This window comes from Nicotiana tabacum, chromosome 3 (genome assembly GCF_000715075.1).
Source record: "Nicotiana tabacum cultivar K326 chromosome 3, ASM71507v2, whole genome shotgun sequence".
Lineage (NCBI taxonomy): Eukaryota > Viridiplantae > Streptophyta > Magnoliopsida > Solanales > Solanaceae > Nicotiana > Nicotiana tabacum.
In genome coordinates this window covers 93,713,164-93,785,252 of record NC_134082.1, presented here as the reverse complement: position 1 = coordinate 93,785,252, position 72,089 = coordinate 93,713,164, and the positions used below count along the sequence as shown (strand labels likewise).

At 38.9% G+C, this 72,089-nt stretch overlaps 2 protein-coding genes and 1 long non-coding RNA gene across 3 annotated transcripts; 2 read left to right on the top strand and 1 right to left on the bottom strand.

Annotated features, from left to right (window-relative positions):
- Positions 1-23,462: 23,462 nt before the first annotated feature.
- On the top strand, positions 23,463-23,927 carry LOC142176667 (secreted RxLR effector protein 161-like). Its single transcript, XM_075244783.1, has one exon. It carries the CDS (start codon positions 23,463-23,465, stop codon positions 23,925-23,927), a length of 465 nt encoding a protein of 154 aa, XP_075100884.1.
- An 18,773-nt stretch (positions 23,928-42,700) lies between these two features.
- LOC107763990 (uncharacterized) lies at positions 42,701-48,950 on the bottom strand. Its single transcript, XR_001643154.2, has 2 exons — positions 47,379-48,950; positions 42,701-45,092 (listed from the first exon to the last, which is right to left on the bottom strand). It is a non-coding gene; the product is annotated as an uncharacterized LOC107763990 (long non-coding RNA).
- Positions 45,089-49,485, top strand: LOC107763989 (MYB-like transcription factor EOBII). The gene is made up of 3 exons (XM_016582512.2): positions 45,089-45,506; positions 45,617-45,746; positions 48,957-49,485. The coding sequence occupies exons 1-3, from the start codon at positions 45,371-45,373 to the stop codon at positions 49,267-49,269; spliced, it is 579 nt and encodes a 192-aa protein (XP_016437998.1). The 5' UTR covers positions 45,089-45,370; the 3' UTR covers positions 49,270-49,485.
- Positions 49,486-72,089: the final 22,604 nt, after the last annotated feature.

Below are 72,089 nucleotides of genomic sequence, written 5' to 3'. Positions count from 1 at the left end.
GAGGCTTGAATTGTCATCACTGTCTGTGATGGCTTCTTTGGCTCCCCTCCCTCGTATACCAGCTCGATCATGTGAGCTTCGTGGTGTACTGGCAATGGATTTTGGTTGATGTTGGGCTCCTCCGGCGTCTGGACTTCGATCTTATTGGCATCAATAAGATCTTGTATTGCATGCCTTAACTTCCAACACTTTTCGGTATCATGCCCCAGCATCCCTGAGCAGTATTCATAGCTTATTGATCGGTCCAAATTTTGGGGTGGAGGATTTGGTCCTCGAGTCTCGACAGGACTAACCAAACCCAATTGCCTCAATTTGTGGAACAAGGCGGTGTAGGTTTCTCCCAACTCAGTAAAAGCTCTATGTCCCTGTAGCCTGTCTTTCCTAGCAGCCTGATTTCCCCGAAAGCCTGCCCCTTGAGGGTTTCTATATGCCCTTGGTGGAGGATAGGTGGTTTTGGTGGTGCATATGTGTTCTGGGGAGCCGGTGCGCGCCATTGCGGGCGAACCGGAGGATGAGTGTATGTTTGGGCTTGGTGTACGGAGAAGTGTGGTTCTTGAGGTGGATGGTAGTGTTGTGGTGGGCTGTATGGGTATTTTGGCCTGTGGGGTCTGGGTTGGTTGTAGTGTGGTTTGCCGGACCTGGGCCAACTGCTTGCCTCAATCGTGGCAATTTCTTCTTTCTTCCTCCTTCCCAGCGCACCTCCCGTGCCTCTCTGAATAGCCTGGGTTGTTGCCTTGAGCGCTGAGTAATTTAGGATTTTGTCAGACCTCAGACCCTCCTCTATCATGACCCCTATTTTTACTACTTCATTGAAGGATTTCCCAACCGTCATCACCAAGTGACCAAAGTAAGTTGGATCCAGTGTTTGCAAGAAGTAGTCCACCATTTCTCCCTCTCTCATGGGAAGATCAACTCTGGCCGCTTGTTCTCTCAAGCGGAAACCGAACTCACGAAAACTTTCCCCAGGCTTCTTTCCGGTCCTCAGCAATGTGAGACGGTCAGGGACTATCTCGAGATTGTATTGAAAGTGACCTGCGAAAGCCTGCGCCAGATCATCCCAAGTGTACCATCTGCTGGAATCCTGCCTGGTATACCATTCCAGTACCGATCCACTCAAACTTTGGCCGAAATAAGCTATCAGTAGCTCATCTTTGCCGCCTGCCCCTCTCATTTTGCTACAAAAGCCCCGCAAATGTGCCATGGGATCACCGTGCCCTTCATACAAATTAAACTTAGGCATCTTGAACCCAGCCGGGAGTTGGACGTCCGGGAAAGGGCATAGATCCTTGTAGGCCACGCTGACCTGGTTGCCCAATCCGTGCAGGTTCCTGAAGGACTGCTCCAGGCTTTTGAACTTCCTCATTACCTTATCTTGTTCTGGGACCTTGACCGGTTTTTCCATTTCTGCCGGTACCTCCAAATGTGGATTGTAGGTATGGGGTTCTGGTGCATTGAATGTGGGCTTAGGGGATAGTATTGCGTATCGTGAGCCTGAAACAATGGCGCGCTGGTTGATCTTTGTAGGGTGGTTGATGTGGGTCCCATAAAAGTGGGAACATTTGGTATTGGGAGAGGTTGATGGGGTGGTGGAGCTTGGGAATCATGGGGGCTTATCTCCTGAAGATAACGGTGATTCGGGAGGCTGGTTGAAGGGCCAGAGTGAGGGTATTCCAGCATATGCCCCAGTGGTTCAGGGCTCTTTTGTGCTTTGGCCAGAGCTAACTGCATTGCATTCATCACTAGCCCCATCCTTTCTATCTTCTCCATCGCTTCTTTTAACAACTGGATCAACGGCCTTTATTCCTCGGTACTATTTTCTGAAGTAGTCATGCTCGTTGTTACCGGTCCTTTGGATCTGGTTCGGTACGGGTGTGTTGCCAGAATGCTTTAACAACTAACTGTCTGATATTTGGGAAAACAACAAACTTGTTAGCGTTAGAGTTTAACAGGTTTGATAATAGCACATTGGGGATGTAATGATCCTAGGCAGTTAATCATTTCTAACATGCTTTGCTTCGAACACATGCGTCATCCCGGCTTGCTTATTTGCCCCTATAAAGTACTTTGGGAACCCCCGTATTTTTATTTTCTTATTTGCCTCGTATTTTATTTTATTATATATACATATATATTTTTTATTTTTTATTATTTAATGGTGGTCGAATCTTATGTGGATTGCCTACGTATCACGTCCCCGCGCGAATCAGACCGAGCGTAGTTCTGCCACAAAGTAAAGACACACACCAATTCTTTCGGAATCAATTAATTTGTCACCAAAATTTGCTATTACAAATTACTTCAAACAAGGAACAGCAATAGTACAGATTCCAAAGTTCTTAACCCGACTTGATTAAAAGAAAAGAAAACAACAATTGGGAGGACAACAAAACCAATTAAACAAGACTCGAACAAAAGATTAAAATTCCAACTTAGGGGCCTGCGAGGCATCATTCGGCCTTTCCGCGGCCCTTGGTGTAAGGTCTCTCTACAAGCTCATCAACTCATTCATGATCAGGTGGACGCAGCCCATGATGGAAATAAGGAGGGTTTTCCGAGGTATTTGCTCACATGCTAGGCATCTCATGTAGATGTAGTGCCCAATCTCATCAATCCTTCCTCGAATGTTGTCCCTTTCAACGAACAATTGCTCTATTCGTCGGTTTTTTAATCCCAGTGCTTGAGCATTGTCGGCAAGTCGATCCTGGAATATCTCTATTTGTCTTTCCATTCTGGTCATTGCATCGTAACAGCGTCTTCTGTCGGCTTGGGCATCTCGTGCTTGTTTGAAGATCCGCTCCTGAAGAGTGGAGTTCGTTTTCCTTAATATCTCGATGCTCATTTCATAATCCCTTATGACTTGTAGCAGACGCTGCCTCCGGGCCATTGTACCTTTTGCCCATCTGACTTTTATTCTTTCTATGCAAGCTTCCGATCTCTCTAATTCTTCTCGGCTTTTGCTGACTTGATCCCTCAACTCTGCTATCAACCTTTCGTTGGAGCGATGTTTCTGCCGATCGCTGTTACTCTTACTGACTTGGCAAATGCGGGCTTTCAGTGTCTGGTTTTCTTTGGCTAATTTGTTCTTTTCACCCCACTCGGAGGCGATTTGCAGGTTGTTCTCAAATATGAGCCTTTCAACTTGTTGCTTTAGTTTTTCGATTTCAGCCCGGTAGCCTTCCTCCCTTTTTAACCAGCCCCACTGTGCATGTGACGATTCCGCAAAGTCTTGGACGTGAGCTCTCTTAGTTGGTCTCTGGTGCTCAAGCTCTCTTCTGTACCACATGAGGTATTTTGGCGACACTTCGCCCTTGGCTCGATCTTGTACACAAGTATCTACTTTTAGGGTTTGACATTCATTCCAGATTCTCCGAACGACTGCTTTAGGGAACTGCCCACCAGGCCCGATTTCGACTACCTGGCCGCTGAGATCCTCTTCCTTTGGGACTATTTGGTATCGCCCTAACTGTCTCAACACTCTGCATGGCGCGTAGGGCTGGATACTTTGGAGGCCCATCAACAACAAATGAGATTCGGTGGCTGACATGTGTATGATTTCATCTATGGGTAGCCACCCAAATGCCCATTCTATCTGGTTTGCTGAAACAGAGCACAGTAGCGTGACCCATTCGGCGACCCCTTCTGGCAAGCTGAATCCGTCGACCCTGGTGGGAAACTCTTCTATACAAGTCTTTTGTGATGACCCATATTTCAGAAACTAAGGGCGATGACATAGATGCTCTATCATCCACATTTGCAGTAGTATATTACATCCCTCAAAGAAATCTCCTCCGGTTTTGCAAACAGTGAGTGCGCGGAAAATGTCTGCTATTATCATTGGCGCTAGAGTGTTGTTGTCTTACTTGAGCAATGTGCTGACGACCCCAGCGATTTGTATGTTAATTTTCCCATCCTTTCTAGGGAACACCAGAAAACCTAGAAAGGCTATCATAAAAGCCATACACCTATGCCTCTCCCATTTCAGCCAACTTTCCCCACTGCAGATCTTACTCTCGGGATTGTTGAACCCTCCAAGATGACCGTACCTGTCGTACAGAAATGCCAAACTACAAAACCCTTTTGACAACTCTGGGTTGTGTACCGTTCTGCGGATCTTTACGGTGTCTAGGAACCTGTGTATGGTCACGGTCCTTGGTGCAATGAGATATTGTTCTCTCATAGGGATTTTAGGACATCCGATGTACCCTGCCAGCTCATCCAGCGTCGGGGTAAGCTCAAAGTCCGAGAAATGAAATACATTGTATGCCGAGTCCCAAAATGAAATTAAAGCCCTTATAATGTTCCCTCGCGGATCGATGTCCAGCAATCCAACCAAATTTCCCAAGTATATTTTGAATGTATCTCACCCCGATTCTTCCATGTCGTTCCACCACATGCGTAAGCCCAAAGGAATTCTGTTTATAATGGCCTCAGATGAACTCTTACTCGTGCTCATTCTGCACATTTATTAAGGTGATTTTAGACGAAAGCAAAAAATCTTTATTTTGACTCCAAAAATATTTTCCGTTTTTCCTTAATTTTGAGAAAAGCAAAACTGACTTTCCCGATACGGCCTTTCAGCTCTTCAGGGGTGAGAATTTTAAGGTCGTGGGACTTTAACCGGCCAAAAGGTAAGAAAATGGCCAAAGGCGGCTATTTGTGCAAAGACAACCTTCCGTCGTCCCTTTCGGGATCATTCGGCTATTCCCACAAAATGGCCTCACCCGACCCTTTTTATGAAAGAAGCAATATATGTGTGTGTGTGTGTGTGTATATATATATATATATATATATATATATATATATATATATATATATATATATATATATATATATACATATATATGTTTTATTATATATCATTATTGGCAAAAACGGGAAGTTGGACCTGATAAGGGTTGCCTACGTATCTCACATCCGTTGAGAATCAAACCGACGTAGTTCGGGCAAGAAAATTATCTAAATCACGGATCCCATTCTCTTTCTCAAAAATCGAAAATATTTGGGCATTGCTTTTTGAGAAACTCTTAATAATAACTTCTTTTTTTCAAAATTCCCGTTATCACCCACCAGTCAACATGCAGATTCGAAGCAAATTAAATGCGCTAACAGACAAGATGCCACAAGATGGTCTTTTTGTTCCAGGTTGCTATTCCTAGACGGGCCCAACCCCTGTGTTGAGTCCCCTAAGTCAGATGCAACGTGATGCAAATAAGCGTTTTCCTACTAGGGATCCGGCATGAAGTTATGTTTTACTAAGTTTCAAACTGGGCTTTGTTCTAGACCTGGCTTTCCCAAGCGGACAACTCGAGTCGAGGAGGGGGCTACGTACCGGGGACCCGCGGGGTCGTCCGGCTTTGTAACTTATCCGAGCCTCTTTCTACTTGGGTATGACACTAACAGAATAGGGAGTCTCGACCAGCGAGCTTCTCCCCGGAGGTAAGAAGAGAAGGGTTTCGGCACAATTTATATACAGTTCAGATAATATCAAAGCGGTAAAAGCATCATTTAGCACACTAGGCATATATCATGTAACAGAATCAGATAAAACCAAATATAACAATTCCTCTAAGCTCGAATTTCTAACCCTGAACCAGTGGTTCTGGGTACCAATTCCCAAGCAGAGTCGTCAGAGCTGTCACACCTCCTTTTTTCGCCCCCGCGAGGGGCGTAGGAGTTTTTTCCAATTAAAGGACAATCAAAACAGGATTTATTTGTTTATTTCAGAGTCGCCACTTGGGAGATTTAGGGTGTCCCAAGTCACCAATTTTAATCCTGAATCGAGGAAAAGAATGACTCTATTTAACGGTCTGCGAACCAATTCTGTTAACCCGGGAGAAGGTGTTAGGCATTCCCGAGTTCCGTGGTTCTAGCACGGTCGCTCAACTGTCATATTCGGCTTGATTATCTGATTTTATACAAATATGAACTTATGTGCAAATTTTAACTTTTTACCGCTTTCATAATTATTATTATTATTTTTACAAGGAATTGCAACGTTGTGAAAATGTATCTCAAACCGCGTCACAATCAATGTACCCGTGGTTGTTGACACACTTTGACTCCGTTGAGATTTGGATTTGGGTTACATAAATGTGCACCCGAGTTTGAGAAAATTAAATTATTAAAGGCGCGCCTAAAGTGACTAGCGTATCATTTCTTTGGGTTGGGCCGTGGAATTTTGCTAAACGGTCCATCCCGAAGTCTAAGGAAATTTAAAGCAAATATTTACTGAGGGCCCCGCAATTTTGTATTTTTATTCGGCGAGGCTCATCTCATTCTTATTTTTAAAGGAATTTGCAACGTCGTGGACACGCATCTCGAACCACGTCACAATCAATGTACCCGTGATTAGAGACGCATTTCGACTCTCGTTGAGATTTGGATTTGGGTCACATAAATGTGCACCCGAGTTTAAGAAGATAAGATTTATTAAGGCGCATCCTAAAGAGACTAACGTATTGTTATTTTAGGAAGAGGCCGTGAAGGTTCATTAAACGGCCAAATCCAAAGTCTAGTCAATGGTTATGTATTTATTGAGGGCCCCAGCGATGTGTGATTTATTTGGCGAGGCGCGCCTCATTTTTTATTTTTAAAGTTCGTCTTGTAGGGGCTATGTTTCCTGTTATGTTTGTCTCTAATAATGAAAGCAAAAAAATGGTCCAACTTAGTTACATGCTTACAAGTTGTTTACAGTTGGGTTCCGAATATTTTCGTAAAATCCGAAGCATGAGCGCGTATATGGGAAGTCGTTTGGATATTATGGGCCCAGGCCCAGCACACACAGTATTGGCTGGACCTGGGCCACTGCTTTTCCGATGAAGGCCTGGTTAGTTCATTCGACTTGGGCTCGACATTCATAAGGCTGAAATGTAAACTTGTGCTATCTACTCTAAAGGTGTTGTTGCAAGTTATAACGAGGCAGCTTACTAAAGGAAATTAGATTAACTAACAATGGATAGTTTAACACTTAACATGCGTTAGAAGATATGCTAACCACAAACATAGCTAAAGTTCAAGATATGGCTTATTACACTGTCAACCCTTTTTATCTACCAGCCTATATATACAGTATGATATTAAGTTTCCATACATGACGTTCAGCTATACATGAGGGCTACCTTCACTATCCTAATAGAAGGCGTGAACTATTATACACAACCTAATGTTCGATATACAGGCTATGTATGAAAATAAACAACTTCAACTCTTCTCTTTTGTATTCATGTTTCAACTTTCAACTCACATTGACAGTGTATCAGTGGTGTACCTGGTATTGAGAAAAGCAAAAGAAGAAGAGGAATGATCAGTGGAAGCAGTAGCATACACAGCAACAGCAGCAACAAAGCCCAGCAACAGATTTTTAAAACCCAAGCAAGAAAGTCTAGTTTGCAACCCAACAATACCAAAACAAGTACAGGCAAAGCAGGGAAGGAAACAGATGCAAGAAAACAGTAGCCTCTGATTGTTATGCTCCAATTCCATCACAATCCTAACTCTATCTTACTCTGAAAATAGACTGTCCTCCTAAAGTTGAAAGACCAGCCTTGTTTTTTCTTTGTTTTCTTTTTCTATGAAGACTTGAAAATGTCCAGCCTATGCTCTCAATACTAAACTGACCTCTCAAAGTTCGAAGACCCAGCCCCTTTCTTGTTCTAAATAAACCTATTTATAGGCAGAAATGGCAGGCCCCCAGGCTGCCTTGATTCCTACAGTCTTCAACTCTGCCCATAACTCCTTTAAACTAATCAAAAATGCCCAATGCCCATCCTCCTGACAGCCCCCCAGCATGTGTTTTCTGCCCAAAGGTATGGGCAGCCTATAATATTTAATCAACCCCCATGCTACCAAGTTTGGTTCCCCACTATTATATTAGTTTAAATCTTGTTTCAGTACCCTATCGTCAGCTCACTTAAACTAGTCATTTCTGCTCTTTTCAAACCCCCAAATTACCCCTGTTAAACCCTGATTATTACTGTATTATCCTACTACAACAATAGGACATTTTAAACTTCTGAAAGTTCAAATTCAAAGCTGCCCTAGACTGGGTTCTAATTATTTGCATTGCAGTTACAAACCATTTTCAAACAATGTCAAACATCCAATGAACGACAATGATTCGATCCATCCTATGAAGCTATATGACTCAGAATATTTGAACATTCGATCCCATAAAGCTAATCGACGATGTTTATCTAATCGACTATACTAATCATGACGTAGAATAATCAGTCGATCAAACAAATGACATGAACGGGGCATTAACTGCCTTCAACCATTTTGCACGACATAGGGAATCTATGTAACTGACGACATTAATTAACTCGAGCATGTATATCACAAAACGTATTCAAACACAAACAAAATAACAATCGACCAAATAAAAAGGTCTTATGAGGATGGAATAGAATTAAAGGAGAAATGACAGAAAAATCAAACAAATTAAACTAGCATGTAAACAAACACAAATAGCACACAAACAGAAGGAAAGAAAGGGAAATTTACCTCTGAAACTTAAAAACAAAATGACCCATGCTCGAACTGGACTCGACCCTTTTTGAGGTCGAACGGACTTTAATCGAAGTGTTCTCGACTGAGAACACCTCGATTAAGGTCTATTAGACCCCAACCTGCTGTTGATTTGGACGGACCCCCATGGATTCGATTTTTAGGGTTCTTGAGCTTAGATTTGTGGTTTGAAGAGTTCTACCTAGATTCGAACGAAACCAAAGTTGATTAGGGTATGAGGGATGTCACGGGAGTGACTGGGGTGAACTTGGGACTCATCAGGTGACTTAGGGTTTTGGCTCGAATCTTTGATCAAAGATTAGAGCACCCTGGAGGTGATTCGAAGTTAAATGACCAGGGATTTGTGTCCAGGGTAGTTTGTAGGTCCAGTGGTATAGCTATGGTAATCACTGGCGTCTTTGCCGCCAGGTTTATGTTAAAGGGAACCAGGGCGGCTGCTAGGGTTTCGAGGGTGTTTGGGATCATTTCTGAGAGAGACGAAGGAACAGGGTAGGGTGCTTGGATAGGGGGCAGGGTAAAAGGGTTAGGCTTATATACGAATTAGGGGTTTAGATCCTGGCCATTCGATCGGGTGAGATTGATGGCCAGGATCTATTCACAGGAGGGGGACGACGTCGTTTGGGCGTAGTGGTGGGTGAGACTGGGTGTGGGAATGGATCGGGTCAAGTTAACGGGTCTAGAGGAGGGCCTGGATCCGTTGGATCAATGGGGTTGGACGGCTCAGATCAACATGCCTGAAACAGCGTCGTTGAGGTTTAATGAGTGGCCTGATCGGGACCGTTCATTTGAATCGAATCGACGACTCAAGATGGGGACGCTGATACAGCGTCGTTTGGGGCCGTGCCTGGGCATCCTGGGTTTGGACTGGATCAATGTGGTTGGTTTGGGCCTAAAAGTTTGGTTCCTCCTAGCCCAAACCAGGTTTCCTTGATATTTTACCCATTTAGGATTACCAAAATTAAACAAAAATCCTAAAAAAAATTGTAGAATCAACAATAAAATTACATACATATTATTTGACACCCATAACAATTACCACACAATTTATCATTAAATAAAATCACGCAATGACAAAAAACACACATGCATATTTTTGTGATTTTCTTTTAACCAAATTATGGTTAATTATTTCCTAAATGTGCCATTAATTCCTAAATGCATGCCCCCATGTATTTTTGTGTTTTCAACTACAGTAAAGTGATCATCTATGGACAGAACAATTATCAAAATGTCACCCAAATTCTCAAAATTGTACCCGAAAGTAACTTGCTTTATTTTCGATTTCTTTTGGAGTAGTTTCCGTGAATCAAAAATCATGTGCTCACAGCTGCCCCTCTTTGTCCGAAAACACATAAGGACTTGACCTATGAGGAGGATCCGGTAGCTATCCTAGACCGGCAGGTTCGTCAGTTGAGATCGAAGAATTTCCCTTCAGTTCGCATATAATGGAGAGGTTAGCTTGTTGAGGCAGCGACCAGGGAGTTTGAGTCCGATATGTGGAGCTGATATCCCCATCTTTTCTCTGACTCAGGTACTTTTCTATGTCCATTCGAGGACTAACGGTTGTTTTAGAGGTGGAGAATGTGATGACCCAAAAGGTCATCTCTTGTTTTAGAAGTCAAATCTGTGTTCTGAGGTCTTAAAAACATTCTTTATCTCATCTCGATTTTCGTGCACAGTACGAACACATCTCCGGAAAGCTTTTATGTGAACTTTAAGAGAAATATTGAATTTAGCCTTTAAAATTGATTAAGGTTGACTTTGGTCAATATTTTTGGTAAACGGACTTGGACCCGTAATTTGGCGGTCCCATAGGGTCTGTAGTAAAGTATGGGACTTGGGCGTATGCCCGGAATCGGATTCCGAGGTCCCTAGCCTGAGAAAAGAATTCTTAAAGAAAATTATTTGCTGGAAAATATAAAAACTTTTGGAAATGAAATAACGTGTGTTTTTTATGGTATCGGGCCCGTATTTTGGTTTCCGAACCCGATAAAGGTTTAAAATAATAATTAAGTCGAATCTGTGAAATTTGGTAAGAATCGGAGTTGATTTGGTATAAATCGGACCTTCAGTTGAGAAAATGAAAATTTCAATGTTCTTAAAGAATTTCATGAATTTGAGGTTAAATTCATAGTTGTTGATGTTATTTTGATGATTTGATTTCACGAGAAAGTCCGTATGATGTTTTTAGACTTGCGTGCATGATTAGTTTGGAGCTCCGAGGGCTCGGGTGAGTTTTAGATACGCCACGGGGTGATGTGGACTTAGGAAAATGCAGCTGTGCATCTGGTATTTTTTCTCAGGGCTCTGATCTCGCAATTGCTAGATCAGGCTTCGCAATAGCGAAGTAATCAGGCTTGGGAAATGTGACCAATATTTCGCAAATGAGAACCAGGCCTAGGCAGGCCCTCATCGCAAATGCGAACTCTGGGCTGGAAGTTGCGAAGGCCCCTACGTCGCAAATGCGAAGGTAGCAGGTTTTCAAAGGGTTCGCAATTGCGATAACTGCACCTCTTAAGTGGGATTTCAGACGAGATTTTTAATCATTTTACAACTTTCTCAAACCCTAAACATCCTTAGGCTATTTTTCAAAGGCTCAAACTTCTCCAAATCATAAGTAAGTGATTTCTAACTCATCTTCTTCAATCTAATTCATTGTTTTACATAATTTCACTTCAAAATCTAGGGTTTTTCATGGGAAATTGGGTGTTTTTTGAGAAGAAATTAGGATTTTCAAATTTTGGGGATTTGGACCTCAATTTGAGGTCCGATTTCAAAACTAATTGCATATTTGAGTTTGTGGGTGAATGGGTGATCAGGTTTTGGTTCGAACTTCGAATTTTGACCAAGCGGATCTGGGGTTGATTTTTGACTTTTTGGGGAAAACATTGGGAAACCTATTTTCATGCATTAGAATTGGTTTATTTAGCATTTATTGATGTTATTAAGTAAATTATGACTAGATACAAGTGGATTGGAAGTGGAACCGAGAGGTAAAGTGGGAATTAAGGCTTAATCTTGTCTGTGGAATTGAGGTAAGTGTTTGGCCTAACTATAACTTGCGGGAGTAGGAGTTGTGGTCTTATTTCCTATGTGTTAGTATTGAGTACAACGTATAGGTGTGGTGACGAGTATTTATACGTTGGTGTCAAGCATGCTCGTGAATCTTATACCATGATTGTTGTGACTCTGTTATGCATTGTCCATGCTTAAATTGATAATTATCAATGTTGAACAAGGCTTACGATAATTTCTTGGTAACTGACCTTTGTGGAGTATTGGCTCCTGTTGAAATTCATTTTGTAAAGTAATTATTGAAACAAGAATGGTTATAGTTGATTTCCTTGCCGGGATGTTATTGTTTATATTGTTGATTCCCTTGTCGGAACGTATTGTTTCTATTATTTGGGTGAGGAAGAGTGTAAAGCATGAAGGGTGATGCCGTGCATGATATTTTTAGTGAGTGTTAATGCACGAAGGGTGATGCCGTGCTGATATTGTGAGTGTTAATGCACGAAAAGTGATGTCGTGCCATGATTTGAGAGTTAATGCACGAAGGGTGATGTCGTGTCGATATTTAAAGAGTAAATGCACGAAGGGTGATGTCGTGGCATGATTATGAGAGGTAATGCACAAAGGGTGATGCGGTGCCATTTCTGTTGTTCATATGGTGAGAACGAGAGTAAAAGCACGAATGGTGATGTCGTGCACGTGTTACTATTTTCCTTATTCATGTTGATTTAACTATGGTATTCTTTATGCTTCTCTATTAGTTTATTGTAGAACTTGATATTCCCCGCAACATATCCCCTTCCCATCTTATTATGTTGATTCTTGTTATTATGTTTCTGTCTGCATATGATTTAATTTCACATGTTTATATGGTTCTCGTGTCTTAACCTCGTCACTACTTCGCCGAGATTAGGCTCGATACTTACCAGTATATGGGGTGGTTGTACTGATACTGCACTCTGCACTCTTTGTTGTAGATTTCGGTGTCGGACCTAGTGAGTAGCTGAGGTAGCTGCCTTCAGTCTAGGGAGACCAAGGTAGATCTGCTGGTGTCCGCAGATCCTGAAGTCCCCTTCCCTATTTTAGCTTTCCGCTATCTCTTTTCATTTCGAGAATAGTTGTACTTCTTTCAGACTTGTATTTGTAGTAAAAATCTTAGTCGTTCGTGAAATTGTGACACCAAATTTGTGGGTAGACATGTATTGGATTATTTGAACTTGTTATAACTCTTCTGCACTTTTCATCTGCTTAGCTTTAGTTACTGTTTATATCTGTTTGGGTTGATTGCTAAAGTGTTAAGATCTTAATAGTTGGCTTGCCTAGTTTTCATGAGTAGGCGTCATCACCATGCCTGAGGGTGGGAAATTCGGGTCGTGATAGGATACCCCCAAAACCAAAATACTATAAATTAAATACGGATGGAGCATCATCAACGTTAACTCATATAGCAGGTATAGGGGGAACCATACACGACCCAAATGGAAATTGGATTATAGGTTTTGCAGGCAATTTGGACCATGCCACCACCGTCTAGGCAGAACTAAATGTCCTATTCCATAGATGGAATTGGCAAATACATACAATTGATTTTGCTGGAAATAAACATCGATGCATTAGAGGTACTCACAATGTTAAAAAATAACAATATCGTTTATACTAATATACTAGCTGACCGAAGATACCTCCTGGACCAACTGCATAGTGCTACCATTACACACACCTACAGAGAGGGGAATGAGGTGGCTAATGGTTTAGCCAAGGCAGGATGCAGCATGGACTCTAATGAAAAATCATTTATTTTTGAAGAGCCACCAAATTTTGTCAGCACTTTTTTGTAAAGGGATCAGGCAGGAGCAATTCGTTATAGGAAGACAATATGCACACTGCAAGAACAAGAGGAAGACATGGATCATAACACTTTTGCAATTCATCACACCGCTCAATAAATGGATGCTTCCAATGGCGACAATGTGATGGATAATTATGTTAGAATAGATAGTATTAATACTTGTAATGGACAACTATCAAACAACTATATTAGAGATGCACAGGCATGACCCTCTCTGTAGTAACTTTACTTATGTTTAATGCAATATTATCTTTCTCACCCAAAAAAAAAGATATTTGGCCTTATTTAAAAACATTACATAATACAAACACATCACTTGAAGAATATGAAAACCCTCCTTGGATTAACAAAGTAATTTCTCATTAATACAAGGTAATAGTGAATTTATTATGCATGCTTACATACAAAACTATACAAGAAACAGAATGCTCTTAAGCTTATAATAAATTGAAAAGAACTCAAATAGCTTCATTTCCATTCATTGTTGACCCAAAATATTACAGCAGTGTATGAGGGAATTCCTAGATAACAAAAAAACAAAGATCAGTGATGAATGAACAGAAATTCCAGTAACAGTAACAGCAGCCAATCAGTGTTAGAAATAGCCCATAAAATCCCGCGAAGACACTTAAAACTAGTAACTAACAAACTCAGAACTTGGCCAAACGATTGCTCTATTTCCTTAATGATTTTTCACTCTAGGAGTCACTCATAAAGCTCACAAATTTCAGCTTACTAAAGTATTCGGGTGCTGATTTTTTGTTCAAAGATATGTGTGTTCTAGCAACTCCAAAGAAATTATCTCTGTGTGTCCTTAAAATATGAAAGGAACAGCCCTTATGTAAGCAAAGAAAGTCACTTTTGGACACCTTTTGGTTTTCCAACTGACTTTTGTTCACCAAAAAAACTGCTCAAGGGACTTAATTTTATGTGCTAAAAGTATATTCAAAGATTATCCAAAAGGGGAAAGGACAGTCCTTCAACAACTGTAACAAAAGTATGGGGTAAAAGGGAGTATTTCAGCCACTCTAACATTAAAAGTAAGTTGCTAATGTATCCTAATACATAATTACTCATCTACTCTTCAGCTTCTAACCAAATAGCAGCATCATCCCATGTTTTTAAACCAAAACACAAGCAACTATATAACTAGACTCAAGTTATCAACCAAGCAACTATATAACTAATTGTTACTTGCTAAGTAACAACTAGATTAATAACACTTCAGCATAATTCAAGAAGCAATTTGAAACCAAACGACCCATTTGAAAACATAAACTCATTACAACAATGGTAACAACCTAACGAGGAATTGGTTGAACTTATCAGAACATCAAACTAACTAAATTCATAGTAACTAAACCAAACAATAATCAAGACCAAACAAACAACAATTAACCGATATTAACTAAACTTTAAACAACAATAACCGATATGAGTTAGTATTTTGTTTAAACTAAACTAGAACAGCTATTCTAATTTAACAAAATCAAAAGCATGCATTACATAATTAGGAGAAAAAAAATAAGCATGTAACATAAATTAAAACCTAATCCTAATTGCTAAATCGAAACAGAAACTAAATTAAACGTTACACTAAGACGACCACTAACCTAATTAAAATTAAAAAGAGAACAATAATCAAATAGCATTCAAAGAGTAAACCACAAGAACAGAGGAAAAGGTTAGGATTTTACCTAAGCGCTCGAGCTTCGAACCCGTAGTACCACACAAATAGATGGTGAATCGACCTCCACGCCTCTATTTCTCGATGACAAATGCCGAAAACACAAACTTTGGAAAACCAGAATTGAGTCCAGCATTGTGTCAAAGAGAAAGAGAGACTACAGGTTGTGTTTATTCTAGACGGAGGCTCAGCGGCGCCAGTGAGGTGGCAGTGAGGACTGAATGACTGTGAGGACTGAGCGGCTGGGAGGACTGAGTGAATTGATAATAATCTGAGAGTGCATATGATTTTATCACTGAGTTGCATCGCATTGACATGCACACTTGAAATACAGGCATAGAGATGCATTTTTCTCATGTTGTGTGGTCTCACGTCATTCATGACTTCTCATACATATTGACATGTAGGCATAGAGATGTATTTTTCTCATGCTATTTGAAAATGAAACATTTACCTATTGAAAGCTTTGGGAAAAATTACAATTTTTAAACTTACTCATACTTTTGGTGTTCTCGGTGAAAGATTTGGGATTTACTGTTATACTTGAAAAGCATGCCTATTTTTTCGTAACTGTAAATGAGCTGAGCATTATATCTCTGAGTTACTTCGTGTACCATTTTTATTATATTGTTATGCACTATTGCTGGTTATTAGAGTTGGACTATGACCCTTGTCCCAACTCATCACTACTTTCAACCTAAGGTTAGGTTTGTTACTTATTGAGTACATGTGGTCGGTTGTACTCATACTATACTTCTGCAGTGGAGACTTGCATGCTAACGTTGCTGTGTATAACAGGAGCTAGCATTGAAGACGTACCTGCGGTCTGGTAACAGTTGCCTCTTGTTCATGGTAGCCCAAGACTTTTGAAAATTTGTTCATGTGTATTCAGACAGATGATGTATTTATTTCATACTAGCTTTGTAAACTCTAAATCTTATAAGCACATGATTAGTACCACCAATCCTCGAGAATTCTTGTATAAAAGCAGTTTTATTATCATTTCTTTCTTGAAAAATCTCATTAATTTGGATGGTCGTCAATTGACTTACCTAGCGCATTGGGTTAGGTGTCATCGCGACTAGTTAAATTTTAGGTCGTGACAAATCCATACTTGTCAGTCCCTAAATCAAACATATGGTTTTCTTTTCTGATATTCTGTCGTTGGAAAAGTTGAGAGACTACCCATGTCTTGGTTTGGAAAATCAGTAACATGCAAGACGAATTCAAGGATTTTTTTTTTTTGTGTGTGTAGATACATGGTTCCAACATGTATAAGTTTCATAAAATACATATACTACATTATATGCCATAGAAAATATAATGGTGTTTAAACTATTAAATTTGCTTCTCTAACTGTAAAGTCATTTGAAAAGAAAATACATGTTAATCGACAAACGAATAGCATTTCTCTTTAAACTGGAAGTAGTTTTTTTGTGTCTTAGCAGTGACATCTGAGAAAATTTGTTGATTCAGAACTAACTCATATTAGTTTAATGCAAACAATTCGGCATATAACCTATGTACCAACTAATTGAAAAGGTGATTGTAACCAAAAATAGAAAATTACCAACACTTATCTCTAATGTCACTGTTGTGTGCTATAATGACTTTAAATCTTTGTACTAAATATGAAGTTGAAATCTGTCTCTATTCGGAATTTTCACCATCGGAATCGTGATGACACCTAATATTTCACTTGCTAGACAAGCCAAAGATAGAAATCATTAAGCCAAATTCTTAAGTTTATCAATGGTAAACATCAAATAAGCCATAACAAGGTAAAAAGAAAAGCGCGAAAATCCTTAACAACTTTAATACTTATACACAACTACCCAGAATTCGGTGTCACAATCCACGAACAACTAAGATTTAGCTACAAGTAAGGTGCTGAAGTAAATACTAATTGTTTTTGATGCAAATGAAAACAGTAAAGGAAATGCATAGAAAGGGACGCTAGAGCCTGCGAACTCCAACATGACTACCTTGGGTCTCCAAACAGATCAAACCAGTAGCTGGACTCAGGGTCAACTCGGTCTGATACCAAAATCTGTATAGAAAATGCATAGTACAGTATCAGTACAACCAATCCCATGTATTGGTAAGTGTCGAGTCTAACCTCGGCAAAGTAGTAATGAGGCTAAGACAAGAAACATTCATAAACTTATGCAGTTAAACAATATACGAGCACAATAATAACAAATAGAAGCTGAACAGATAATAACGGGAGGGGAAACATGTTGAGGGGAGTACAAGATAAGGAAAACTATAACAGTAAAGAAACCACATCAGATAATATGCTTTACACCAATGAAAGTATTAAACACAGTAAAGACAAGTGCACGGTATCACCCTTCATGCTTTTACTCTCAACCTCACCATGATAATTAACAGAAACGGCACAGCATCACTCTTCGTGCATTAACACTCGCATATCATGGCACGACATCACCCTTCGCGCACTAACTCTCACTCGCAAAATATTGCACGGCATCACCCTTCGTGCTTTAACACTCTTCCTCACCAAAACAATGAACAATAATAACAGAGTGATAGAAATATCAAGAACCAGTCTTACTTCAACATTTAGTTCTACAATACCAACCTCAACTTTGAGTCAATACTCAATCAATACCAAATTCCGTAAAACATAATAAGAGCAGCATAACGAATAGCTAGTCTAAGCATGAACAATATGATCAAAGAATACAACAATTACAAGAATAAGACTCACTCTCATGCTATGACTCGACAACAACAAATAGGTGCTCGTCACCTCACCTATACGTTGTTATCAACATCCAAACACGTAGCAAATAGGAAAATAATACCTAAACCCTCAAGCCACACGGCCAAACTCATAGCTTAATCACAACTTTTCCTTCACACAAGCCTCCAGACCAATAGAATCTAGCAATTTACTAACCAAGCGATTGAAATAAAGCTTAGGATCTACCCACGATTGCAAAGAATTCAATTTAGGCTATTTTTGAAAAATTCAACACCCTGGCCTGCTTGGTCCAAACCCGAAATTTGGACCTAAACCCGAATACCTATTCACCCTCGAGCCCGGATATATAATTGATTTTGGAATCTGACCTCAATTTGAGATCTAAATCCCCAAATATCGAAATCCCTAGTTTCTACACAAAATCCCCCAATTTCACTATGAAAACCTTAGATTTTTGGTTGAATCTTATGAAAAAGTAGTGAAAGATTGAAAGAAATTAGTTTAAGATCACTTACCAATGGTTTGGGGATAAAAAGTTCTTTGGAAAATCGCCTCTTGTGGTTTAGGTTTTGAAAATTTGGGAAATGAATCAAAAATCTCGTCTAAGTCATCTTTTGTTCAGCCGCAGGTATCGCATTTGCGAATGAACAGTATTTTCACAATCTTCATAAATGGTTCGCAATTGCAAATGAACAGTAATTTCGCAATTTCCATAAAAGGTTCACAATTGCGAATGAATAATGTCGCACCAGAAACAACAAAACCCAAACTTCTCCGAAATGATCCAAAACCACCATAGAACTCATCTAGAACCTCCCGGACACAAACCATATATGAATTTCAATCATAAAAAATGCTACGGACCTATTCATACATTCAAAATACTGAAAATAGGTCGTCTTAACTCGATATTAACCACAATCAAACTCCCAAATTTCTTAACTTTACTAGTCTTTCAACCAAAGATCCAAAAATACACCCAAGCCCCTCGGGACTCCAAACCGAAAGTGTACACCAGTTTAAAAATATCATACGAACTTGATCGCATGATCAAATTGCCAAAATAACACCTAGAACTACGAATTAAACACCAAATCAAATGAAATTTTCAAGAAAGCTTTGAAAATTTCTATTTTTACCACCACACATCCGAGTCACGACAAACCGACTCCATTTCCCAACAAATTTTACAGATAAGTCAAAAATAGTATATTGGATCTGTACCGGGCTCCGGAACTAAAATACGAACCTGATACCAATGAGATCAAACATCAATAATTTCTTAAAAACAAATAAATTTTTAGACTTTCAATTTTCAACAAAAAATCATAACTCGGGCTAGGGACCTCCTGTAGTGTTTTGTTATTAATAACAAAAGAGGTATGAATGGAAAATGGCGGGAAAAGAAATAGTGGGAAGTAAAATTTTGAATTAGTTCACTTTATTAATGCACTTTGTCCCTCATTGGAAGAAAGAAAGAAAATCTTTGTGTATATATATATAAGCTCATCTTCTAGCTCTTAAAGAGTTAAGAAGAAGTGGTGCCTCACGCCATCGTCATTGTCGCTCGCTTGTCTCGGCTTCGGCTTCGACTTCAGCTTCGGATTCGGATTTGGTCAATTGATATGGTTGATTGATAATTTTTTGACCAAATTTATTTCCTTTTTGATTATTTAACATTTTCCTTTTTAAATATTTTTTATGTTAGAAGATCGCGGAATCATTTTCGCGCATTGGAAGATCGTGAAATTATTTCGTGACCAATAGTTGAAATGGTCCATTCTATAGCTGAAGAGACACCTTGTCATTGAACATGCACCTCTGCACCTATTGAGACTCAACCTTGTTGGCTACAAAATATAGAGGCTTAGCCTTGTTTTCCACCACCGAAAAATCTAAAACCACTTCCCTCAAACTTCTGCATTCTGCATTGTTTTCCAAAACCAAAACGTAAGCATTTTGTGTGATTTTCTCCGACATTTGAGTTCGCCGAAATTCTGTGATTTGAAGTGCCGCTATCACATAATAGTTATTCTGTTCTATCCTGGGAGGAATTAATCTGCAACCTTGGATATTGTGAGGGGATTAAATTTCTTAAGGAAACACAAGAAACTTGTGGGCTCGGAATTTTTTCTGCTTTTGTTTTTTAAACTAACATTTCTAGTTTTCTATTTTTTTAATACATAGTTCTAACAAGCTTAAGGAATTTAAAGTTTTATTTCTGTATTCAATCTTACTTTCTACTTTGGGAGACTAAAATCTTAGTGATTTTCTACTCCATTTTTGGAGATTAAAATCTTCGGATTTTCTACTCCAGTTTGAGATTAAAGTCGTTGTGACTTTCCACTCAATCTGAGATATAAAAACTCGGTTGTTTGTATTCGGTTTGGAGATATAAAAACTTCACCGAGATACTAATTTTGTTTGTCAATTTCTTTTATAGAAAAATGACAATGAGTGTGGAACAACAGAATGGTTCTGTTGGGACTACTGCTGCAACGACAAATGCGTCTTCAAGTCGCACAACTCCTGCACAGGCAATGGCACCGATAGAAAATCCCGGAAAACTTTTCGGCATGGACTTCAAATGCTGGCAGCAGAAAATGCTCTTCTATCTGACCACTCTCAGTTTACAACGCTTTATTAGCTAGGACGTTCCAGTCTTGGGAGAAGAGACTCCAGATAATGAACAATTTGTGGTCACGGAGGCATGGATGCATTCTGACTTCTTTTGCAAAAATTATATATTGAGTTGTTTGGAAGATGGCTTGTACAACTTTTACAGTGTCATAGAGACTTCTAAAGAGTAGTGGAATTCTCTTGAAAAGAAGTATAAAACGGAAGATGCTGGACTAAAGAAATTTGTTGCCGCAACATTCTTGGACTTTAAAATGGTGGATAGTAAGTCTATCATAACTCAAGTTTAAGAATTATAAGTCATCGTTCATGACCTCCTTGGTGAAGGTATAAATCGAATCAATATTTTCATTAAAGATATTGATTATATTATTAATCTTAAATTTATGATTGTAGGTATGGTCATAAATGAAGCGTTTCAAGTTGCGGTATTTATTGAAAAGCTGCCTCCGCTATGGAAGGACTTTAAAAATTACTTGAAACATAAGCACAAGGAGATGGCGCTTGAAGACCTTATTGTTCGTCTACGGATTGAAGAGGACAACAAGGCTACTGAGAAGAAGTCTCGTGGAAATTCAACAATAATGGGTGCAAATATTGTTGAGGAAGCTTCAACGAGTAAAAAGAGAAAAAAGTCGTCTGGACCAAAGAATTACCCAAGCAAGAAAAAATTCAAAGGTAATTGATACAACTGTGGAAAGGTTAGACACAAGGCTACTGAATGTCGTGCACCAAAGAAGGACAAGAAGAAAAGTCAAGCAAACATAATTGAGAAGAATGATGAAATAGACGATTTATGTGTCATGCTTTCAGAATGCAACCTAGTTGGAAATCCTAGAGAATGGTGGATTTATTCGGGAGAAACTCGACATATTTGTGCTAACAAGGAGTTGTTTACTTCTTATGCTCCCGCTGGACACAACAAGACAGTTTTTATGGCAAATTCCGCTACTGCAAAATTGAAGGAACGGGCAAGATAGCTTTGAAGATGACTTCTGGAAAGATTGTGACTCTAAAAGATGTTCTTCATGTTCCTAAAATGCGGAAGAATTTAGTTTCGACATCACTTCTAGTCAAAAAAGGCTTTAAGTGTGTTTTTGTTTCCGACAAGGTTGTAGTTAGTAAGAATGAAATGTATGTAGGAAAAGGTTACCTGACTGAGGGATTTTTCAAACTCAATGCAATTGCCATTGATATGAATAAAATTTCATCTTCTTCTTACTTTCTTGAGTCGAATAATTTATGGCATGAACGTATAGGCCACGTCAACTTCAAAACTTTGCGAAAAATGATTAAAGTTTAGCCTAAGTTTGAATGCAATAACTCAAAATGTCAAATATATGTAGAATCAAAGTATGTTAAGCATCGTTATAAGTCAGTTGAAAGGAATTCAAATCCTTTAGACTTAATTCACACAGATATTTGCGACATAAAGTCAATACCATCTCGCAGTGGGAAAAAGTATTTCATAACTTTCATTGATGACAGCACTAGATATTGCTATATTTACTTACTTAATAGTAAAGATGAGGCAATAGACGCGTTTAAGCAATACAAAAATGAAGTTGAAATGAAACTAAACAAAAAGATCAAAATGATAAGAAGTGATAGGGCGGTGAATATGAATCTCCTTTTGAATAAATATATTTGGAAAATGGTATAATTCACCAAACAACTGCCCCTTACTCACCGCAATTTAAGGAATCGCGAAAATAAAGAATAGAACGTTAAAGGAGATGATGAATGTCTTGTTAATAAGTTCTGGTTTACCACCAAACTTGTGGGAGGAAGTTATTCTTACAGCACCAAATACTGAATCGAGTTTCCCATAGCAAAACGCAATCAATTCCATATGAAAAATAGAAAGGAAGGAAACCTAACTTAAAATATTTTAAAGTGTGGGGGTGTTTGGCTAAAGTACAAGTTCCTAAACCCAAAAGGATAAAAATTGGACCAAAAACTGTTGATTGTGTTTTCGTAAGATGTGCAACAAAAAGTAAGGCATACCGTTTTCTGGTTTATAAAGCAGAAAATCCCAACATTCGTAATAATATAGTATTTGAATCAGATAATGCTGAATTTTTTGAGAATATTTATCCGTATAAAATGGAATGTGAGTCATCTAATGAAAAATCTAAGCGACCTCGGGAAGAAGCAAAGGAAAGTACGTTTGATGAGGAAACTCCACGATCTAGTAAACGTCAAAGGACCGCTACTTCCTTTGGACCAGATTTTCTGGCATTCTTATTGGAAAATGAGTCTCAAACGTTCAAAGAAGCAATGTCTTCCTCAGAAGCACAATATTAGAAAGAGGCAGTTAATAGTGAGATAGAATCCATATTAAGTAATCATATTTGGGAATTGTTTTATCTTCCTCCGGGAAATAAGCCTTTGGGTTCTAAATGGGTTTTCAAAAGGAAAATGAAAGCTGATGGTACTATTGAAAAATATAAGGCAAGGTTAGTTATTAAAGGGTTTAGACAACAAGAAGGTCTTGATTACTTTGACATATACTCGCCGGTAACAAGGATTACATCTATCCCTGTGTTAATAGTGTTAGTCGCCGTGTATGGCCTTCAAATCCATCAGATGATTGTAAAGACAACCTTCTTAATGGAGATTTAGAGGAAGAAATCTATATGGAACAACCTGAAGGGTTTGTAGTTCCCGAAAAAGAAAAGAAGTTTTGTCGACTTGTTAAGTCACTTTACGGGCTAAAACAAGCACCAAAACAATGGCATGCGAAATTTGACCAAACAATGTTGTCAAATAGTTTTAAGATCAATGAGTGTGACAAATGTGTTTACATTAAGAATACTCTAAATCAAATGGTCATTTTTTGTTTATATGTGGATGATATGTTGATAATGAGTAACGACATTGCTAACATAAATGCTACTAAGCGCATGCTTACTAGTAAGTTTGATATGAAAGACTTAGGAGTTGCTGATTTAATTTTGGGAATTAAGATCCTAAAGACTCCTCAAGGTCTAGCTTTGTATCAATATCATTATATTAAAATGGTTCTTGAAAAGTTCAAATATTGGGACTTTAAGGAAGCAAAAACGCCAATTTATTTAAACCATACTCTTGTAAAGGACAAAGGTCAAAGCAAATCTCAATTGGAATATGCTAAAATGTTGGGAAGTTTGATGTACATTATAAATTGTACACGACCTGATATAACTTGTGCATTAAGCAAGCTTAGTCGATACACAAGTAATCCCAACCAAACTCATTGGATAGCAATGAAAGGAGTTTTGGGATATTTGAAATATACTCAAGACTACGCATTGCATTACAATATTTATCCTGCAGTTATTGAGGGATATAGTGATGCAAATTGGATCACCGGATCAACGGAAACAAAATCCACAAGTGGATACGTGTTTATCATTGGTGGAGGAGCATTATCTTGGAAGTCATCCAAACAGACATGCATCGCTCGCTCTACAATGGAGTCTAAGTTTATAGCTTTAGACTAGGCCGGTGAAGAAGCTGAATGGCTCCGAAATTTTTTAGAAGACATTCCATTTTGGCCCAAACCTATGGCACCTATATGCATACATTGCGACAATCAAGCAGCAATAGGAAAGGCTGGGAGACTTATATATAACTGGAAATCTCGTCACATTCGACAAAAACATAATATCGTTAGACAACTACTCTTTAGTGGAATTATCACAATTGACTATGTAAAGTCAAAAGATAATGTATCAGATCCGCTTATAAAAGGCCTACCTAGAGAGGCGATTGACAAATCATCAAAGGGAATGGGACTATGGACGAGGATAAGTCACTATGGCGGTAACTCTACCTAGAAGACTGGAGATCCCAAGATCTAGATTCAAGGAGATCAAACAAAGTCATTAGTGACGGTTCAACATTGTCAAATAAAATTTTGGTCTATTCTCGTAATGCAGACAATGTTTAGTACCAAGGATAAAGCGTTAGGTCTTTTTAATGGTTTCTAAGTTTGATACGGGGTATATCAAATAGTGTATCTATGGGATAACACGTTTAAGAATTACCTATATAAGTGTGAAGTGTAAGCCGCTTCAAGGAGAACTTTGTAAGGCCAGTTCTCTACGCACTTATGAAACCAGGCGATGTTCATGGCTGAAACGAACACAACAATGAGAACCAAAGACGGTTAAGGGTTGATTGTGTGACTTATGGTTGTCTAGGTATACACCAAAGATCGACAAATCTACCGATTGATCGATTATATCCGACATATGTTCACTACGGAAAGTTCAAAGGAAAACCTACTTATCTAGATATAGTTAATCCTTACTTGCGAATCACACACAATTTCTCATGCATATTTGTTTCGGATATCCATTCCCCATTCTTGTGAGGGATTGTTGGCTTTTGTTATTAATAACAAAAGAGGTATGAATGGAAAATGGTGGGAAAAGAAATGGAGGCAAGTGAAATTTTGAATTAGTTCACTTTACTAATGCACTTTGTCCCCATTGGAAGAAGGAAAGAAAATCTTTGTGTATATATATAGAAGCTCATCTTCTAGTTCTTAAAGAGTTAAGAAGAAGTGGTGCCTCGCGCCATCGTCGTCGCTCGCTTTGCTTCGACTTCGGATTTGGATTTGGTCAATTGATATGATTGATTGAGAATTTTTTGGACCAAATTTATTTATTTTTTCCATTATTTAACATTTTCTTTTCTAAATATTTTTTGCGTTGGAAGATCGCGGAATCATTTTCGCGCATTGGAAGATCGCGAAATTATTTCACGACCAACAACTGAAACGTTCCATTCAATAGCTGAAGAGATACCTTATCATTGAACAGGCACCTTTGCACCTGTTGAGACTCAACCTTGCTGGCTATAAATAGAGAGGCTTAGCCTCATGTTCCACCACCGAAAAATCTGAAATCACTCCCCTCAAACTTCTATATTCTGCATTATTTTCCAAAACCAAAAACGTAAGCATTTTGTGTGATTTGCTCCGACATTTGAGTTCGCCAAAATTCAGTAATTTGAAGTGCCACAATCACAGAATAGTTATTCCGATCTATCCTGGGAGGAATTAATTCGCAACCTTGGGCATTGTGAGGGGATTAAATTCCTTAAGGAAACACAAGAAACTTGTGGGTTCGGAATTTTTTCTGCTTTCGTTTTTTAAACTAACGTTTCTAGTTTTCTGGTTTTTTTTAAACAGAGTTCTAACACCCCCGAATCCGATTCCGAGCATACGCGCAGATCCCATATTTCGATACGGACCCACTGGGACTGTCAAAATACGAGTTCGGGTCCGTTTACAAAAAAGGTTGACCGAAGTCAACTCAAATGAGGGTTTTAAGCAATTTTCCTTATTTTTATCAACTTTCAACATAAAATCTTTCCAGAAACGCATCCGGATTGCACACGCAAATCGAGGAGGGATAAAATGAGGTTTTTAAGGCCTCAAAATATAGAATTTGATTTTAATTCATAAAATGACCTATTTGGTCATCACAAATTCTAACATATTAAAATCAACCAGCAAAATAATGTTGGATTAATTGAAGAGTCCTTCTAGTTTAGTGGTTTATAGTCCCATTCTAATTTTATACATGTAAGTCGTGTAATAGCCACAACATGAATATGAGGTCATGATAATTTATATACAATTTCTAGATCGCGAGACTTGTACCATCGTTTTTTTTGAAGAATGCAACCTTGAGCTCTCGTATGTTCTCTTCACTGAAGGCGTTCTCTTGCTCTAGTAGTTAGCTGCGATTCTACAATTAACTAACATTCTCAAGATATTTTTGTGTATTGCAAGCTGACTGCTTGATCCAAGAGTCGAGCATTGTATAAGTTCCACGAAATACATATATAATACACTACAAGCCATAGAAAATATAGTGGTGTTTAAACTTTTAAATTTACTTCTGTAACTGTGAAGTCATTTGCAAAGAAAATACATGTTAACAGACAAACAAATAGCATTTCTCTTCAAACTGGAAGTAGTTTTCTTTGTGTTTTAGTAGTGATATCTGAGAAAATTTGTTGACTCAGAACTAACTCATTTTAGTTTACTACAAATAATTCGGTACATAAGCTATTTACCACCCAATTGAAACGGTGATTGTAACCGAAAATAGGAAATAATTATCAACGTAACACTTATCTCTAATGTCCCTGTTGTGTTCTGTAATGACATTGAAATCTTTGTACTAAATATGAAGTTGAAATCGACATATTAAAATCAACTAGCAAAATAATGTTGGATTAATTAGAGAGTCCTAGTTTAATTAGTGGTTTATAGTCCCACTCTAATTTTATACATGTGAAGCGTGTATTAGCCACAACATAAATATGAGGTCATGATAAATCATGTACAACTCTAGATCGCGAGACTTGTATCATCTTTCTTTTTTTTTCTTCTGAAGAATGTAACCTTGAGCTCTGGTGTGTGCTTTTCACAGAGGCTGGCTTTTCTTTTATGGTAGCAGTTAGTTGTGGTTCTATAATTAACTATCATTCTCGAGATATTTTTGTATATTGAAGTCTGATTGTTTGATCCAAGAGCTGAGCATTTTACAGGTTCCATGAAATACATATATAACACGCTACATGCCATAGAAAATATAGTTGTTTACCTCGAAAATCCAAGTAACAATTAAATTTGATTTGTGGTTTTAAAGATATGTGATTTAGTTCAATACCAATTAATATTCAAGAAATATAAAGTATAAATAAGAGAAATGAATAATCAAACCAAGCAGTATCGACCTCGAGGCTAATGACCTCGAGATGGGTTAAGAGCAATAAGGCAAGAACAATAAAGCTAAAGGACAACTATAATGAACAATAAACGAGAAAAGTAGGATAGTATATTCTTTGCAAATGATCATATGATACTCACAAATGATTGGGGTCCCCTTTATATAATAGGGAAAACCCTAAATAAGGTACATTTCCATTTACAGTAAAGAATGTTATTGGGACAGCTGTATAACCGCCTAGTATGGATTTGTATTAATTCGTACAAATCTATTCCGAAATTTATGCCATGATCTTGGGGACGTGGCGAGAATCTTGTCTTTCTATAACAAACTCACAACGGCACTGTCTCGAAGCCGGTCGTGCTTGGCTCCGATGTTCCTCGTGCACTTAGATCCTCGGACGTTGCATTATGTCTTCAAGCTCGAGTCTGGTCCATAGAGCTCGAACTCGTCCTTACCTAAACTCCGGCTTAAAGAGACCCCTCGATCCCGGGAAATCGGGCATACCTGATTTTGACCGTATACAGATAGTCCCCGCGTTTCTTAGAGTGAGATGGTAAGAAACGATTTGAACCTCGATTCTCCCGAATATCTTATGATGATGGCATTCCTATGACGTAGACGCTCAAAGTGACCGAAACATCCCATCGGTTCGCTTCCCCAAAACATTAAATGCACGCTAGTAATTGTCGGCCACTAGCGTCGCCGAACCGTCATCTCTCATCTATAAATATGGGTTCCTTCTTTGAACTAAAAACTTTACCTCTTCATATTTACTTTGCTCACTTTTCCCCTTCATCTCTTCTCCTCTCTCTACTTTTTACTTCGTTCACCGGAAAATGCCAAGCTCCCATAAAACACCACGCTCTGCTACCACCTGTATCCCTTAGTTTAAATCCATGGCTAAAACTTCCAAAACAGTCCCCCAAAAAGAGAAAGTGTCGTCTTCTTCTAAGGCCAAACTGGTGGCACCGCCGGCTCTTCACAAAATCACCCTCGGCCCTTGGGTGATAAAGAAGGATTTCAATATTGAAAATTCCCCCAATATCCCAGGCCGATGCGAACATGTATCTCAATATATTAGTTCGATATCGAAGAAAGTACCTCAAAGCCATGAAGAGGGACTGTGGCTGGGGAGAAGGGGTCGTGGTTCAGATCCCAAGCCCTAAGGAAAGAATAACTACCCACGCGGAGGGGTTCTTAAGCGTTTACACTTACCCTTCGCACTGGGTCCCCTCGATCCGGTAGTGATCAATTTTTGCAAAAGGTACAAGGTTACCTTTGGCCAGATGTGATCATGCTGCATTATTTTTCCAGCAAGGCCGAGGGATTGGAGTTTACCCTCAACCATCTCATTTGGCTGTATCGGCCTCAACTATTTTGAGGGCTCATTAAGCTTCAACGCCGATCAAAAAAGGCTTTCTTCGCTAGTAATGATGAGTATAAAGACCGAGGCTAGATGAGCCGGTTTATCAGAGTGAGGACCTCGGATGTCATCCCTAGGGGAAAGATGCCATTTTTGGAGAGATGGAACTTTAATCGTAAGTGAACCCCTTCTCCAAATATCTATTCATATTCTGCTTCCGTGTTTTATAATGCCTTTATCTTTTCTGCAGTCGTTGCTTGGACTCCCCACTCGGTCCCCGACCTTGAGGACTGGGTCCGAAAGTTAGTTGCAACCTCCTCGTACGATGTGCGCAAATGGCGCGAATTATTGAAGGGCAAATGGGAGGCCAAACATCATGGTAAATCCTCTTCTCAGGTCTTTGATATTCTTCTTTTACTAGTGATGCCACCTCACTCATACTTGTTTGTGCAGGCATCAGAGATGTCTCTAAAATGAGGCCAACCCCACTCGGGGAAGAGATCGATTCCCCGAAGCTCGAAGATCTTTAGGATGAGGGGGCTCCTTCTCGGAAGTCAAGAAACAAGCTTATCCACGTGGAGTTGGATTCTGCCATCCAATTCCTGGAGGATGAAGTGCGAGGAATCGGCGTTGGTGCCCCCAACTAGGAAACCAGTTGAGGCCGCCAAACCCTCTGAACCTAAAACTTTGCTTCTTGGTGAAGGAACTCCGAAGAAAGACTTGGGTAAAGCTCTTGAGTCCCCCGAGATCGAGATCATTCCCCCTCCTTCAACAAATACATCGGAGGGGACAAGTGCTGAGAGGGCTGAAGCTAATTACAGCACCCCGAGTGAGGATATCAGGGTCGTGACAATGGGTCACTCATCTCCTCTACCCTCTTACTTCAAGGAGGCAATAAAGGACACTCGGGCTCGGTGAACGCCCGATCCGAGCAGGGTTCACGAAGAAGATCCTTTCCGGGACTGTTTCACCGGGGTTGACGATGTCATCAACCTTAATGATGCTTCCACCATCTTCGAAGAGGCTCATCGTATGTTTGCTCGGGTAAACGCTAATTTCTATTGTTGATACTTTCTTTCCTTCCCCCTTCTTTTGACTAACATATCATTGTTTGTGTGTAGGTTGTCGTTAAGTTCAAGGCCGAGCTGGGCCAATGTGAGGGTGAGATCAAGAAATCTTTGAGGGAAGAGAAGGCCTGAGGCTCCTCTGTAGCCAAAAGGAGGAGGATCTCAAGGATCTTCTGGCTGACTTGGCCAAAGCTCAAAGAAATGAGGTCGAGCTAGACGAGAAGGTAACTATGATTTTAATAGAGCATGGTCTTCTTAGCCTTACTTCGGAGGCTAAAACTTCGATGTCTCAGCTGCAGCAAAAGTTGGAGATGATTGGGCATCTCCGGAGTGAAGTCGATCAGGTCAAAACTGACTACCATCGATGGAAAGTGAACATGGATCGGCTCGATGCCGATAAAGAAGATGCTCTAGCCTAATTGGCTGAAACTCAACTCTGAGGCATTAAAGTGAAGAGTCTAGCCCATACCAAGAAAATTGAGGAGTTAGAGGCAAAGCTTGCTAAAGCCGGGGCCAAAGCTGCACAGGTCAAGGCTGAAATTGAAAAGACGAAAGCTACGGCTAATAAGTCCATCGCCGTATACTTAAGGGATGCCGAGGTTATTCAATTGGAGCTGATGGAGGCCTCCGACCGGGCAAAACGGAGTAATGATTTGGCCAAGTGCCAAGCCCGGAGGGAGACTCTCGAAGAAATCCACGCCCGAGGATTTAACCTCACTGAAGAAATAGCCCAAGCAAAGGCGCTAGAAACTGATGCCAGGTTTCTTGTTTCTTCTGATGATGAAGATTCTATGAGTAGTTCCGAGGGAGGAGAAGGTGAAGATGGAGTCCACAAGGAGGAGGAGGAGGTTCCCGAAGATAGAGCTCCCGAGGATGCAGTTCCTGAGGATGTTGCTTCCGAGGATGTAGCCCCGAAATGGATTAGGGTCTTTTTTGTTTCTTTGTTTTTGTGTAAGGGCCCCTCATGGGTGTTGTAAATATATTTTGTAAACATCTCTTATAAATATAAAGAACCTCTTTGCTTCATCTTCGATTTGTGTTGAATTCCGTTTCGTCTTCATTTGTGAAATTTTTTGATAATAACCCTTAGGTTTTTATTGATCAATCGATGATCTTTATAATAGAATACTTCTTAAGGTTTTTATTAATCCTCGAGCTAAACTTAAGTTGACGCGAGCTCGGGATGATGGGACTCTTGAATCCGAGTTGGGTGAGAGCAAGGTCTCGAACCTTATATGTTTTGGCCTTTAGGCTCTTTTATATCGGCCCTTAGACTCCTTTAGGTTGGCCCTTAGTCTCTTTTAAGTTGGCCCTTAGGCTCTTTTAGGTCGGGCCAATTCGACCTCTAAAGTGGCTATAATTTTTCCCTCTTTTCGGCTAAAAGACTTAGTAAAAAAATTTCTATGCCTTAATATGTGTTTTTTGTACCCGTTGGGTTTTTCAAAGGTTCGATCGATTGGGACCTCATTTGTAATTCATTTGTATAACGATATACGAATACCTCTTGAGGTTTTTTCGAAGTCTGATATTATTTAAGCCTTCAAATTATTCGAGGGCTGATGTTATCGAAGCCCTTTATTATTTGATTTTGCCGAGGGTAGCCTGATTTAACCGATTTTTCAAAGTGTTTGAAGGCCTTTAATTTATGGAGGAAATCGGATGTCTATGAGCCGTGTTATTTCGGACGTAGCCTCTTTATATGATCGTGGTCTTTAATATGGTCGTAGCCTTTGTTTATGTCTCTTGGACTTATTTCCCGATAACCTTTCGAACTTGTTCGAAAGGTTAGTCCCCGAGTATGATGGCCTTAGCCCTTTATATCCAGGGGATGCCTCATTGAGTTCTTGTGAATTCAAGTTCTCGATGACTCAGATTCGTTGACTGTCGATGACAGTCCCCGAGTATTCGGGGTTTATTTGCATTCTGGCCCTTGGGCCGTTTCTTATAGAATTATAAGTGTAGAGCTCGTATGATAATAGACTTCTTTGAGACACAAAGTATTTTGATATAAAAAGAATGCTTCTTTGAATAATTGATACATGCGTACATGTTTTGTCGTCGAGGCTCAACTATCCTATATGGACACGGTTCATCTGACCGTTTGGCCCATTATAAAGTTCTCTTATCGAGGCCCTCTTTGTGTGAAGTATTTTCCTCGAAAATACAACCTCCGAGGGTGATGCCTCTTGTATTCGAGTTTGATTGAAAAGAATCCTTGGATACTGTTAAGTTCTCTTTAGGTAGCACATAGTTGTTGCCTCGTTAAAAACCTCACAGGTAAAACCCATTTGGGACAAAATCCGATCTAAGGGAAAAAGAGTGCAACGCATGCTTTAAAACCTGAGGCCTTCGTGTAAAAAGGTATGTTCGATAGCTTCGATCGAATACCTACAATGGGTTAGTTTTGAATTCAAATGGACAAAAAAAAGTCATACCTTAGTAATAGTATTGTTTGAGTAATGATACATTCCAATTATTTGGCAGTTGTTCACCTTCCATTGTGCTAAATTTGTAAGATCCTTTACGGACAACTCCGAGGAATCAGTACGGTCCTTCCCAATTCGGGCCCAGTTTCCCTTCATTCGGGTCTCGAGTATTGAGGGTGACTTTCCGTAGAACTAAGTCCCCGATTCCCAAGTGTCGAAGGTTGGTCTTTCTATTGTAGTATCTCTCAATTATTTGCTTCTACACGGCCATCCGAACAAGTGACGCCTCTCGTTTTTCATCTAACAGTTCGAGGCTAGTATTCATAGCCTCGTGATTTAACTCCTCCAATGTATGTCAAAACCTGGTGCTGGGTTCTTCGACCTCGACAGGGATAAGGGCCTCGGAGCCATATACTAAAGAGAACATAGTAGCCCCTATTCTAGACTTCTATGTTATTCGATATGCCTAAAGGACCTCGGGTAAAACTTCTCTCCATTTTCCCTTCGCATCATCCAACCTTTTCTTTAGGTTTTGAATGATGATTTTGTTTGTTGACTCGGCCTGTCCATTTCTAGTTGGGTGGTATAGTGTTGATAAGATCCTCTTTATTTTGTGTGCTTCAAGGAACCACGTTACTTTGCTTCCGATGAATTGCTTTCCATTGTCATATACAATCTCGGCAGGCATCCCGAACCGGTATATGATGTGGTTCTAGACGAAGTGAATAACTTCTTTTCTCTGACCTTCTCAAAGGCTTGTGCTTCCACCTATTTGGAAAAATAATCAGTCATAAACAAAATAAATTTAGCTTTACTTGGGGCCGTTGGTAGAGGGCCGACTATGTCCATTCCCCAATTCATGAAAGGTTACGGGGTTAGGATCGAGTGGTGTTGTTCTCTGGGGTGATGGATCATCGGTGCAAACCGCTGGAACTTATCGCATTTTTTGACAAATTCCTTAGTATCTTTTTCCATTTTGTCCCAATAATACCCTGCTCTAATAATTTTGCGAATCAAAGACTCGACGCCGGAGTGATTTCCACAAGTACCTTCGTGGATTTCTCAAAGAACATAATCGGTGTCCCCCGACCCTAAACATACCACCAATGGCCCATCAAACATTCTCCTTTGCAATGTTCCATCTTCATCTAATGCAAACCTAGCAGCCTTGGTTCGTAGGGCCCTCGACTCTTTATGGTCCGATGAGAGTTTTCCATTTTTCAAATAATCGATATACTTATTCCTCTAGTCCCAAGTCAAACTTGTTGAATTTATCTCTATATGACCCTCTTCAACCACAGACCTCCATAACTGGACGACAGTCCCCGGGACGATATCATCTTCTTCAACCGTGGATCCAAAATTAGCAAGTGCATCGGCCTCACTATTTTTCTCTCGAGGCATATGATCTATAGTCCATTCCTTTAAGCGATGCAATGTTACCTGTAGTTTATCCAAGTATCGTTACATCCTATCCTTTAGAACTTCAAAACTTTTGTTTACTTGGTTTACCACGATAGTGAATCGCACTTGGCTTCAATGACTTCTGCTCCCAAGCTCTTAGATAGCTCGAGACCTGCAATCATGGCCTCATATTCGGCCTCATTATTAGTCAACCTAGAAGTTTTAATAGATTGTCTAGTGGTACTACCCGTAGGTGGCTTCAAGACAATGCCATGCTTGGACCCTTTCACATTCGAGGTACCGTTTGTGAAAAGGGTCCATACCTCTGATGATGTACCCGATCTTAGCAGGAGTTCTTTCTTCACTCCGGGTACAAGGGTCGGTGTAAAATCGGCCACGAAGTCAGCTAGGATTTGAGACTTGATGGTGGTTCGGGGTTGATATTCGATATCGTACCCGCTAAGTTTGACAACCTATTTGGCCAACCGGCCCGATAATTCAGGATTATGCAAAATATTTCGAAGGGGGTAAGTGGTTAATACACATATGTGATGACATTGAAAATATGGCTTTAGCTTCCTAGATGCGCTTATCAATGCGAGTGCTAATTTTTCTAAGTGAGGGCATCTAACTTCAGTATCTCATAGAGTTCAGCTTACATAATAAATAGGAAATTACGTATCTTGCTCTTCTCGAACTAGTACGCCACTTACCGCTATCTCAAACACTGCCAAATATAAGTAAAGCTTTTAATATGCCTTCAGGGTTTGAAGCAAAGGTGGGCTCGAGAAGTATTGCTTTAATTATTCTAAGGCTTGTTGGCATTCCGGGGTCCACGTGAAATCCTTTTTCTTTTTAAGCAAGGAAAAGAACCTGTGACTTTGATCTGATGATCTCAAAATGAATCTACCCAAAGCAGCTATTCGCCATGTTGGCCTTTGCACGGCCTTCACACTATCCACTACCGTGATATCCTTGATGTCCTTGATCTTATCGGGGTTAATTTCGATGCCCCGGTTCGATACCATGAAGGCAAGGAACATACCCAAGCCAACTCTAAAAGTACATTTTTCCGGGTTAAGCTTCATGTTGTACTTCCTCAAGATTTTGAATGTTTCCTGCAAATGAGTTAAATAGTCCTCTACGCACAAGGACTTAACCGACATATCTTCAATGTAAACTTCCATCGATTTACCTATCTGTTCCTCGAACATTCTATTAACTAGGCGTTGGTATGTAGCTCCTGCATTTTTTTGCCTGAAGGGAATTACGTTGTAACAATAAGTTCCAAAGTTAGTGATAAACGAGGTCTTTTCCTGGTCCTCCGGGTTCATCTGAATTTGATTGTACATGGAGTAGGCATCGAGAAAAGTTAGAATCCCGTGGCTGGCCGTGGCATCGATCATATGATCGATGTTAGGCAGTGGAAAAGTGTCTTTAGGCATGCTTTGTTCAAATCCTTATAATCTATGCACATTCTAAGTTTGTTTCCTTTTTTAGGAACTACAACTACGTTGGCTAACTATTCGGGGTATTTAACCTCAATAGACCCTATTTTAAGAAGTTTGGTTACCTCGTCCTTTATGAATGCGTGCTTCACCTCGAACTGGGGCCTATTTTTTTGCTTGATCGGTTTGAACTTCGGGTCGAGGCTTAGCCTGTGTGTTGATATTTTCGGTGGAATTCCTGTCATATCTTAATGGGACCAAGCAAAGCAATCAATATTATCAATAAGAAACTGAATGAGTTTCTTTCTGAGTTCGGGGGTTAATCTCGTTCCCAGGTATACCTTTCTTTTAGGCATGTATTCAATCAGTATGACCTGCTCCAGTTCCTCGACCGTTGACTTGGTTGCATTGGACTCTTTGGGAACTTGACGAAAATTCGAGGAGTAAGGAAATCCTCTTCTTCGTCTTCGATTACCTGTTGCTCCGATTCCGTTGAGGCTAGGAGCGATGATTGCTATTTAGCTTCCTGCTTACCTTTGGTGTTCTATTTTTTCGAGGTCGAAGGCTCTGGTATCGGCGTCACTTCATCGACTACAAACATTTCCTTTGCAGCGTGTTGCTCTCCGTAAACTGTTTTCACACCATCCTCTGTTGGGAACTTCATCATCTTATGAAGAGTTGAAGGTATTGCCCTCATGTTGTGTACCCATGGTCTCCCGAGGAGTGCATTATACCTCATGTCACCTACGATGACATGGAATTTTGTATCTTTTATGGTCCCGACTACGTTTACTGGTATGATTATCTCCCCTTTTGTTGTTTCGCTTGCCATGTTGAAGCCATTTAGGACCCATGATGGAGGTATAATCTGATCTTGTAGGCCGAGTTGCTCTACGACCCTCAATCTGATTATGTTTGTTGAGCTACCTGGGTCCACTAGAACACGTTTAACTTGAATTTTATTTAAAAGAATAGAAATTACAAGGGCGTCGTTGTGCGGCTGAGATATGCCTTCTACTTCCTTGTCATAAAATGATAGGACATCCTCGGGCACATAGCTCCGAGTCCATTTTTCTCTGGTGATCGACGCCTTGGTGCGTTTGAACATGGGCCTTTGTGGGATATCGACACCACCAACGATCATGTGGATTACATGTTGTGGTTCTTCCTGCTCGTTTTTTCTGCTTGCATCTATCTTCCTAAAGTGATTCTTAGCCCGATCACTAAGAAATTCTCGAAGGTGACCCTCGCTGAACAACCGAGTTACCTCCTCCCTTAGCTGCCTGCAGTTTTCAGTTCTATGGTCATGTGTGCCATGATACTTGCACATCAAGTTTGGACTCCTTTGAGAAGGATCGGTTTGTATAGGCCTGGGACACCTGGTGTCTTTGATTCTTCCAATAGCTGACACAATCCCCCATCTATCCACACTGAAATTATACTCCGATAATTGAGGTGCCTCTACGCGGTCTGTATGTTTGTCGAACCCATTCTTACTGACGAGTCCCCAAGAGCTTTGTCCTTGATCATTTCTCCGATCGTTCTAAGGAGTGTTACGACCTGAACCGTTATTTCTCTGATCGACATATAGTTGATACCGTTCCCTGTTCGATCTTGATTCCCCATTTGTATTCCTCGGGGGCTTGGCTGCCAATCTATTAGGATGAACTGAGCCCGATGGAGCTCCCAACTGGTCGTCCTCAACCCTGATCTTCAATTAATAACGGTTATGCACATCTGACCACGTCACAGCTGGATACTCGATCAGATCCTACTTTAATTGTTGGGACGCGATCGAACTTTGTTCATTCAAATCCTGCATAAAAACTTGTACTGCCCTGTCATCGGAGACCGATGGTAGTTCCATTCTCTCCATCTGAAACCTGGACACGAACTCCCTTAACATCTCGTCGTTCCTCTATTTTATCTTAAAACATCTGATTTCCTCGTTGCCACCTTTATGGCCCCGGCATGTGCTTTCACGAAGTCATCTGCTAACATAGCAAATGAATCGATAGAGTTTGGGGGCAAGTTGTGGTACCAAATTATGGCTCCTTTCAATAATGTTTCCCCAAGCTTTTTCAACAATATTGATTCGATCTCGTCGTCATTGAAGTCATTTCCTTTGATCCCGCAAGTGTATGAAGTACTATGCTCGTTAGGGTCGGTTGTCCTATTATATTTGGGTATATTGGGCATGCCAATCTTTTTGGGAATGGGCATCGGAGCCGCGCTTTGAGGGAATGGTTTTTGTATGAATATTTTTGCATCTAAACTTTTCAAAACTAGGGGTGCCCCCTGTATTTGATCAACATGAGAGTTATAAGTCTCCACCTTTTTGTCATTGTCTTCAATCTTCTTTTCTCCAGACTCGATCCTCTTGGTGAGCTCTTCGAGCATTCTCATAATGGTGGGGTCAGTCCCCGAGCCATTTTCGTTTGATCTCTCTGGCCCTGGTTCAACTAGCCGAGTGTTTTCTGGTTCATCTATACTCGGAGTCTTATTCTGAGTTTGAAGTTGAGCGATGGCAATTTGTTAAGCTTACAACATCTCGAATATCATTTGGAGGCTAACTCCTCCATCTCATATTCCTTGTGTTCCTTGGCTACCAAATTAGGCTTCCCTACATACACTGTCCCCTGGGTCATGCCTAAATCCGCGTTTAGAGCAATGTGTGAACTAATATCAACTGGTTCCATATTTGGCACTTCCCTAGGGTTTATTGGTGGTACACCGACCCCTATATTGTTGTTTTCTCCATGAAATACAATACCTTCGTTGTCATGAACATGTGCGTTTTGCGAGTTTGACATGTTTAATCCAGAGAATCAAAAATTCTTGACAAGAAAAATTGTAAAAATATCGTGTGTTATCAGAATCAATTATGAAATAATCATTATTATCTTTAGCCGCACGATGGGCGCCAAACTGTTTACCTCGAAAATACGAGTAACAATTAAATTTGATTTGTGATTTTAAAGATATGTGATTTAGTTTAATACCAATTAATATTCAAGAAGTATAAAGTATAAATCAGAGAAATGAATGAATCAAACCAGTGTTATTTAAGCAGTATCCACCTCGAGACTAATGACCTAGAGATGAGTTAAGAACAATAAGGCGAGAACAATAAAGCAAGAACAATAAAGCTAAAGGACAGCTCTGATGAACAATAAGCGAGAAAAGTAGGATAGTATGTTCTTTGTCAATGATCAGATGATCCTTACAAATGATTGGGGTCCCTTTTATATAATAGGAGAAACCCTAAATAAGGTACATTTCCATTTACAGTAAAGAATCTTATTGGGACGGCTGTATAACCGCCTAGTACGGATTTGTACTGATTCGTACAAATCTATTCCGTAATTTACGCCATTATCTTGGGGACGTGGGGGGAATCATGTCCTTCTGTAAAAACTCACAACGGCACCATCTCGGAGCCGGTCGTGCTTGGCTCTGATGTTCCTCGCGCACTTAGATCCTGGGGCATTGCATTTTGTCTTCAAGCTCGAGTCTGGTCCATTGAGCTCGAACTCGACCTTACTTGAACTCGGGCTTAAAGCAACCCCTCAAGCCCGGAAAATCGGGCATACCTGATTTCAACTGTATACAATAGTAATAGTGTTTAAACTTTTAAATTTGCTTCTCTAACTGTAAAGTCATTTGAAAAGATAATACATGTTAACAGACAAACGAATCGCATTTCTCTTTAAACTGGACATAGATTTCTTTGTGTCTTAGCAATGACACCTGAGAAAATTTGTTGAACAAAACTAACTCATTTTAGTTTAATGCAAGCAATTCGGTATATAAGCTATGTACCAACTAATTGAAACGGTAATTGTAACCAAAAATAGAAAATTACCAACACTTATCTCTAATGTCACTGTTGTGTTCTGTAATGACATTGAAATCTTTGTACTAATTATGAAGTTGAAATCGACATATTAAAAATCAACCAGCAAAATAATGTTGGATTAATTAAAGAGTCCTTCTAGTTTAGTGGTTTATAGTCCCATTCTAATTTTATACATGTAGAGCGTGTATTAGCCATAACATGAATATGAGGTCAGGAGTAAAGCCCCTCCCTGTGCAAAGTAGTTTCCAACACTTGTTATTATCTAATTAATCACTGAAATCTTTGAAAAAGAAAAGAAGCCATGGAAATTATTATCCATTGGCTTTCCTTTAAGTTATGGTCTTTTTCTCCATTTACAGAAAGAAATGCTAGCAATATCCCACAAAGAACATGCCCCTTTGTACTTAATTGCTTCAAAGTACAAGAGTAATTAACGTTTCCACTAGTATTAACATTCAAGTGTAGCCTTAATTGGAAACAGTCCATGTGGCAATAATTTGGATGGTCCATGTGGCAGCATATAGTGCCAGTTTCCATTTTCTTTTTTCAAATATTCTTGAAGAGGTCTAATTCAGCTAATTAACTTATCCGAAATAAAGCACTCTGTAATGTGATGTCCTTTCAAGAACTCTTTTTATCTTCTGGCTTGTCGAGATTTTGTCATTTGTTACTCGAAAATGCTCTAATAAATAGGCAGACGGAATTTCTGTTTTTACATAAAACTTAAATAAACAGTGCTGTCCAAAATTCTGATCTCTTTTTTTGAGGGGTAGCTTCTCAATGGATCATCAACACTTTTGAAATACGAATAAATTAAAAAGAAGAGAGAGAGAGAGAGAGATCGAAAGAGTGTGGCAATGAATTGTTTGCACTGTTGTTTATGACACAAAAATAAAGATATTAGTAGGAGTATTTAAAGTAAAATTTAAAGTATAAGGGTCAACACACCTATATTTCGGCATACGTGTGGATTAAAAATGTGTCGATTAATTCATATACCTCGTTATTTTCACCTTCTTATTCTTTCACTATTTTCACTTAGATCCCCGGCTTTAATTAAAAAATCACAGTCAAATTAAAATAAAATTAGACTAAGTAGTTGTAATCGTTAGGGTTGATTATGTCTGGATAGAAGGTGTAGAGGTCAAGCATTAGGATTGTAGGTTAGGAGGGAGTCGAGCGTTTTTCTACTTTGTTTCCGGGGGCGGGACTAGGCTAATTATGTTTTGCCTTGGGTTGTTAGTGTTTTACGTAGCTGCCACACTTTTTCCTATGGCATTAGTACTGGTTACTGTTATTGCTTTTTTGTTTCTTACGATGCTGATATTATTTTATTTTTTTGTCTTCTATTACTGTTACTGATTTTTTGTCTATTGTTTCTTTTCTTTTTCTTGAACCGAGAGTCTTTTGGAAACAACCTCTGTATCCCCCGGGTAGGAGTAAGGTATGCGTACACTCTATCCTCCCCAGACTCCACTTGTGAGATTTTTACTGTTGTTGTTGTAGTTGTAATCGTGATATTCTTTTACGGATATAGGAATTACATATCTTATCAAGACAATATTAACTTATGGCCACATAATAGAAAGAACAAACGAAAGAAAAAGGGGGAGAACGGTATTTGCCGAAAGTAGTATCGTTTCCAATGAAGTATTCAAAGGAAATGTCAAGTTCTATACAGTTGTGAATAGGAAAATTAAGAAGACAAGTGGATGATAAACATAGAGTTATATGAGTGGTTGAAGATTGAAGCCATTATATATATATATATATATATATATATATATATATATATATAAAGGGAGGGTCAGGGTCCTAAAGAGGGGTGGGTGCCCTAAGTTAGGAATCAGTCATGTAAGGAGGAAGATCCATTAATATTTTAGCCTAAACAGCACTTCACACTGTAATAGGTCATAATTTGTCCCTTCTTGTCTTTCTTTGATAGCATTTTGAGTGGATAACAACTGTTTACACCTAATTCCACAATTCATCACTTTTACTAGGACTAGACTGCTCAAAAGATACTTGAATTGGATTAATCCGCTATAACATTTCGTCTCTTTGAATTAATCTTAATTTCTAATATGATCTTTAAAATTGAATGATACTAAAACAACAACGGAGGATTGTGGTATGGTTGAGATTGATCACTCCAACCACGTTCAGAGGTTTTAGGTTCGAGTTTTGAGAATAAAGAATCTTTTAATGTAGAACACATAATCATCAAATCTACTGACATAAATTTGAATTAATCGGCCTAGTGAAGTTTATCCCTAGAGAGTGATCGGACGCTATATTTTATAATATTCATGTTGATTTTAGCAGCAATGTAATTTTTTAATTAATAAGCTGGAGTGAGAGATATTTTTGATCAATTGTCTCAGATATATAAAAAAGGAAGGGATGGAGAAAAGACGTAGTGCACTCTGCCAGTCTTGATTTTGACATCCTCAGGGCCTTTGTGCCGACTTAACTTCTTGTACTCTAAAGGACAAAACCTCATATTTAAGCCTGAATATTCAACAGTGAATCATAGGTAATCAGTGCCTTCTTACTTCCCAAAGTAGATAAAGATGTAACAGTACGTGGTACTAGAGTAAATTTATAGAAAATCCAGTATACAGGGAAAAGCTTTTGTTCTGGAAAAATTCTTCAATTTCTTCTTTTTAACTTTTGAAAGGATTGTCCCTAATTTGTTAGATACCTTTTCTTGTCCTCGTTGACCTATTGGGGAGTGTTCAGTTATGATTTTTTCGATTATCCTCCCATGAATGTGATCTTTTAACATTGATAATTAAACTGATAAATATAATTTGTAGTAACTTGAGATACATTATTAAGCTGGGACTTAATTGCCAGGGCATAATTTACAATCAAACCAGGTCAAAGTCGTCATGGATCCTTTAAGAACAAAGTATGTCCTAATTTATATAAGCGGACCTGATTCTTTTTTAGGGAAAACGTCCAAATTTATTTCTCTACTTTTGAATATTGTCTACGTCTAATCATCGTTATATTATTCGGTCAAATTTACTCTTATCATCAGTAAGTACACTTTTAAAAATTACCCCTCAGTCCGTTAGGTAATTCAAAATCTCCCAAATCCCATTTTGTTAAATCATTTGTTATTCTTCTTGATCCAGTATTTTCAGAAATTTCTATTAATGAGAATGGCAAATGCTCTAAACTATACAAAATATTCATGAATATTTTTAATTACCACTGCACCCACTTCTCTTCTTTGCTAATGGTTTTTGAATTGGTTTAAATTTTTTATAATTTTCAACCATGAACACACCGCAGAATTTTGTGGGTCTATTTGTTATAGTATATTATATGCGGCTAATCATCATGTATGTCCATGTATATTCGAATATATTTTGAAATTGTCTAGTAAGTATTGAGTTCAGTCCACAAACTTAATAGTGCACATTGCGTAGGCATTTGATTAAAGTAAAGTTGAATTTGAACAATGCAAAATCTCCGAGAAACTTTAACTTCTATCACTAATACTTGCAAAGTCTTCGTATCTTTGGTGGAACAAATTCATTAAAGTTGAGGTGTTGTAAATACTTTTAAAATTTAGACAAGCTACCTAATTTAGATTCTTTAACTTGCTATACTTTGTTTACTAAGTGCTACATTGTTTTAAAATTCTTTTTTTTTATTTTTTTTTTTCAATTAAGAAAGCATGTAAATGCCAATTATTTTAAAAATAGTGGATCAAGAAGAAGAATAAGTGACTTAACTAAAATAATTTGGGAGATTTGGGGTCACCTGACGGAGTGAGGGGTAATTTTTAAAAGTTTGTTGGTGATAGGGGTAAATTTGGCTGAATAGTATAACGGAGGTTAGATGTAAATAATATTCAAAAGTAGAAGGATAAATTTGGATCTTTTCCTTTTTTTTTATGGGACAACACGTGATATTTTTGTTTAATGAGTAGCGACGAGATTTGAACTAAAGAGCTCTATTTAATCTAACACCATATTAAATTGTATAATAATCTTATAAAAATTTAAACGAATAACTACCTACACAAAAATTTCTTTACAATATAGTTAAACTCTTAAATGTATTATGCCTTCAACGTTCCAAATGTTTTGCACCTATATCCAGTTCAACATTTAAAACCAGTAATAACAGTGGTGACATTTTGTTCCCGTTTCACCTACGATACTTTATGAGTCAAATTATGAAATTTAAGCTATTAATTTTTGGAGTAATTCTTTGAACCGTTTGCAAAATCCACAGTCATAATACTACTCCCTCTGTCCCAGTGCTATTTCTTTTTTGGTCCGTTCCAAAAAGAATGAACCCTTTCTAAATTTGGTAACAATTTAGCTTAAAGTTACAACTCTATCCTTAATGAGAAGCGTTTATAACCATACAAATACTTTGGGTTCCATTTGGACTTGTTTAGGACCACAAATTCCAAAAGTCTTCATTTCTTTCTTAAACTCCGTGCTCAGTCAACAGATTCACATAAATTAGAACGGAGTGATTACTTCATTTTCGATCTAAGAAAACACTGTGTATGTCAGTGCATTGAATAGGACGTACGGCTACTGTGAGAGTTAAATCAAATAAAACAATAGCTTATTCACATAAATATGTACGGTTTAACAAGCATATCTCTGTTTCAAACAGCTGAAACTTCCTTAGTTAGAAATGTAAATTATATGAAGGTTCTTTTTGAACTAATGTTTTCTGTTTTCGAATTGAGTAGGCAGTCATGCATATTATAACAAAGAGAAACCGAGACTGTGAATACGTCTGCCATAATATGATGAGCTTATGGCTTGCGTTCCCAGGCTTTTCTTTTTTCTTTTGACAAAAGTTAATGAAATCGTCTTCCATATTTTTAGGCAAATGCAGCATAGCTTTCTTCTATTTTACCTACTCTTTTCTTTTTCCAAAGTTAGTAGCCTTAGCTATCCGTACGATCGACATGCATGCATAGTGCACGTGAGATGGTGTGTTTTATTCCTCAATTAATACCTTTAAACTTAGTAGAATTAATGGTACTCCATAATATTCCTTGTATAGTACTGTACAAACTCAATAATAAACCAAAAACAGCTAAGAAAAATTGAGGGGGTGAGGGGATGGAAATTTTTGGATTTTATCTTGCATGGCGTTAATTCCATATGTTATGATACTCTTTCTATTTTGATATGTATCGACATGTACGTTGGTATCATTCTACTGCTAATACTTCCTTTTTGTGTAAATCCGGGCATAGATTTATAAGGTTTTTTAAAATAAAATTTTCATATTTAAAACTGCATACGTGAAAAGTACTAGTCCTCCCATTTCAATAGATTGACACTATTTTCTTATTAGTTCGTTCCAAAAAAAATTTACACATTCATATATTTCCTTAATTATAGCCATACAAATATTATAACTTATTTAAGATCATAAGTTTCAAAAGCTTTATAGTCACACAAATTTTAAAGCATGTTTAATACCACACGTTTAAAAGTCTTCCTCTCTTATTAAAACTTTGTTTCAAGTCAAAGTAAGACAAATAAAACAAATTAAAACAAAAAGAGTATAAATTAAGATAATTAATAAGTCCAAATATTTAAATTATAGTCAAGAAAAAAGCACTTTTGACTCCCAAATAATGATAGTGTCAAAAATGAGATATAAAAATATTATTAACACAACTTTTAAGAATCACATTTTCCTTTAGCTTTATTATTCTTTAATTTTTGTATGATATTTTCTATCAAATTATGTCTACATTAATTTAATATTTGCTTTATACCTAGTCTAAAGGTAAAAATTTAGCTGCAGTAGGTGTTTGCACCAAATATATACCGTAATATTAATTATAATTAAGTGAAATAATTGTATATATAAACACATATTATGTACCTATTGATTTAGTGTAAATATAAAGTACAAGTTAGTTTTTAGTACTCCTAGTCAAATGATATTAAATAAAATAAAACAAAAGAAATATCAAAGGGGAGCATTGGTGTAACTGGTAAAGTTGTTACCATGTGTCCAGAAAGTCACGAGTTCGAGCCGTGGAAATAACATCTTGGTCCAGCCCTTTCCGAGATCTCACACATATCGAAAGGGAGCATATTTGCATAACTGGTAAAATTCTTACCATGAGACCAGAAGGTCACGGATTCGAGCCGTAAAAATAGTCTCTTGGTCCGACCCTTCCCGGGATCTCATGCATAACCGAAGCTTAGTGCACCGGAATCCCACGCATAGCGAAAGCTTAGTATACCGTGGTGCCTTTTAAGAGCAAGGAAATATCATTCTAGAATTGTGCACTGCTGGCGGAGGTACAAATCGTGACCATGCATGATAACATCAACAGCTGTCATGTATGCCGGCATAGTTTTAAGTCTATTACAAAGTCTTCATTAAAGAGTTATATGAAGATTATTATGATTTTATAATAAAGCAAGTTAGGTTAAAAGCTCTCTTATGTCGCAAAAATTAAAGACTAAATTACTGGTAGCAAATTTTATTATTAGCCAACCCTTATAAATATCTGCCCAACCACATTAGTTCCTTGTCACAAAGTACCATATCTTCACTCCTATCCCATATCTCTTCCTCTCTCTCCTTTTTTCTTCATTTGTTTTTTAAAAGATGGATAAAAAACCATGCAACTCTCAAGATGTTGAAGTGAGGAAAGGACCTTGGACTATGGAAGAGGATTTAATTCTCATTAACTACATTGCTAATCATGGTGAAGGTGTTTGGAATTCCTTAGCTAAATCTGCTGGTAATTTTTCCCTTTTTTCCCCTTAATTCCTTTGTCAGTAACAAAACCCTAGATATCATTTTGTTATATGTAGGAACACTATTTTATATGTCTCAATATTCTTTCTCTAGGTCTCAAACGTACCGGAAAAAGCTGTCGGCTCCGGTGGCTAAATTATCTCCGGCCTGATGTCCGGAGGGGAAATATTACACCTGAAGAACAACTTTTGATAATGGAACTGCATGCTAAGTGGGGAAACAGGTGAGTATTTCTAAAGATCGTAGTACATAAAATAATTAAAATTCAATTGCAAAAGAAAAAATTGGAAACTGATGGAATTTTTTCCATCAAGTTTTGATTCTCCCATTTGTTGAGTGGACAAAGAGAGCCGCTCAAAATATTGTCAAAAATGATTCTAATCTCGTGGCTGTGACCCATAACCTGTTCATCGTGGTACTAGATTTGGAATGAAAGAAAGTGAGTATTTAAAACGTGTTATATGTTTATGGCTACGTACTGAAGATCTTAGAATTGAAACGTGGGGAATATAATCTATAGCTACGGCAGCTAAATTTTGTTCCCTTTATTTTTTTTGGTCCTATCAAAAGTTCTTCTTCCTAAACCACTCATCTACCCTATGTCTTCCATGAATAAAATTTAAAAATGATTATTTTCCTTTTCTTAAGCTTATTTTTCAGATCTATTATCGAGCTATATAGTACTCCTTCTATTCCAGTTTATGTGAACCTATTTCCTTTTTGGTTCGTTCCAAAAAAATGACCTCTTTCTAAATTTGGTAACAATTTAGCTTAAACTTACAATTCTACCCTTAATGAGAAGCTTTTATAATCACACAAACACTCTGGGCCCCTTTTTGACTTGTTTAGGACCACAAATTCCAAAAGTCTTTATTTTTTTTTAAACTCCGTGTCTAGTCAAATAGGTTCGCTTAAATTGGAACGGAGGGAGTATATATACTAAAGAAACCATACTAATAATAAAACATACAGTTTTTGGAGAATTTATTTCCCATACAAGAAGCTCTTTTTGTTCAAGTATTTTTTTTTTCTTAATGATAAAGCACATTTTGTATTATTTTCTATTTTAAGGAAATTATTTTTAAAACCATTTTATGCTTTATTCTTTTTTTAAAAAGTGCTTTATTACTTGAGTTTGACAACCTAAGATAGATCTTTAGGCTAATAATCACATTAAAGGCAAGCTTGGGATGTTGATTAACTTGTATGAAGTGATAACAATGTCACTTCCACAATTATTATTAGAAAGAAAATTACGCTTTAAGAATATGATTACATGTACTTCATTTGTTTTCCAATTAAACTAAGTAGAAAAGGACAGTGGTGAGACAAGGATTCGGTCTTACATAATAATAATAGCAGTGGATATAGAACACGTTTTCAAAGAAAGCCAGAAAGATAGAAGTTTCCGTTTTTAGAAGAACCGATTTCATTTTAGTCACATGTCAAGCCCTTTAACTGCTATCTCTAGTCTCTAGTTTTCAAAGAGAAGCTCCCACCTCCAAGTTGCTTATGAAATTGACAGCTACCTTATGTTTTTGTTGGTATTTAAAGACAATGGGCCCCTTTTCCGTACATTAGAAATTTTACTTGTATAATACTTCATGTTTCGGTTTAGATGAGGTAAGAAAAAAATTAGAAACTTTTGAAACTTGTGATCTTAAAAGTTTAAGGGATAAAAGCTTTGTGAGGTCATGATATTTGTGTGGTTGTAAAAGTTTCTCATTAAAGGTAAAATGAGTAAAGTGAAAAGTTTAACGTTGAATTATTTTTAACAATAGAAATGTGTCATTCTTTTTAAAACAGACTAATAAGAAAAGTGTGTCATCTAAATTGAAACGGAGGAAATACTTACATGATTAATTCCATTGGATGATTGTGATCTCTCCACCATTAGATATCTTGAATTTGAGTGATAAGAATGAAGATTTTCTTGATAACTTGTGCTTTACCTTCTTGGCACAAATCTAAACTAGTCGAATTAATGGGCTTGGGATACAAAGATAGTTAAACATAACAAAAAATAGTTAGTATGTAAAAACAAGATCGTCAGTGTTTTAACACCATGATTGAAAAACTAGAATCCAATAAGAAATTGCTAGCCTGTGTTAAGATATAAATTGCAATTAACTAATTAAAATTATGTTTTTTAATAATTTATTAAGTTATTATATGTTGACATGAGGTTAAGATAACCACTTTGTTAGTACTTGTTTCTGCATGCTTAAAGGAAAAAACAGAAACAAAAAGAAGACACTAGCTAGCTTGGCCCACAAAATTAATCACTAGATATATAATGCAAGAAATTTTACAAGGCTGACAAATTGCATTTTCAAAAGTGATAGCAGACAATTTTTGTTGTTGTTTATTTATGAAGTCATCAGCTGCTAGTCAAATCCTAACTGCCACAAAATAGGCTTTATTTCATCAGTCAAGAAGTCGTTTATGAAATATATTTTCTTTTCCTCAATTGCAAGACATTAAAGGAAAAGATATTTTATTCTCCTCTTATTTTTTGGAGGTTTTGATGTGTGACTGAGTATATACAATTAAATGTGACAATCATCAAAATTGATTTTTTTTCTTAAAAAATTTGGGTTTAAATATTGAACGATACTAGTTTATATAATGTAACATAACACGTACTACTGTATTTATTATATTATGTGGCTAGTGATAGTGTAACGTTACCATAAAACTAGTTGACGACGATTAGGCATTGCAAAGACGTCTGTATTCTTCATCAGCTTGGCATCGTCTTCAGCTTACTCTAATATTTGATGACTTCTTTCAATTTGTTACTCTTTTGGAGGCATTGGTGACTCTACTATTGGAGAAGTTGTAAGTGTCCTGTGAGGAGGATTTCTTTTGTTTCAACGTTTTGTAAGTTTGAGTTTCGTTTAAATAAATATATAGGAGAAGGAGGCAAACGTGACTTTGAATTTCAACCACAGAACATGACAGGCATTATTTGTCAACAACAAACGTGATTGAAATGCTTATTTCAATTATGAAAAACCTGTAATCTAACTTTGTGGGCCATGAACATATTGACACTCTTACCAACATCTTAGGGGGGAAAAAATTAATACTTTATATTATTGCTTTATTGGATTAGTATGTTATAAAATTGCTATAGCAGATCTATTAACCATGTATTTTTCAGTCTCACGTTAAAGATGTTACTAGAAGTTTACTGAAGATTAAGTGTTAACAATAGGACTTTTTGCAATTGTTCTTGTTAAATAATTACTTACTGTCTGTTCTTGTTACATTATCCTCTTTTTCCGTTGAAATATCGCAGTTGATAATGTTGTAATATATGGTGCGCGTAGATGTCACATGCAGAATTAGGGCAGATTAAACTGAATCCATTACTTTCAGCTCGAAACTCGTGCACTAACTCTAAATATTGAATCCGTTTTTGACACAGGTGGTCAAAAATTGCAAAGCATTTGCCAGGAAGAACAGATAACGAGATAAAAAACTATTGGAGGACAAGGATTCAGAAGCACATAAAGCAAGCAGAAAACATGAATGGACAAGTAGCTAATTCTGAGCAAAATGATCATCAAGAAGGAAGCAGTAGCCATATGTCGTCTGCTGGTCCGGCAGAGACTTACTCTCCAACTTCATACTCTGCGAATATTGACACTACTTTGCAAGGCCCTTTTCTCACTGAAACAAATGACAACATTTGGAGCATGGAGGATATCTGGTCCATGCAATTGCTTAACGGCGATTAAGTATGTTGTTGAATATTTTAATTTGAGTTAAACCCTAGATTGAACCCCACTTAGTACCTACTATAAACTTAAGCTGCTAGATATAAATAGCTAGCACACTATATATAGATTGCTAAAATTCCCCATAATATATCCCCCCATATTGTGGTTCCTGAGTTAAGTGTTCACTGTGTAATACAACAAACTCTAATATAACCCCTGTTCATATAATATATAGACGCATGGATGGTGGCTATATATGATTTTATTAACCCTTTATTACTACGCTAGAAGCTTTTCTTATAGTTTGGAATAAACCATCAATATACATAATTTAAAAGTAAATTCAATTTTTTGGCAAAGGAGATTCAACTGGTTACCTAATCCATCAAATAAGCGCTTTTCAAAGCCTTCTTTTAATGATTTTGTATTGATCAAGTCTAGTTACAAGTTACAAAACAAAGTCATGGTCAAGCAATGATTATGTGTCTTAATCTGCTCTCAAAAATATATTTAATTAGCCGACTTAATACAGTTCTAGTGTACTTGCAGTAATCATTTGAGGAAAATGCAACTCACCAACTACTCATCTAATTAAGCTAAGTAATTTGTAGATGGGAATTTAATCTGTTTGACAAAGACATCAATGTGATTAGACAACTGAAGTGCTATTAGGGGTTTGGTACTTTCACAATTTTTCTGGAACATTAAGCTTCGATTTGTGTCCTAGAGGATTAGCCTTTAGGGTCAGTGTAAGAATAATTGCTCGTACCTAATATCCAATGTCAGCGTAAATGAATTTTAAATGCAAAAAATTACTTGTATTATGAGTCTTTTAAATATTTAATTTCGCTTATTATTGTAGTTATCTTTAAGTATTTTTTATGTGAATAATTTTTTTTACATTATTAGTATTTAAAAATATAGAATGCAAAGAAATGCATCATGAAGAAATATGGGGCATGCGTGAAGAGAATATGACACATATATATAGTCATAGATAATAAAACAAGCATAAAAATATTCATCTCCAGCATATACCGAACTTTATTAATTGAAAATGGACACACGGAAAGGCAACATAGCTATTTTTGGCAAAATCAATCGTTGCTTTCCATATTTAACTATATTTGTGCATGGCCTTGCATGTTTGAAGTTCGACGTAAGCCTAACTCTTGAATCCTCCGAAGGAAGTCTCCACATGGTCCCTATCCTATCAGTTCACATCTACTTTTTTTCATCATATTAATTAATTATTTCATCTTTTCAACTATTACTTTATTTCCCTTAGTGTAAGTTACTTGCGAGCAAAGAATAAACTTCCAAAACAACCTTAATTTAGCAATTCATTAACTATTCATAACTTAGTGTTAGGCCTGATTCTTGTTTACGAAGGCTAACTGTCCTTGTCATGGTGTATGTCATTGTCGTGTGATACATGTAAACTGATTTCTTTGTTGGACAATTGTCTAAGTCGTTCTTTAATTGCTTTTTGTCATTATTATCAATTAGTGTGAGCTTTCAGAATTAGCTGGTTGTATAGAAGATGAAATTGATTTGTGAACCCCTTCTACCATGTGTCTTTTATGTTTGTTGAGTTATAACGTAATTACAAGTAAATCTCGATGATCATTATTATAATTGTTAAATTGACAAAAATAATATGGAGTGAATAACATATTATAAAATGTTAAACTATAGTAATAGCGCAAAATACTTTTTTTCGATATCAGTATAAATAACTTAAACCTCTTTTCTTTTTTTTATTTAGTTTCAGATTTTTGATAAGGAAATAAAATTAGGTGAAATACGGGTCCTTCAAGACAGTGTTCTATATATCGTGCATTTGCAACCTTAGCTTATACAAGCATTACGGGCTTCAACTATATATTCAGTATGTGGTTTTCTCCCCTCGTTGTTAATCTCAACACAAAATATTAAACGTCGAAATCAAGCGAAACTCACCTTTAAAAACAAATACAGACATGCACACACTCGATGACAAAAGACAAATGTAGGAATTCGAGGAGTTGGAAAAGTGAGGCATCTTGTAAGGTCTTTCAAGAGAAAAACTAAAAGGAAAATAAGTTTACACTTTCACAGTACAAAAGTCATACGAAATAAACTCCCTCAATTTTGGGCCACTCGCTTATTTCAAGCACATGTTTCTAATGGTGAGAATCAAGTAGTGTGGGATATTCCCACGTGAAATATTATAAATCACATGTAGAGTCGGCAATGCCCCGCCCCACCCACACAATACATAAACTACATGACACATAAATGGATGAAATATATATATATACATTCATCATTTAGAATGTATGTTGCAATATGTAAATTTTGTTTTAGAGACCAAATAAATTCATCATTTAGTCTTTACTTTCACAATTAAAAATACTCGCCATAGATAAATCAAATTTGAGTATCATATTAGGATAACAAGGAGGGCATTTAGTTCGTACACTTCCTTAATTGAAGATATAGTTCACTTTAACGATGTTCATATTAAGATTAAGGCAAAGAGAGAAAACGTATCAATAACAACAATAACTATACTGTAATTCCAAATAAGTTAGATCGCCTATATTGATTTATTGTTAGACCAATTTAATGCAAAGAGAGAAGAGGTGATAGAATTCATATATTAGTCCTTCACTCGTTTTGTTCTAATTCGTTTAGTTTAGTTTATATAAGCCACGAATATTAGGCCAATATAATAAACAAGTGATCATATGTGAATTAAGCCTGTGAGATCTTCTCTCTTTAACAGACATGAAAGGCAAATAATAACTAGGGAAGATTTCATAACTAGGCAATGTAAAAAAATAATTTGCAGATCTTTAGTATTAAAATGAATATTCGAATTGTAGCCATGAAAAAATTACCATCTTAGCAACCTTGCCAGGAAAGGAACCCTCATTTTAAGCCTAAAATCTCGTCATAATAACCTTTTTATTTTCAATCCCTATAACAACATGATGCATCCATTCCGAACATTCCTAAATATATGAAAGTTAATTAATGCTTACTATATCCATTTCATTAACTTATTCTTCTCTCTTCACAATCATTATTTCTTCCTTTTAGATAATCTTCACCATCTCGTCCAATACAACAGGAAAAGTTGGAAGAAAAAAAACATAAAGGACTAGCTTTGCAGTAGCATAAATAATATAATATATAAATTAAATATACCAATTATATATATTGTATAACTATGTATCTTCAAACCTAAAAAATACTGTTTCTTTAATTTATACAATAAATATAATATTTATATACACGTTATATAACATTTCATTGTAAAACTAATCCACGAAATATACCTATTATATACATAGTATATATATTAAATATTAAACATACAATATACAATATACAATATACAATATACAATGTATTATATATATATATATATATATATATATATATATATATATATATATATATATATTGATGAGATAATTATATTATATTAAAGGTATAACTTAGAGAAAAAATACAAAAGAAATTCCCACGATTGCTTCTTTTCAGTATCTTTAAGATATTTGGGGAGTATTTATTTGTGGAAGTGAAAAAAAGATTATGGAATGTGGATTGATTTAGATTATGTATGAGAGAATTATGAAAAAGAGACCCTCTTCCTTAGAGCACCTATTCGGAGTCAAAATGCAAAGAAAATGGTAAATTTAGATTAATGATGAGAGAGAATATTGTAATAAATTAATGTGGTTCAATCATCCCTTGAATTGTGCTTAAGTGTTTAAGTTTAAGAAATTAAATGACATGTAAAGAATCTTGAAAAATGTTTTAAGTGTAAATGAATGTGCTATTTTTTAAATAAAGTAAAAATAGTGCTACTTATATAAAAACTCTTTACAAAGGGACCAACTGTGTTAAAACCTCTAATAGGTACCTACAAGATAGCCAGAAGATACCTTTTTGCGGCCAAGGAAAAAGGCCGGATAGCTACTGCTAGTGGGCCTCTGGTCCAATGCGTTTTTTTTGGCTGTTTTTACACATATTAAGAAATGGGATTTTTACCTATCTATACCATATATCAAACCTTATTACCTTCATTGTTTAAGGATTGTGTTAATTACATTTAAGCATACCAAATTACCTTTTATATACCATAATTCAAATTAAGGGTATAATTATTCCTTCATTTATTTTAGGCGTGATTTTAGGACTGTATTTTCACGTTATTTGGTTTACCCGCCTCTCTCTCCTCCCACCCCCCCACACCCCCTACGATTTACCTTCAGTTAATTCCCCCCACCCCCACGATTTACCTTCAGTTTTTCCTCCATTCTCGTACAATTTCTTCTCACCCACAATTACCATCACTTTCTTCTCCACTTAATTACCTTCAGTTGATAGTATCCCCCACTATTTGAATTCACTTCCATCTTTGTCTTTGTGAGCACGTGATTTTTGTTTCGCACGACAATCGCTCCAAAAGGAAATAAAAAATAATAATTGGCCCTACTATACAAATTTTGGATTTCTGTGCGGCACCTTGTTGATTTATTTGTGACTTCGGCCCATTTTTATTTATTTACTTTATTAAAACAAAATTCAAAAAATATATGTGTCCTGCATAATTCGAACCGTAATCCGGTCGTTGAATAGAAAATCACGAATGGGCATCTTCGTCCGTGATTTTATTTTGTTTAACTTTACCTGTTTTGAAATATTTTAGTGTGTGTGCAAATAATTGTATTGAGTGTGTGTTTAATTTTAATTTGATTTTTTGGCTTAGTTTTGTTTTAAAATAAATAAGAAAAAAAAAGAAAAAAAATATATATATGAAAGGACCCCTTCCCCTCCGGACTTGGGCCAATTTTAACAAAATTGGCCCAAACAAATAGCCCAAAACCCAGGCCTGCCCGGTCCAGCCCAGATGATGCCCAGAGAGAGTCCAAACGACGTCGTATGGATACAGTTTGATCTGGGCCGTTGATCTCAAATTGATCAACGGCCAAGATCAATTCCCCATAACCCACCAATAAACCCGACCCGTCTCACCCGGACCGACCCCAACCCTTTACCCTTGAAACGACACCGTTCCACTTAAGCTATCAGATCCATACCGTAGATCTAGATTGATCTAACGGTCGAGATCAATCCACCCATTAACTATATAAGGCCATAATCCTACCCTGCCCCCCCTATCTGAACCCCAACCTTCGTCCCCAAACAAACAGCCCTAAAACCCTAGCCGCCCCTGCGTACTTTCGCCATGAAAGCCGGCGGCATGGATGCCGGTGACCTTCCCCTTAACACCCTAGAATCCCCTTGCCTTCCTGAACATGAATCCATTAACCCTGTAGTTCGAATCCCTCCCCACCTTCTCGAATCTTCATTTGAAGATTCGAGTCGAAACTCGATCTACACAGTTTAACCCCAGCTTCACACCAGATACTCCCCAGACCCCCCTCGTGACCAAACCATACTTGGTTTGGTCCGAATCTGACCAGGGAAGCCTGAATCCCAGATCTAAGTTTTGAAAATTTTGTGTTCCTCCGTCATTTGGTTCAACCAAAGAGATTAAGGTCTAATGGTCTTGATTTTCAAGGTCTTGATTTTCAAGGTTTAAGGTGAGTTCTTTCTTTTCTTTATTTGTTTTGGTTCGTTTGATTGTTGTAAGGGTCTGTTCGTTTTCTGTCCTTGACTTCTATCAGCTGTGCTTCAACCGTTTTGCCTGAACTTCTGTTTGTTTGTCTAAAATCCCCCCCTCCTGTTCTGATAAGACATATGTATTTGTTGTACAATAATTGAGCTTCAAATGTTGACTGAGCAATTGGTTCCTCGAGTACCACTTTGCTCAGTCAGTATAATTCGAATTATGGGTCGATACTGTTAAATGTCGGATTTTTGGTTACGATTGTGTATGTTAATGCTAATATAGTCGAGTCGACATGTGTCGTCAATTAATTTCAACTGTCCGAACAATAACAAATCGATTTACTTCTGCTAAGCATTTGTTGAGTCAATTAAGAACCAGTTTTTGTTTACTTATAGTTGTTTGGATTAAACAGTAATGTAAAAAGATTTGTTTGGTTTAAATTCTGAATTGGAAGGCATGTGCACTCGTGCACAGCATGTGCATTAGTGCACCTCATGTGCTTTGTGCACAGCCTGTGGCCTGCATAAAGACTTTTGTTAAGTTTTAAACAATTTGACAGCATATGCTGTCAGATACATTCCACTGCCCATACTTGGCTTTAGTTTAAAGGAGTATTTAAACCTTTTAAAAGTGAAGTCTGCCAGAGAATGTTGATGGGGTTTAATACTTAATTAGCTAAAGTTTGGAATTAAAAATGGAAGGCACATGGGAGGGGTACTGGGATATTCTGAAAACAGGCTGTTGAAAGAGATAGTTTTTGAGGTTTATAAAGGCATGGACATACAGAATTAGGGGACGGACATTGAACCTTAGGAGCTGAAAAGAAAAAAAAACACAAACACAGATAGAGAGAGGTGAAGGGATAGAAACTATACAAAAAACAATCAGAAACTTTTTCCTCCTATTATTATTGGTTTTCAGTTGCTCAACTTGTTGAAACCCATTCTGATTCTTTGAAATTGCAGTTGTGTCTATTAGTCGAGTGTTTTTCATTGGTTTACTACTAGTTTGGTTTGTCTGGAGTTCTGATTCTACTCCACTGGGTGTTGCTGTTATTTGGCTATTGCTTTCTATTGGCCATAGTTGCATCTCTGCACTCAAGCTTGTTTCTTGCTGTATTGTTTTGCCTGCTGCTATTCTGCCCTGCTGCTACTGATAATGCTGTGATTGCTGCTGCATTTTGTTGTCATTGTACTCTACTGACTGCCCCTTTGCTTCAATTGTCAAATATTTCCAGGTACACAACCTCTGAAACCTTGTATTGTTGAAAGTTTGAAGTTGAAGCAGAAATAAAGAAAACGAACAGCTGTTCATGTTATAACGTTGATGTTAAAAATAGGTCGAATGTTAGTTGGGATTGTATTTTTACTGCAAACTGCAAATACTTTGTATAAACTAGCATACATTCTGTTTGAGATGGACTGTTAGATAGCACTGTTCAATAGTAATGACAATATGATATAGACAGCATGTTTGATTTAGTATACGTTCAGTTCAGTATAACGCTGTTTGGTTTAGTTACGACTGTATAACATAGAGTCATGGCAAGCACTTGTATGTATTTTTGCCTAGACCACTGAATTGACAAATCTGTGGTATTAGGTCTGGGATAGATGTATCCCAAACAAACTCTCATGCAGTCATATTAAGAGTCTGGCTATGAATGCCAGTTCGCTTGTCAGTTTATTTGTTCCAATGCAGGTTCGATATCGGGTTTCGGTACAGATTCTTTGTTTCAAAATAATGTGACGATTGTTGAGAGAAACTAATAGTCATTTTGAATTCAATTAGTAGTAATTTTCCTAATAAACAGCCGATTTCGTTTATCAATTTCAAATAGTTTAGAGTGTTAAAGTAGAACTGGAAGGTCGTTAAACATAACTCAATATATGTTGTCAGTTTGTTTGCAATCTCACTTAGCCAATTAATAAGCGTATTCACTCGATGAAGACAAAGCATGAGGTAACCCTCACCTCGTAAACAATCAATCAGGTAATCAAACAAGTTTAAGTTCGGCATCATCCTTCTCTTTAAAGATAAACGTAGTAGAAATGTAGCTACTGTAGGATACCCTTTTCTAAAATAATGAGACGAGCCTCGTCGAATAAAAATGCAAATTGCGGGGCCCTCAATAATTGATCATGATAAATACTTAGAATTTGGGACGGACTGTTTAGTGAATTCCACTGCCGTCCCCAAAGATAATAACGCGTTTAGATTCTTTAGGCGCGACTTTAAGTAAATTATATTCTTAAGATCGGGTGCGCATTTATGTGACCCAAATTCAAATCTCAACGGAGTCGAAATGTGTTAACAACTACGGGTGCATTGATTGTGACGTGGTTCGAGATACATTTTCACGACGTTGCAATTCTATAAAAATAAATGATAATAACAAAAGCGGTTAAAACTTAATAAGAGCACATAAGTCACAACATGTATTTAAATCAGATATTTAGCCATTATAACAATTTAAGCGACCGTGCTAGAACCACGGGATTCGAGGGTGCCTAACACCTTCCCTCGGGTCAACAGAATTCCTTACTTAGAATTTCTGGTTCGTAGACTTCATTTGGAAAAGTCGAAAATCTCCTCGATTTGGGATTCAAGATAAACCGGTGACTTGGGACACCAAAAGCCAAACCTTTCCCAAGTGGCGACTCTGAATTAAATAAATAATCCCATTTCGAATATTGTCACTTAAATTGGAAAAACTCCCCTCGCGCATTAAACCCTTCGGGGAGGGCGCGCAAAAAGGAGGTGTGACAGCTCTGGCGACTCTACTGGGGAAATCGAACCCAGAACCACTGGTTCAGGGTTCAAGAATTCGAGCTTAGAATAATTGTTATATTTGGCTTTATTATTTGATATTTATTACATTGTTTTGACATAACGTGCTAACCGTTGTCTTTTACCGCTTTAATATTATCTAAACTGTATATAAACTGTGCCGAACCCTTCTCTCTTCACCTCCGGGGAAAAGCTCGCTGGTCGAGACTCCCTATTCTGTTAGTGTCAATACCTGAAATAAGAAAGAGGACGGATAAGTTACGAAGCCGGACGGCCTTTTGGTTCCCGGTAAGTTGCCCCTCCTCGACTCGAGTTGTCCGCTCGGGTACACAGTCTAGAACAAATACCAAGGTTTAAACCTAGTATAACTCGACTTCATGCCGGATCCCTAGTAGGAACGCTTATTTGCATCATGTTGCATTTGACTTAGGGGGCTCAACACAGGGGTTGAGTCCGTCTAGGACAAGCAACCAGAAATGAAAAGGCCACCCTGCTGCATCTTATTTGTTTTGCGCATTTATTTGCTTCGGTTCCGCATGTTGATCGGTTTCAAAAAAAAAATAGCAGCGTAGGGAGATAATTACTTATTTTGGAAAAATAAAACCAATGTCCAAGTAGTGTCGAAACCTCGTCGGAATTTTTCTAAAAAAAAAAGAATAAAACCAAAAGTTGCCTTTTAATCTGATTAAAAAAAAATATAAAAATTTGTTTCTTTTCTTTTAAGAAAAAAAGAGGGTATTCATTTCAAAAAAAATGGAAAACTCATAATTCAAAAAAAATGTGTTGTTTCTTTTGTAATACCCTTTTATAAATTCGGACTAATAGTCCAAATATTGCAAAAAAAAAAAAACAAAAAAAAAATATTTTTAGTATTTATCTTTCTCCAAAAACAATAAAAATGCTTATTCTTGATTACTAGGTTTATTTGATTTTCTCTATTCGCGATATGACCGAACTACGCCGGTTTGATTCTCGCACGGGGTGAGATACGTAGGCAACCCTCGGCGGGTCCAACCTCCCGTTTTCAAAAAATCTAGATAATTTTAATTTTTGAGTCTAATAAAGTTTATCGCCTTAAATAAATGTGCAGGATGAGCACGATACAAAACGAATCGTTTTCAATAATGACCAGGATCCCTTTTGAGTTGCGATTATGGTGGAACGACTTAGGCAAAGAAGGGCAAGGCAAAGTGAGGAAATATCTGAAAAATCTCCCGGATTTACTAGACATTCAGCCTCGGGGTGATATTATCATATCATTGGTCACTTACTGGGACTCGGCGCACAATGTATTCCATTTTTCAGACTTCGAACTCACCCCGACGCTGGAGGAAATAGCGGGATACATTGGGGGTGATGAAGCTCCGTTAAGGTTCAAGTACTTGATTGCACCTAGAGCCGTCACGGTACACCGATTTTTGGACTTTCTGAAAATACCCCGAACATTTCACCATCCAGATCTTGCCAAAGGCTTCTGCAGTCTCCATCTCATGTATGCTAGATACGGTCATGAGGGTGGGTTCAATAAGCCGGATTTCAAACTATGTAGTAAAGGCAACCGGCAAAAATGGGACGAACACAGGCAATTGGCTTTCATGACGGCTTTCTTAGGTCTTATAGTGTTCCCAAGGGAAGGACGGCAACATCGATCTAAGAATAACTGGGGTTGTTAGTACTTTGCTTACCCAAGATAAAAGTACTCTGGCGCCTATGATTATGGCTGACATTTTCCAGGCTCTCACTGTTTGTCGAGCCAGGGGTGACTTCTTCGAAGGATGTAACCTACTGTTGCAAGTATGGATGACCGATCATTTATGTCATCGCTCCTCACTTGTAGGTTATGGTTCGCCAGAGAAAACTTGTATTGGAGAATTCTACACGAGAATCAAAGGGCTCAATTTACCTGAGGGAGTCACATCATGGACCTCATTTCTCCGAACTCTCACTGCCAGCCAAATCCAATGGACGCTCGGATGGTCACCTATCGAGGAAATCATATACATGCCGGCAACCCGGCCTCACTTTCTGTTGATGGGACTGAAAAGTATCCAACCCTATGCACCGTATCGGGTTTTGAGGCAACTTGGGAGGTACCAAGTGGTACCGAAAGATGAAGATTTGAGTACCCAAGTGATTGAAATCAGTCCGCACGGTCATTTCCCTGAAGAAGAAGTTCGCCAAATCTGGAGTGAATGCCAACATCTGACAGCAAACACTTGTGTGATCGACACGGCAAAAGGGGAAGTCGCCCCATGATATCACGCTTGGTTTAGAGGTAGCCTGTCTTACGAAAGACCGGCTAAGAGGCCGCATCTCAAAGATTTCGTAGAATAATCCCAAGGGCAATGGAACTGGTTAGCAAAAGAGAAGGGTTATCGAGCAGAGATTGGCAATTTGAAGCTACAAATAGATAGTTTGAAATTCGATAACAGCGTATAAATCGCGGCGGATCGAAGCGAAAAGAATAGGTTGATCCAAGAGAATGAAGAACTTAAGGCCCAAGTCCAAAAATTGAGACTGTCTCTTGATGAGCAACCCAGAAGTCAGTCAGACCAGCGGTTGATAAAGGGTTTGAAAAGAGAGATCACGGAATGGCGAGACAGGTTAGAAGAATCCGAAAAGGTCATGACAGAATTCAAGGCACGGTGGGAAACAAGAGTAGATAAGCATCGCCGATGTTTGAACCAATTGAAACGTGATCACGAGAAGGCTGTTTCCAAAATAAAAAGGGAAATGGCTGCACTTGAGTTTAAAGCAGTTAAGCAGGCCAGGGATTTCCAAATGGAGAGTAGATACTGTTACGACTTGTTGGCCCAAATGAAGGAAGAAGTGCGGCAGTTGAGGGATCAGCACATATAGGACTCACAGGTATTCAAGACGAGCAGTGATTAGATAAGGCACCTACTCATAGAGAAGAAGCAAACCAGAGATAGGATCAATGCCATTGCCCATGCCATCACCAGACGATATCTACGATGTGAGAACATGTCCAGCGCTACCGTCCTCTCGGCAGTAATGGGTTATGTCAAGCAGACTATGCACGAGCTGGAGCAACTCGAGAGGGATCTCACGCCTATAACCGCGGCGAGGCCGAACGATGCCCCGCGGAAACCAATTTTTAAAACCATAATGCATTCATAGGTCAAATCTGTATTTTAGCATCTTCTGCCTGTTTTTTTTTTTTCATCAAGATGATTTTCAGTCTGTTTTGAGTCTAGGTTCATTTTCCAAGTTTGCTTTTTCTTTCGCAGAATGTAGCTTGTAATAGAACATTTCAACAATGAAGAGGTTGTTTCTTTTACGTCCATTTATGTTTTTCGAACTACGTAATGATCTGATTCACGTAGGCATCGTGATACGTAGGCAATCCTCATCGGATCCGGTCGCGTTTCTTTTACTACAAAAATAAAAAAGGATATATATGTATATATATATATAATAAATAAAATAAAAGGAAAACAAAAGAGAAAAGAAAAAAAAAAGGGGAAAAACTAGTAAGAGAAAAAATGCCGGAATGACGCATGCTCTCGTAGCAAACATATAGTAATCCACTTAACTGTATAGGTGCATCATGCCCAACGTGAGATTAACTATCTATTATTTGCTGCAGAATTAACCGTGCGTTTGTCATTGAGCATTTTTCCAGGGTTTTTGAAAAGACGGTTGGTCTGGTGACAGTCTGGCCTCGCACTCATACTTCACGAGATCAAGGAAAGGTGTTCAACTACCTATTGTTAGGACCAGAAGCAGTACTCACACTTACTTCACCAGGTCAAAAGGAAGTGTGGAAATGTCTTCGAAAATTCCATTGCAAACAGTCCCCGTCTCTGAGGAGAGCTCAATCTCAGCCGTCCTCACACCTGAATCCGCAACTGCGGAGGAAAATAGGATCCTACGGCTCCGCATGTTGGAAATGCTGGATGACTGGAACAATGGGAAAGAGCCGCCAAGTGTCGTCCCCGGATTCCCTGAACTATTCTCCAGGTCAAGTGGGACTTCTAATGTTCCCATAAATTACCCTGCTACCCCATTTGGGTACCCAGCCACCTCCGCCTTCTCTGCAGGATCACCGTCTGAGCCTCATCCCCGAATGTCGGCCAATGATGCAAGCATGAACATCTTTACTGCATCGCCTTGCCCAGCTACGGCACAGCCTGCCACGTACAAGCCAAGCCTTGACTCATCCTCTTTTACATTCCAAGCACCGTCGTTCTCAATGGAACCAAATAGGTTCGCTACCAGTACTAATCCTCTACCGCCTCAGTGCGAGCTTGTACCAGGGCAGGATCAGAACCCCAGAGTTGTAGAACAAAACGAAATGGCCAAAAGGATGAGAAGCCTTGAGCAAAGTCTGAAGAATATGCAAGGATTGAGCGGGCAAAAGAGCGTCTCTTACGCCGACCTATGCATGTTTCCTCACATACACCTGCCAACGGGTTTCAAGACCCCCAAGTTTGAGAAGTACGATGGGCACGGTGACCCCATTGCACATCTTAAGAAATACTGCAACCAATTGCGGGGAGCCGGCGGAAAAGAAGAACTGCTAATGGTATACTTTGGGGAAAGTTTAGTAGGGATAGCTTCGGAATGGTATATGGATCAGGAAATGTCCCGATGGAATATATGGGATGATCTCGCCAGAGATTTTGTAAAACAATTCCAGTATAACATCGACATTGCGCCAGACCGAAACTCTCTGTCAAATTTAAAGAAGAAGCCTTCGGAAAGCTTTAGAGAGTATGCTATTAAGTGGCGTGAACAGGCGTCGAGAGTGAAGCCTCCCATGGATGAAGTGGAAATGGTCACTACCTTTCTCCAGGCTCAAGAGTCTGACTATTTCCAGAACATGATGTCGGCCATGGGTAAGCCATTCGCGGAAGCGATCAAGATTGGAGAGATGGTGGAGAACGGTTTGAAAACGGGAAGGATTTTGAGTCAAGCAGCCATAAGGGCAACCTCCCAGGCCGTCCAAAGCGGGTCTGGAGGAACAACAAGGGGGAAGAAGAAAGAAGAAACGACTATGGAAGCCTCTGAAGCAAGGGAGTATCGTCATCCCAGGCCCCATTTTCCGGAAAGAGCCCCACAACACTATTACCCCCATTCAAATTCGGCATATGCTCGTCAACCTTATATGGTCATGAATACCCAACCTTATAACCATCCACCACAACAAGCCAACTGAGGCCCAGCTCCACCTCCCAGAAATCAGCCTCACTACCGCAACCACTATAACCCACAACCCCCGCAGAATAACTACCGCCCCCAAGAGCCACCTCGACGGCGGACTTTCACGCCCATCGGTGATCCATACTCAACTTTGTTCCCAAAGTTGGTCCAGTTGGGTTTCTTGCAACCCATCCCTCAAACAAGGCAAAACCCGACATCTCCTTCTTACAAAGCCGGAGTCAGATGCGCCTATCATTCAGGGGCCGAGGGACATGATACAAACGACTGCTGGTCATTGAAAAGAGTGGTCGAAAATTTGATAGAGCAGGGGAAAATAGTGCTAAGGGACGAGGAGATCCCGAATGTAACAAACAATCCATTGCCCGCTCACAATAATGGGTCGTTGATCGGCATGATTTGTGAAGACAAAGAGTTCGACCCTGCTTTGAAAGCCATAATTGCCATTGTCGACACAGGGAAGAGGCCTGAAATAGACCAAAAATCAGAAAAAAAGGAGGAGGCCAAGGTCGCAGAGAGCAAGTCTGAAAAGAAGGTGGAAAAGAAAGTGGTACCAGCAAAGGGCGGAGTTCTTTACGTACCGCGAGGTCAAGCTGAGAAGACGCAGAGATCCGGGATCAAAAAGACAAAACCTATGTATGTGCCAAAAGGGGCCTATGTGGTCCGGGGGACGATTCAACCACCTCGGCTGAATGAGCCAGTGGTTATCGGACGCGTGCCACAAAAGCCAATGACCAACCCGACCACAGTGCCGTGGAATTATCAAAAGACCTTGGTGATGTACAAAGGAAAAGAGGTCGTGGGAGAACTTCCGGAAAATACTTTCATTAGAGGGTACTCAAATACCCAAGAACTGAACAACGCCACACAAAGGCGCTTTCCTCCGAAGAAGCCTGTGAGTATTGAAGAGGCGGAAGTGTTCTTCCAACAAATGAAGATGCCGGATTACGAAGTGATAGATCAGTTGCGCAAGCACCCTGAGCAGGTGTCCATGCTATCATTATTGACAAGGTCGGCCGAGCATCAAAAGATCTTACTAAAGACCCTGAATGAGGCATATGTGCCGGTTGAAACCTCGGTTGAACAATTAGAGCGGATGATAGAAAGATTCTTCGCCGTCAACCAAATCTCCTTCAGCAAGAAAGATCTACCCCCGGAAGGAGCAGCACACAACAAGGCTTTGCATTTAACAGTCAAATGTGAGGACTACTATGTCAAGCGGGTAATGTTGGATGGAGGTTCAGGCGTTGACATTTGCCCGCTCTCCACGCTACAGAGAATGGAAATTGGGACCGGAAGAATCCGACCCAACAATGTCTGCGTAAGAGCTTTCGATGGTATCAAGAGAGACACCATGGGAGAAATAGACCTGCTGCTGGTCATAGGACCAGTCGAATTTCGAGTCACTTTCCAAGTGATCGACATGGACACATCTTACAATTTCCTCCTTGGCAGGCCTTGGATCCATGCGGCAGGAGCCGTGCCTTCTACTCTTCACCAGATGGTGAAGTTCGAGTATGAAGACCAAGAGATCGTGGTCCATGGGGAAGACGAACATGCCATTTATCGGGACCCATCCATCCCGTATCTTGAACCGAGAGAAGGGAGCGAACATACGGTCTATCAAGCTTTCGAGGTGGTATTGGCAGAGCAGCACGAAGAGGGAGTACCTTGCCCCCAGCCTTTCTTGTCTAACGCTTCGGTTATGGTGGCCAAAGAGATGATCCGACACGGATTTAGGCCAGGGAAGGGGCTTGGACGAACCCTTCAGGGAATGACGGAACCCATTACTTTACCAGTCATCAAGAAACCTTTTGGACTAGGTTTCAAACCTACTCCAGCAGACGAAAAATGGGCAAAGAAAAGGAGAAATGAGGGCTGGAAGTTGCCTCAACCACTGCCGGATTTACATGCGACTTTCGTCAGGCCAAAGTACGCTGAAGAAGAAGATGATGAGGTCTTCATAGCTGAGGAAATCGAGGAAATATGTGGGGCAATGAGGGAAATGCTCTACGAGGTCCACATGGTTCAACCAGGCGAAGGCACGAGCACTGCTGAGATGATGTACATGGGGCCAAACGCCAAACTCCAAAACTGGGAGATCACGCCATTCCCAACTAGACGGAAGTCCGGGTAGACCTGTCCTGCCACCTTTCCTGTATCACAAGTTATCTCCGGGACATGACTTGAACGTTTTCTTCTTTTCAATTGTTGTTCCTAGTTGTAAACGTTGTTGTCTTCCAATTTTCCAAAGAAAATATACAAAAAAAATCATCATTGCTTTCCTATTCTTTCTTTGTTCTGATTTTTATTAGTTTTCCTTTTCCTTTTCAGTCCTAATAATGCGGCTTTAAATATGACATGCTTGCGGACTTCACGCCCAGATCACAATGAGCTATTTAACTGCGAATTAATGAACCCAGAACCAGAATATGATGCGGAAGAGGCTTTTAGGGAGATAAACCGAGAGTTGGAATATTTTGAGAATAAACCTAAGCCGAATCTAAATGACACTGAACCGGTAAATTTAGGAACCCCGGAAGAAATCCGGGAGACCAAGATAAGCATTCACACGGACAAGAAAACGAGAGAGGCGATAATTCAACTTCTTTTCGAATTCAAAGACGTGTTTGCTTGGTCATATGATGACATGCCGGGACTAGGTGTCGATCTAGTGGTTCACAAATTGCCGATTCATCCTGATTGTCCTCCGGTTCAACAAAAGCAACGAAAGTTCAAAACCGAGGTCAGTGACAAAATTAAAGAGGAGATCACCAAGCAACTGAAAACAGGAGTGATCCGGGTAGTCCAATATACAACATGGTTGGCGAATGTGGTTCTAGTACCGAAAAAGGACGGGAAAACTCGGGTATGTGTAGATTACCGAGATCTGAACAGAGCAAGTCCCAAAGATAATTTCCCGCTGCCCAACATCCACATCCTCGTTGATAATTGTGCCAAACACGAGATACAGTCTTTTGTAGATTGTTATGCTGGGTATCATCAGGTACTGATGGATGAAGAGGACGCCGAGAAAACCGCTTTCACCACGCCTTGGGGCACCTACTGTTATCGGGTCATGCCATTTGGTCTAAAGAATACTGGGGCTACTTACATGAGGGACATGACCGCCATTTTCCATGACATGATGCATTAGGAAATAGAGGTGTACGTGGACGATGTAATAGTCAAGTCCAGGACGCAGGATAATCACATCCAAGACTTGAGGAAATTCTTCAAGAGGCTAAGGAAGTATGACTTGAAGCTAAATCCAGCCAAATGCGCTTTCGGAGTTCCGTCAGGTAAACTTTTGGGTTTCATCGTAAGCAGGAGAGGTATCGAGCTAGATCCGACTAAGATAAAATCTATCAAAGATCTACCTCCCCCGAGAACGAAGAAAGATGTGATGAGTCTTTTGGGCAGGCTGAACTACATCAGTCGGTTTATTGCCCAGCTGACAAGCACGTGTGAGCCCATATTCAAGTTGTTAAGAAAAGATGCGGCGATTAAGTGGACAACGGAGTGTCAAGAAGCCTTTGATAAAGTCAAAGAGTACCTTTCGAATCCCCCAGTCTTGGTCCCTCCAGAACCAGGGAGTCCACTTTTCTTGTATCTGACAGTCTTGGAGAACTCTTTTGGCTGCGTCCTCGGGCAACACGACGTAACCGGGAGAAGAGAGCAGGCGATCTACTACCTGAGCAAGAAATTCACCAGCTACGAGGCCAAATACACTCTGTTGGAAAAGACATGTTGCGCTCTCACATGGGTTGCTCAAAAGCTGAGGCATTATCTCCAAGCCCACACTACATTCCTCATAAGCAGGTTGGATCCCTTGAAATATATATTTCAGAAACCAATGCCTACTGGGAGACTGGCTAAATGGCAAATCTTGCTTACGGAATTCGACATAGTTTATGTCACTCGCACGGCAATGAAAGCCCAGGCGTTAGCAGATCATTTGGCCGAAAACCCGGTCGATGAGGAATACCAGCCATTAGATACCTACTTTCCAGATGAAGAGGTAAACACCGTAGAAGTGATCTCGGAGGAAGCTCATGTTTGGAAGATGTTCTTTGACGGAGCCGTGAACGCCAAGGGTATAGGGATTGGGGCAATTTTGATCTCACCTGCCGGTCAGCATTATCCCGCCACAGCTAGACTTCGTTTCTTCTGCACAAATAATACAGCTGAATATAAAGCCTGCATTATGGGCATACATATGGCAATCGATCAGGATGTCAAAGACTTACTGATTTTGGGAGATTCTGACCTGATCATCCGACAAGTTCAAGGCGAGTGGGAAACTCGGGATGTCAAGCTTATCCCATACCGACAACATGTAGAGGACCTCAGCAAGCGCTTTACCTCAATAGAGTTCAGGTATATTCCGAGGTGTCACAATGAACTGGCAGATGCACTTGCTACTCTGGCTTCTATACTACCCTACCCGGGCAACGCCCACGTCGATCCTTTGGAAATCCAAATCAAGGAAAGACACGGTTACTGCAGTGTAATCGAGGCAGGATCAAATACGCAGCCTTGGTACCATGACATCAAGAGGTTCCTGAAGACGCAAGAATACCCTGAGCACGCTACTGGAGATCAAAAGAGGACCATTAGGCGACATGCAAGTGGTTTCTTTTTGAGCGGTGAATTGTTATATAAGAGGACTTCGGACCTCAATCTCTTAAGATGTGTCGATATCGAGGAAGCGAGAAAGATCATGCACGAAGTACACGCAGGTGTGTGCGGACCTCACATGAACGGGTATGTCTTAGCGAAGAAAATCCTTCGAGCAGGTTATTACTGGATGACCATGGAAAAGGATTGCTTTAGTTTCGTTCGGAAGTGTCATCAGTGTCAGGTGCACGGTGATTTGATTCATGCACCTCCCACGGAACTGCATCCCATATCCGCACCATGGCCATTTGTCGCCTGGGGCATGGAAGTCATTGGACCAATTGAACCAAAGGCCTCGAACGGACACAGGTTTATACTAGTTGCCATAGACTACTTTACGAAATGGGTAGAGGCTGTCACTCTCAAGTCGGTCACCAAGAAAGCTGTGGTGGATTTTGTACACTCAAATCTTATCTGTCGCTTCGGTATTCCTGCGACTATCATTACAGATAATGCAGCAAACTTGAACAGTCACTTGATGGGAGATGTGTGCGAGCAATTCAAGATAACACACAGGAATTCCACTCCTTATCGGCCAAAAGCCAATGGTGCTGTGGAAGCTGCAAATAAAAACATCAAGAAGATTTTGAGGAAAACAATACAAAGTTCCCGACAGTGGCATGAGCAGCTACCTTTTGCATTATTGGGGTACCGCACTACGGTACGCACATCAGTAGGAGCAACTCCTTATCTTTTGGTTTATGGGACCGAGGCCGTAATACCGGCAGAGGTAGAGATTCCTTCACTTCGAATCATTGTCGAAGCAGAAATCGAGGACAGCGAGTGGGTCAAGACTCGGTTAGAGCAATTGATTTTGATTGATGAAAAGTGAATGGCCGCGGTTTGTCACGGACAGTTGTACCAATGAAGAATGGCCCGTGCTTACAACAAGAAAGTCCGACCCAGGAATTTCGAAATAGGTCAGCTGGTACTGAGGCGTATTCTGCCGCATCATGAGGAAGCAAAAGGGAAATTTGCTCCAAATTGGAAAGGCCCATACATCATAAGGAAGATATTGCCGAGAGGAGCATTGTATTTAGGTAATATCGAAGGAAATGACCCCGACACAGCAGTAAATGCGGATGCAGTCAAGAGATACTACGTCTGAATTATACTCCAGTAGTCTTGACGCATTTGAAATGACGAAGGTTTTATCCCCCACTACTCCCAAACACTACCCAATCCTCTCTACAAAAAGAAAAAAAAGAGAAACAAAAAAAAAAGAAAAAAAAACAAAACAAAATTTGATTGAGGCCTGAACTACGTTTGACTTGATTCCGAAAGGATACGTAGGCAGCCTCTCCCTGAGGTTCAGTCACACCAACAATAAAATCCCATTCACCCTGAAATTGAAACCGGGGCACGTCGAGCAGTTTAGAAGTTAGTATCATCTACCTCTCTTTACCAAGAACATCAATTACCAAAGATAGTGGGAAGCCAATAAGCGTCACAAATGGAGACCGACACACTCTGAATTGAGAGAGATAAAATGAGAGAGTCTCGTCGGTGAAAACCTTCGGGCACCGCGAGGCGACGGGAGTAGAGAAACCAAAATGAGAGCTTGTTTAGTTAAAAACTCACAAAGAGTGCTATCAAGCGATGACAGGAAGAGAAATGAGAGAGGTCAGCCAGCGAAAACCCGCAAAGGGCGCTGTTGGCCGAAAAGAATGACTCCACCCCAAGGAGGTCTCGGCAAAGCTCCACCGGTTTGGAATCACAGATCCGTTCTGGTTCAGGGAAACGCAAGTTCATGGAAGGTCAGGCGTCCAGTCCAAAGAGCATGTCATGTCATTTAAAGCCAGCGTTATCTTCCTCAGATAAGTCTTTCTCGTCCCAAAAGGGACACTCCCTTCCTGAAATTTGTTTTCTCCTTTCTTTGTTTCTCTTCGAATCCCTTTTATGTTTTAACCCCAAGTTCGGGATACACCAGAAAGGGCAGGTGGCAGGTTTGTTTTCACAGAATTCCGTTTCATGAAGGAAAACGCCTCGTTTCGTTGGTACGTTTGTCCAAGCCTGATGAATCATGATGTTTGATGGCGTTCAAAGTAAAGAGGAAAAAGAGAAATTCCCCCCAGCAAGTCCGCCTTCGGACGAATCCCCACAGAGTCTCCCTTTGTACACTCCCCCACAAAGTCTCCCCAATATATATAAAAAAAAAAAAAAATCCCCGTTGGAATTTCCCCAGCACATCCCCAGCAAGTCCCTTTGTAAAAATTCCCCAACAAGCTTACCCCAACCAAGCCTAGAAAGCCCGCTTCGAAACAAATCCCCAGTATGCCCCATTGTACAAAAATACACACAAAGAATCCACTTTGTAAATATTCCCCCATAGGGTTTCCTTTGTACAAATCCCCACAAAATACCTCCAATAAAATCCCCGTTGAGAACCTCCAAGCAAAACGGGACACAAAAAAAGAGAGAAAAGAAAAAAGAGCCTTACGAGGCAAATCATCACAGAATCTGGAAATACAAGCCTGAGCGGTCTAAAGGATTTCGGCATATGAATCAAATCAATGGCGGGACTTCACAACAGAAATGAAGACGCAACAAAGCAACCGGGAACGATCAAGGTCACCAAAACGACCGTCATTTCCGAACTAACAATTGTCCTTTGTCTGAAAAGTTGAAACAGGTGTAATCCAAGACAACCGTGCAAGAAGCAGGTGTCGCCCAAAGAAGAAGGTACATGGGTACAAGAAATATTTTGGCAATAAGGAATTCACTCTAAAGGTAAGTTTCCACGAAACTCCCTTTTATCTTCTACTAAAACAAGAAAATTAAAAAAAAAGAGGTCGCTTAGTATTCTCGAACTTTGTCCCCAGCCAATTAGCATTAGGGTTTTAAACCCTAAACTGAATTTTCCTTTTAATCAGCATTAGGGTTTTAAACCCTAAACTGAATTTTTCCTTTAGTCAGCATTAGGGTTTTAAACCCTAAACTGACCCTTTTCCTTTAATCAGCATTAGGGTTTTAAACCCTAAACTGAATTGTTTTTTCCATTCAGCCAGCATTAGGGTTTTAAACCCTAAACTGAGCTTTTCCATGCAATCAGCATTAGGGTTTTAAACCCTTAAACTGAATTTTCCTTTTAGTCAGCATTAGGGTTTTAAACCCTAAACTGAACTTTTCCCTTTCAGCCAGCATTAGAGTTTTAAACTCTAAACTGAGCTTTTCCATGCAATCAACATTAGGGTTTTAAACCCTAAACTGAATTTTCCTTTTAGTCAGCATTAGGGTTTTAAACCCTAAACTAAACTTTTCCCTTTCAGCCAGCGTTAGAGTTTTAAACTCTAAACTGAGCTTTTCCATGCAATCAGCATTAGGGTTTTAAACCCTAAACTGAATTTTCCTTTTAGTCAGCATTAGGGTTTTAAACCCTAAACTGAAATTTTTCCTTTCAGCCAGCATTAGAGTTTTAAACTCTAAACTGAGCTTTTCCATGAAATCAGCATTATGGTTTTAAACCCTAAACTGAATTTTCCTTCTAGTCAGCATTAGGGTTTTAAACCCTAAACTGAACTTTTCCCTTTTAGCCAGCATTAGAGTTTTAAACTCTAAATTGAGCTTTTCCATGCAATCAACATTAGGGTTTTAAACCCTAAACTGAATTTTCCTTTTAGTCAGCATTAGGGTTTTAAACCCTAAACTGAACTTTTCCCTTTCAGCCAGCGTTAGAGTTTTAAACTCTAAACTGAGCTTTTCCATGCAATCAGCATTAGGGTTTTAAACCCTAAACTGAATTTTCCTTTTAGTCAGCATTAGGGTTTTAAACCCTAAACTGAACTTTTTCCTTTCAGCCAGCATTAGAGTTTTAAACTCTAAACTGAGCTTTTCCATGAAATCAACATTAGGGTTTTAAACCCTAAACTGAATTTTCCTTCTAGTCAGCATTAGGGTTTTAAACCCTAAACTAAACTTTTTCCTTTCAGCCAGCATTAGAGTTTTAAACTCTAAACTGAGCTTTTCCATGCAATCAGTATTAGGGTTTTAAACCCTAAACTGAATTTTCCATTTAGTCAGCATTAGGGTTTTAAACCCTAAACTGAGCTTTTCCATGCAATCAGCATTAGGGTTTTAAACCCTAAACTGAATTCTTCCTTTGTTCGGCGTTAGGATTTTTAAACCCCAAACCGAACCTCTCCCCAGCTAGCCGGTGTTAGGGCTCCAGCCCTGAACTGAACATGTATATCCTCTTTCATCAATTTTATGAACTTCCTGGTGAATAATTAACGAAATTTTCCTAGTGAAACCGGGGCAGAAAATTTCATTCGTTTGTTTGTTTTCTCCCGCAGGTCTGACCTCGAGCCACATGGATCGAAATGACCCACGAGATAAATCCCAGTTCGGAATCAAAGAAGAAAAAAGACAAAAGAAGATATCCCGAGATATCAGAGTAAAAGGGAAAGCAGATCGACTCCAACATTTGACTAAGGTCCTGAACTCTGCCAGTCACATTTTATTCGGTATCCCGGAGATTAAACAAGTCACCGCAACTCGCAAGCATCAAGATTCAGATCAGAGTCTACAAGCAGAATCAGCTAAGAAACAAGAT

Excerpts from the sequence above, each read along its gene's own strand:
- LOC142176667 (XM_075244783.1), top strand. The coding sequence starts at position 23,463 with ATGGTTCTTGAAAAGTTCAAATATTGGGACTTTAAGGAAGCAAAAACG.
- LOC107763989 (XM_016582512.2), top strand. The coding sequence starts at position 45,371 with ATGGATAAAAAACCATGCAACTCTCAAGATGTTGAAGTGAGGAAAGGA. Across the intron at positions 45,507-45,616 it reads TTCCTTAGCTAAATCTGCTG|GTCTCAAACGTACCGGAAAA; the intron begins GTAATTTTTCCC and ends TTCTTTCTCTAG. Across the intron at positions 45,747-48,956 it reads CATGCTAAGTGGGGAAACAG|GTGGTCAAAAATTGCAAAGC; the intron begins GTGAGTATTTCT and ends TTTTTGACACAG.